The sequence below is a fragment of the Homo sapiens genome, chromosome X (genome assembly GCF_000001405.40).
Source record: "Homo sapiens chromosome X, GRCh38.p14 Primary Assembly".
In the NCBI taxonomy this organism is placed as follows: Eukaryota; Metazoa; Chordata; class Mammalia; order Primates; family Hominidae; genus Homo; species Homo sapiens.
This window is the reverse complement of record NC_000023.11, coordinates 143,601,341-143,673,429: the sequence shown is the minus strand read 5'-3', so window position 1 is coordinate 143,673,429 and position 72,089 is coordinate 143,601,341. Positions and strand designations below refer to the sequence as shown.

The following is a 72,089-nucleotide window of genomic DNA, read 5'->3' as shown; positions in this document are numbered from 1 at the left end:
AATAATATAGAATATTATATAAAAGAACCCCTAACTCTTGCTTATTTTATAAAACAAACTGAAATCAGTTACAAAATTCATAAATACTAACATTGTTTGAAACGTTGATCCTATTTAACCACAGTTGCCAGAATAGCCTAGAAAAGTCTGTTCATGAAATATTTATAGAAAACAGCTAAGTTTTCAACTATACCTAGGTGACTCTAAGACCACTTATAAAAACAGCATGCTTTGAAATTGTCCAAAGAAATCTTCATTTTAACTAAGCTTCAAATAGGTAATTTCATATTTGAATACTTATGGGAACTGAATCTGAATATTCAACTCTAAAGTAACCCATCAAACTTGCCATAATTTTCTTATATTTTCTTGAATCACAGACTACGGATTACTCTTCATCAGTTATTAGCTTCTTTAATGATAGCATTTTTTGGTTTATATACTGTTTGTCCTCAACCTTCTACATACTTTTCCATTTCAGAGACAAACTAATGTGTAAAATAGCCAGTGGACAAGAGTTATTCATTAAAACTGTGTCTATGAATGCAAAATATGATATGTAATTCTGGTAACTGCCTAGATGAGAATCACATGAATGAAGAAATGTAAGTAATAACACCAACTTCCCAGGCAATAAATTAGCAATTGACTTGAAGTGTCAGTTCTCACAAGAAATACAAATAGTAAATATACATAACAAATAAGTTCAACTTGGTTAAGGGGTTAAAGAAATGCAATATTTAACAAACATGAGATGCAAATTTTTGTACAGAAGAGAAGAAAAAAATAAATGAAAAATAAGTCCCAATCCTGGAAAGACTGAAAAGAAATATGCTTATTTATGACTAGCATAATCCTTTCAATGAATAATTTGGTGATGTATATCAGGGTAGATAAAATAATTATACCCTCTGGCCCAACAATTCCCCACATGGAAATTTACCCTAAGTGACTAATCAAAGCAGCGAAGCTATGTAAGATTGCTTTATTAACATGTCCATGGTGGATGGCAGAGCAAGATGGCTGACATCAATGCAGCTCTCTTCCACAGAATGGAACCAAAATAGCATGTAGATTGACACTTAAAATAGATTGTGAAAGAGAGAACACTGGAATGCAACAGAGCAGTGGTGGGAAAGCACTGAAAGCAAAGAAGAAAAAAGAAGCAAGGCAGCCTGCTTGGCAGAGATGCGCTGGGAGCTGGGACAAGGTCCTGTTTGGGGAAATGGTAAGTGAGAGCCCACCAAGGCTGCACATTTCGACCATGGCGTCTTGCAATCCTAGCTATGGGGAGAGCCCTTCCACTGTCATGGGCGTGGAGATGAAAACACAAGAAGTTGTCTAGAGATTGTGCAGGCATTGTTCCAGAGAGTGTACTCATGCTGAGCCCCACAGGCTTCTGAGCCCTGAGCAGCTACAGCACGGTATCATTGGAAGATCTTGGTCTCCAAAGGACGGTGTCCTATTCTGGGGCCCACATTGCTCCTGCCACTGCTGAGTTAAACAAACAAACAAAAAAAAAGGCAGAAGGAGACCAGGCACATTCACATATCCCGAGAACAAATTCCACCACCACCACTGTAGCTTGCTGTGGGTCTCAGACACAAGTAAACTGTGCCCCCCACAGCACTGCACCCACTGAGAGTGACCCCACCCTCTTCCTCAGTAGCAGACCCAAAGTGGGCACCAGTCTCAGAGCCAAACCCCCGAAGAACTGCATCCTGCCCTGGGGCTGATGCTGTGGCTGCCACCACCAGGCCAAGGATGGTGGAGAGAGGAGGGTGGGCATTTTCATGCACCCTTACCTCTTCTGGAAAGAGGCTGCTGTGGGACTGATGCTGGAGAAGATATGGAGAAAAGGGACCACTTATATACTGCTGGTGGGAATGTAATTGAGTAAAATCACTATGGAAAACAGTATGGAGATTTCTTAAAGAACTAAAAATAGAACTACCATTCTATCCAGCAATCCCACTAAATCAGTATATCAAAAGGATACTTGCACTCTCATGTTTGTGGCAGCAGTATTCCCATAGATTTGGAAGCAACGTAAGTGTCCATCAACAGAAATATTGATGATGAAAATGTGGTCTACATACACACTGGAATACTATTCAGCCATAAAAAAGAATGAAGCCTAGCAATTTGCTGCAACATGGATGAGCCTGTAGGACATTATGCTAAGTGAAATAAGCCAGGCACAGAAAAATACCACACGTTCTCACTCATATGTGGGAGCTAAAAAAGAGTTAATCTCATAGGCATAGAGAATAGAATGATAGACACTAGAAAGTGGGAAGGGTGGGAGGGTGAGAGTAGAGGATGAAGAGATCCTGGCTAGTGGGTAAAAACACACAGTTAGATAGAAGAAATAAACTCCAATATTCTATAACAAAACAGGACCACTATAGTTAGCAACGATGTATTATATATTTCTGGCAACCATCATTCTACTCTCTAACTCTATGAGTTCAATTGTCTTCATTTCCAGCTCCCATAGTTCAAAGTAGATAAAAGAGAGGTCATGAAATGTTACAAACACACGGCCAGGTGTGGTGGCTCACGCCTGTAATCCCAGCACTTTGGGAGGCCAAGGCAGGCAGATCACGAGGTCAGGAGATCGACACCATCCTGGCTAATGCAGTGAAACCCCATCTCTACTAAAAAATACAAAAAATTAGGTTGGCATGGTGGCATGCACCTGTAGTCCCAGCTACTTGGGAGGCTGAGGCAGGAGAATCGCATGAACCCAGGAGACGGAGGTTGCAGTGAGCTGAGATTGCGCCACTGCGTTCCAGCCTGGGCAACAGAGCGAGACTCCGTCTCAAAAAAAAAAAAAAAAAAAAAGAGAAAGAAATGTTACAAACACATAGAATTTACAAAAACTCAAGGTGAAGGATACTGTGAATACCCCGACTTGATCATTTCAGATTCTATTCATAAAACAAATGCCCACATATACCCCGTAAATACACAAAATATTTTGCATTAATAAAAAAGTCATCCATGGTCATGTTATTTATTGTGGCCAAAAAACTGTAAAAATTTAAATTCTTAGCCAAAGACTTGTTCAGTAAATTGCAAGAATTAAATTGCTACAACATAATATTAAGCATTTATCATAAATAATACATCTTGGGATCCTGTAAAAGCTTGGAAAACAGTTTGGAGTTAATATTTTGTGAGACATAAAATTGGATTAAAGTAGATACTATACATTTTTGAGGAATCGAGTCTAAGACTAAAAATATTTACCTTGCAAGCCACTAAAGCAAATAATTTCCCTTTTAAAATGCAATAAAAATAACTAAAACATCTAACCCAAAATTAAATACCATTTTTTCCAATTTCTCCGAATTGTTACTGGGGTGCATGATGAATAGCTTTATGAATTACTTTTTCTTGTTTCCATACTAAGCATTTAGTAGACTTGTTCATGCCAGAAGTTCAAATTGCCACTGAATTCACACAATCATTTATTTTGCTCAAAATTTCGATTTTAGAACTAAAGAACATGACTTTATTAAACTCCTCATTTCCATCACCAGCTCTAGAATTTGGCTTTATTTTAGAGCCTTTTTTTTTTTCACAGAGAAACTTCATTTTCGTAACTCTTTGATAGCTACTGTGTGAGTAAGAGTGAATAGAGAAGCACATGATTGGGCAGCAACCTAGGCTCACTCACTGGTAAGTGGCTTGCTTTGATTAATCAGCCTCAGAGTGTGCATGCTTCAAACGCATGCATCTCCAACAAAACCTTCTTTGCTGCATGCGATGGAACAAACGTTTGCCATTCTTAAAACGTGCCAACCATTCATGATCTGGGAACTTTTTTTTATACATACTGCTCCCTCTACTGGGCTGTTCTTATCCTCACCTTCATATCAAATTGCTAGTCACCACTGAAGTCAAAGTTGAAGCATGACTTTCTTTATGAAACATACTCTGACACCTCCAGGGATGGCTATTCCTGGTATCTTCTGCATAATATTGCACGTGAAGTGAGTACACTCAAGTCCTGAACTATGCTTGCTTATGGGAGTGTTTAATGATATTAACTATGAAACGTCATGACAGCAAAACCAGGGATCTATTTTCAGTTTCAATTGAAGTTAAAGGGAATTTCTCACATAAGAGAACCACACATAGTGTGTGATGAATAGTAAAAGAATTAATGTATCTGTATGCGTAGAAGAGATTCTCACACATAGTATGTGCTCAACAAATGTTAGACAACGCTTTCTACTATTGCAAATTTCAGAGAAAATGGACATCAACCTTGTAGCATTCAGGTTAAGTATGGGGAGAGTCATGGTATCATGTAGTCATCACCAGGGCTGGTCAGCAAGGGTTAAGAACTCTCCAAGATTAGTAATTAATGAAGACAAAGAAGATGTAAATATTCCCATGCAAACAAAACCTCATGGAACAGGCGAATTGATTCAGAAAAGATGGGAAATATTCCTCTCACCATGCTGTAGACTGAAATCAGGGCCCTCTGCAGCCCCGACAGAGGTGATTATAGATAATTATATAGACTAAGGTACTGAGATCATCAGTCCAGAGTGGGGGAACAGTTATTCTCAACAGACCTTCTTGTCATTATCATAAAGCTTCACATTAAGAAACCCTCAAATTATTATTATAGATATTCGGGTTGAGGAGATCTTACTGGTTACATCCAAGATCTGTAGCAAAAATATGTAAGAAAGCAAAAAACATGTAAAATACCCCAGTTACACATGGATATATACATATACATTGACAACAAGAGAAAATAAAAGCCTATCTAGACGAGGCTTCTTTATGACTGGGTGTGTTGCATAGCTTTTATTGTTCCTTCACATACTTCAGTAACATCTTGTGCTATATCTATCGAGGCACTTCTCAGACTCCATTGTAATAAGTTCTGTACATGTTAATTGACATCTTTGCATCCTCTTTAAGAATGTGGGTATTTTACATAAGGGTAAAGTATTGTTTGTCTTGTATAACTCTATCAAATATAGCCTTGTCTATTACTATAGCCATTCACACAATGAGGGTGAAATGGAAGACAGAGAATCAGTTGGTTGGAAGACATTTATCCTGAGATTCATCTTCCCTGAGAGTTCTCTTAAGAAACTGATCAATTACAAGGTTGACACCTTAAGTACCTTGTTCTATCCTTCAGCCCCACTGAAGGGTTGACAAAGGCCAATATTCCAAAAAGAAATTTACCAAATACCAGAGAAGAAGAAAAGGAAAATAAGCTCAATAAGCTCAGAAAATGCTAACAGCAACAGATTTCTGAAGCTAGTATAATCTCATTCCACATGTTCAGTTGTGCATATGTGTGTGTATATATATATACACATATATATATACATATATATGTGTATATATATATGTATATTCAACCTTACTTGTTTTTTCTATGATTGAACACAGTTTCAATTTTCAGCTGTCAGTCCCTTTGCCTTAAATAAACCATCTTGAAAATGTCGGGGTTCCCTTTGCCATTGAGTGACAACTAAGTTTTAGAATGCTAAAATCTACTCAAGACATTGCAGGGTAGAGGGCACATATTAACCTTGATGGCATTTGTCCTTGCAGACGCTCCTTTGTCCATGAAGACACTCCTTGAGACAATTGTGGCCTCATCAGTACAGATAAGGTGCTTATGAGATGACCTTTGCTCCACCCATAAAACCCCTTTAGGTCTAGTGTTGGCACACAGGACTCTTTCTGATGCCTTTCTACTACTTTGAGTTGGATAAGTCCCTATGAGGCTCTCTCTAAGGCCCCACGTGTCTAGACTGACTACACAGCCACTTATTCTCTTGGGTTTTGTGCCTCCCCACAGCTTCACCTGGGAAGTAGAGTATTGAAACTCTGGCTCTGGAATACGACAATGCCTCCTTCCTCCCCACACAGGGATATCTAATCTAGCCTCTAGGAGAAACCTGTTTCCTCAAATCCTCAGCTCATATTGTTCTGTTTTCCCCTTGTATTTTTTTTTTTTTTTTTTACTATGTCAACAGTCATATTCAACAAAGCCAAACAAAGACGTTACAAGAAAAGAACATTACAGGCCATATCCCTAATGAAAATATATGCAAAAATCCCCAACACAATACTAGCAAACCACGTTCAACAGCACATTAAAAGAATCATTCACTATGATCAAGTGGGATTTACCTCTGGGATGCAAGGAAGGTTCAATATATACAAATTAAAAAATTGTGATATACCACATTAACAGAATGGAGGACAAAATCTATATGATCATCTCAATAGATGCAGAAAAAATCATTTGACAAAATTCTACATGCTTTCATTTTAAAAACTCTCAACAAATTATGTATAGAAGGAATGTACCTCAATACAATAAAGGCTATATAACAAAAACCCACAGCTGACATCATATTCAATGGGGGAAAGTTGAAAGCATTTCCTCTAATATCAGGAACAAGGCAAGGATGCTCACTCTCGCTATAGTTGCCAACATAACATGGTACTGGCATAAAGACAGACACATAGACCAATGGAACGCAATAGAGAGCTGCAAAATCAATATGAGCATTTACAGTCAATTGGTTTTTCACAAAGATGCCAAGAACACACAGTGGGGGAAGGACACTCTCTTTATTAAGTAATGTTAACAACAACTGGATATCCACATGCAGAAGAAGGGAATTAGACTGCATGTTACATCACATACAAAAAGCAAGTCAAAATAAAGTTTTAAATATAAGAAATATAAGACTTTACACTGTGACACTACTATAGGAAGCATTGTGGAAAGACTCCATGACATTGGCCTTGGCAATGATGTTTTGTATATAAACCCAAAAACATGGGAAACAAAAGCAAAAATAGAAAAATGTGATTGTATCCAACTAAAAAGCTCCTGCACAGTAAAAGAAACGAATGACAGTGTGAAGAGACAACCTACAGAATGAGAGAAAATATTTGCAAACTGCACATTTAATCAAGGGTTAATACCCAAAATATATAAGGAATCCAAGCAACTCAATAGTAAGAAAACAAATAATCTGATTTATAAAATGAGGAAAGGATCTGAATAGACATTTCTAAAAAGAGGAAATACAGGTGGCCAATAGGTATATGAAAATATTCTCAACATCACTAATTATCAGGGAAATGAAAATTAATACCACAATGAGATATCATCTCCCATCCGTTAGAACGGTTATTATCAAAAAGACAAAATATAACAAGCTTTGGCAAGGATATGGAGAAAAGGGAATCTTTACACACCGTTGGTAGGAAAGTAATTTAGTACAGCCATTGTGGAAAACAGTATGGAACTTCCTCAGATTAAAAACTAAACTAATATATGATCCAGCAATTCTACTACTGTGTGCATATCCAATGAAAATAAAATTATTATGTGGAAGAGATATCTGCAGTGCAATGTTCACGGCAGATTATTCACAATAGCCAAGATATTGAGTCAACCTAAGTGTCTATCAAGGGGTGAATAGACAAATAAAATGGAGTGTATATATACACAATGGAATACTATTCAGCCTTTTGGAACATGGAAATTCTGTCAATCGTGATAACAAGGATGAACCTGGAGAACATCATGTTAAGTAAAATAAGCCTGGCACAGAAAGACAAATACCACATGATCTTACTTATACGTGGAATCTTAAAACATCAAACTCATAGAAGCATAAAGCAGAATGGTGGTTATCAGGGGCTGGGGTGGAGGCAGTGACTGGGGACATGCTAGTCAAAGGATACAAAATTGCGATTAGCTAGATGGAATAATTTCAAAGGGCCTGTTGTACAACATGGTGACTATAGTTAATAACAACTTATTGTGTATCCCCAAATTGCTAAGAAAATAGACTTTATGTGTTATCACAACAAAGAATAATAAGTGTATGAGGTAGTGCATATGTTAATTAGCATGATTCAGCCATTCTGCAGTGTATAATTTCAAAACATCATGTTGTACACCATAAATATATACAATTTTTTTGTCAATTAAAAATAAGTTTAGAAATAGGGCATATCATTTAGGGTTTGATTAACAGAATAAATATTTTTAAAATAGGCATGTCAATTTCCTAAAAGCTTAATTTTTTTTGAAAACCCTAGCTAAGAACATTTCATATTCTCTGCTTTCTGCTTTATTATTCTTCTGAATAGTGAGCATAAAAATGGTTATCTACTTGGATTTGGGGTTAGAGATAGAAAGAAAAGTAAATTATTGAGAAAGAAGAAAATAGTAAATACTATCTTGTCACTTTTTCAAAGACTTCTTCACCCCCACAAGGTTGGCACAACTTTATAAGCATCTGGTTGCCCTTTCTTCCCGTTTTTGTGATAAGTCAGATGAAAAGTTAAATGGTCTAACAAAATTCACTCTTTTAAGCAATACGGCAGAGAATACTTTTGTAGAATAATTTTTGGTAAAATAAATAATTATCCTCTAATTGTTCTTAATATCTGGAAGTTTTCTAAACTACAGCCTATTTTTACCTTTATTTGGTCTGATACTTAGGTAATCGTGTGTGGATTTATCACTGACAACCTGGGTTATAAATTATAATAAAATTGCGTATGTGGGTTTTTTACCTTCATTTTAAAAGACCAGCTCATTAAAAAAATAATAATGCTTTAAGTTAAGAAAATATACATTAATGAAACTATGCTCAACTACTTTAAATCAATTATAAATTTTATTTATGAGTTCTTTGCTAGGATCACTGTCTACCCTGCAGCTCCCGACTTTAAATGACATATTCATAACTATGAAATCTATTACAATATAGCTTTTCACTGATTGAATTCATGATAAAAACATTATTATTTTTTGTTAGATATGTAAAATTAGATAGAATTCATCTCACTAGAATACATCTTTAGTTACAGTTTCATTGTATATTTTCTCAGCAAAGCACATGCCACCTGGTGGCTGAAAGAAGTATGTAACATAATAGGTTTCCAAAATACTGTGGAAAACCAAAGGTTCCACAATATCATTTTGAATCCGTTTCTAAACCAGTAGCAAACGTGTATTTTGGGGCAAGACGCACCACAGTGGCAAATCTTACACCTTCAAAAGTTAACACCCAGTGGAGTCTGTGTCAAATGGAGACACGAAACAGCAATACTCCATTTTAAGTATTTTTTAAAATCTTTCCAGAATTGTTTTGCATTTTGAAATATGTTTGCTTCTTTATGTCATGTCCATTTTACTAACAGAAGTAAAATTGTTTACATGCAGAATTGCTTGTCCTGGTACACACCTAGAAAACGGAGGTAAATATCTATTTTTTCCTTCAACTAACTAAGAAGGGAGGTGATTAGCCAATGTGGGAGGCATTTTTTTCTTCCAAAATTTTTACTGGAGTAGGCCCTATGTGTTAGATTCCATGCTAACAGAGGGTAAGGTGATAGAGAGGAATCTCTGGAGGAACTCTCATTGTATTGAAATTCAGAAAATCTGGCTTCCGGCTCACAGCCAGCTGGTTGTGTAAGCTCTGGCAAGCCTTAAGCCACCTGATGCACAGATAAGTTACATATGCAAGTCCTACGTTTTAAGGCTTTAAGTGGATTGATTTTGTGTGTGTGTGTGTGTGTGTGTATGTGGCTACAGTGGAAGTTTCTTTTATTTTTCGTTTTTAATTATAGTAAAAACACGTAATATAAAACATATCCTCTTAGCCATTTTAAGCATATATTCAGTAGTGTTAACTATATTCATATTATTGTATAACAGATCTCTAGAATTTCTCACTTGCAAAACTGAAGCTATACCTACTGAATTGAACAACTTTTCATTTCCCCCTACCGCAGCCCCTCATAATCATCATTCTACTTTCTTTTTCTATGCTTTTGACTACTCCAGATATCTAACTTAAATGGAATCATATAATATTTATCTGTCAGTGAATGGTTTATTTCACTTAGCATAAAGTCCTCTAGGCTCATCCATGTTTTAGCATGTGACAGAATTTTCTTTTTAAAAATGAAATAATACGATATGCCATTGTACATACCACATTTTATTCATCCATTTATCTGTCAATGGACATTTCGATTGCTTCTACCTCTTGGCTATTGGGAATAATGCTGCAATGAACATAGATGTACATATATCTCTTCAAGATCCTTTTTTCAATTATTTTGGAAATATATCCAGAAGTGGGATTGCTGGGTCATACGGTAATGGTGTGTTTAGGTGTTTTTGAGGGATCTTCACTTTGTCTTCCATAATGGCTGCATCATTTTACATTCCCACCAGCAAGGCACAAGGGTTCCAATTTCTCCCCGTTCTTGCCAACGCTCATTAATTTTTGTTTTTGTTTGTTTTACTAACGGGTGTCAGGTGATATCTCATTGTCATTTTGATTTGCATTTCTGTAATGATTAGTGATGTAGGGTCTCCTGTAATACACCTGATAGCCTTTTTTTTTTTTTTTTTTTTTTGAGACCTAGTTTTGCACTTGTTGCCCATGCTGGAGTGCAATGGCGCAATCTTGGCTCACTCCAACCTCCGCCTCCTGGGTTCAAGTGATTCTCCTGCCTCAGCCTCCTGAGTAGCTGGGATTACAGGTATGTGCCACCATGCCTGGCTAATTTTGTATTTTTAGTAGAGACGGGGTTTCTCCATGTTGGTCAGGCTGGTCTTGAATTCCCGACCTCAGGTAATCTGCCCGCCTTTGCCTCCCAAAGTGCTGGGATTACAGGCATGAGCCACTGTACCCGGCCTAACTTGATAGCCATTTCTATATCGCTTTTGGAGAAATGTCTATTCAAATTCTTTGCCTATTTTGTAATCAGGTTAACACCTTTGTTGTTTATTTGTAGGAGTTACTTATATAGTTTGCATATTAACCCCTTGTCAGATGTGTAATTTACAATTATTTTTCTTATTCTGTACATGGATTCTGTTTTTTATTCTGTTGATTCTTTTCTTTAATGTGTAGCAGTTTTTAAGTTTGATGTTTGTTTCATTAGTGTATTTTTGCTTTTGTTGCATGTGATTTTGGTGTCATATCTAATAGATTACTGCAAAATCTAATGTCATGAAGCTTTTCTCGTATGTTTCCCTCTAGGAGTGTTTTAGTTTAGGGCTTATATTTATATCTTTAATCTATTTTGAGTTAATTTTTATAAAGTATAAAGTGAGAGTCTAACTTCATTTTTTGCATGTGCCTATCCCAGCACCATGTTTTGAAATGACTATCCTTTCCCCATTGTGGGATCTTCGCATCTTGTTATATTATTTGACCATATACATGAGAATTTATTTTGGGGCTCTCTATTCTGTTCTATTGGTCTATATGCCTGTCTTTATGCCAGCACCATACTGTTTTGATTACTATAGTGTTGTAATATGTATAGAAATCAGCAAGAATGAGGTCTCCAATTCATTCTTGTTTATCAAGATTGTTTTGGTAATTCAGGGACCCTTGAGATTCTATACAAATTTTAGAATTTTTTTCCTGTTTCTGAAAAGGGCTTAGAATAATTTAACTAAATATTTAGGTTGTAAAGTGTAGCAGTCAGTGTTTTCTTAACCTCTTGGTTCACTCTAGCACGAAAAGCTGGCCACTGTATCTAATGATTCAACTTCCCTTCACTCCTATAAGAACATTTATTCTTCACCTACTCTTCCATGATGATCAGAGCAGATTCACCTCTCATTTTCAAAATATCTCCACCATTCATTATTCATACCATCCTGAGCCTATTATAGGAACTTACCAAATCATCCATTTTTAGCCATTGAATCTCCCTGCTGTGAATTACACCCTACAATCCTTGTCCCACTTTATTTTGTTTGTGACTTTTATTCTGTTTAGCCAGCTGTCTCTTCCTCCTTGGGCTTGCCTTGTGCATTATCTTCTAGGCCCTTAGCCAAGCACTAATCTTTCACTAATTAGGTAACCAACCACTAACCTGCTGCAGCTTCCTGCATGGGTCTTAAGCTCATCATCTTATCCCCAGCCCCAGGACACCAGATACTTTCCTTCCCTGAGACTGTCACAAAGTATGCCCCACCAAATATAGTGACTGAGAGAGTCACTGAGCTGCACAGTGCAATCTTTACATTTATAGTCAGCTGAACTTAAGAAACTTTGGACCTTTCCTCAGGACTCAGTGAAGTCTGTGCTACATCTGCCGGCAGCAAGATGCAAAGGCTGACTAAGCCTTATTATTCTGTTATCTTCAATAGTAAATGACTTGAGGTTACCTAAGAGGATGCATTCACTAAAAGTGGTAATGAAATGACTTACAAATGCGATCAAGAGGTTTAGAAAGTTCAATTTTTTGTGGCTTATGCAACCAACCCACGAGCAGTGGAAATAGCATCTTAGTCCATATTATCTAAAAATTTACCTTAGTTAACTATTCATTGATTGTTCTGTTATATTCAAGTAGTTTCATAAAATAGATCCACGATTTGAATGTGAAAATGTGCTTAAAAGTGTAAATGAATTGTGATGATAGCTACTGTTTGGTGATAAGATCACTAACTGACAAATAGTGTGCTAATAAACAATGAAGAGATTTTAAGCAGCAGAACTGCATCAGTGTTTAAGGATGTACACAGATTTTAAATGATTTTTAAAGACACACAAAAATACTACTAAGAGAAATATTCATGGACTTGACTATGAAATCAATCACATATATAGATGTATTGTAGTAAGCAGATCCAAGGAAACTAGCATGCATTGAAACATTATAATGTGGTAGGTGTTTGTACATGTGAGTTTACTTAATTATCACAATAAGCCTGTGGTGTAGATGGCATTATTGTCCCATTTCATATGTGAAGCTTTTAAACCTTAAAGAGGTTAAGTGTCTAAGGTCGCAGAGCTAATAGAAGGGCCAACACTAACACCCGGGTCTGTATGACAGCAAAATTAATTCGTTTTCTACTATACCGAGGGTTACGTGACAGCTTTGAAGGAAGAAGGATACCTCTGTAGCTCAAAGATGACTGAGGAATTCAGTATGTGAGGGTTGAAAATAAAGCTGATATTGAACATTTTGAATATTTGTTTCTCGAAGCTTATATGCTAAAGATTTCTAACATTAATATTTTCAGTATAAATACATATATACGTTATATATCTTACAGCAGCATGAATACGCATGTATGGGTCTTTTACATAAGTGACTGTACATTTTTTAAACATTCTATATATTTTGTCACTCTAGCTTAATATAACTTCTTAAAGATAAGGTCCATCCTTGATACACAATTGACTTGGCTTCTGGCTTGTGTAGAAATGTGTGCAAGTCCCTCAAATGCTCATGTTTCCCGAGGGGATAGAGAAAAAGGTAAGCACTTACCGTCTATGTACCCCACCCCAGCTCTGGACAGATCTTGGACTCTACAACCCCATTCACTCATTCAGCCAATGTTGTTTGACTACCTGTTACATGCAATGAACTGTGCTAGGCACAATGGGAGGCATGCAAAGATGAAAAATAAGACAAAAAATGGCCTCTTGAATTTATATTATCAGATCCACCAATCTGCCTGAAAATGTCCCAGCTGTCTTTGGTTTATCAAATGTATCACAAGTACCTTGTCAGAGTGGTTAAGTATTATATTCATTCATTCTCATAAAGCTTGTGGGCTCCAAACTTCAACCATGCTGTAAGAGCATGGGACTCTAACTTCAACCCATTTAAATTATTATTGCTGTGACAAGAACATTTTAAAATCTCTCAGTGAATCACCAGTGGTAGCAGCTTTACTTTTTAACACTAAGCAGCAGTTAGAAAATCATATCAAATATTCTGGCAATCTGTTTTAAAACTAATTCGATAATAATGTAATTAGCAAAGTAAGGAATATATTACTATTATGCTGTATTATGACTTAGCTGAAATTGCACATGCAGATGTATAATGTGGAATTTCTAAAAATTCCATTTAGAAAATTTAGCAGTGTATTTAAATATTTCTTATTCACAGGCACCCAGCTGTGATGGAGGAAGCTGTATTTAAATAGTCAAAATTGAAGGTGCCAGCAGATTTCAAACAGAACACGTGAAAGGGAACTTTTTATAAACTTTGTTTTCCTTCTTGGCACGGATTATTACAACACACTGAAATTGAGGTGTGAGGTTTATTTTAACCATCTAAGTACATTTAAACATTACATGATGTACTACTTTCTAAATGCATAACTGTCTGATAATATTCACTGAAAGTACTTGTCAACCTGTTCACCTGTGCCAGATACTATTAGCATAAGTGGTCACTAAATTAGTGTACATATTAGAGTACACCGTGAACAAGGTTTTACCTAAGGTGTGGCCATAGTTATTCAAAGCTAACATGCTTTATGCACTATTACATATACATATATATTACATATTATATATATTATATATAAATAAGATATATATGTACACACATATTTGTGTGTATATAATACATATACATATATTATATGCATACGCATATTATATAAACATTATATATTATATATACATATATTATATATAATATACATATATACTATATAATATATTATATATTATATGTATACATAGATACATATGTATACATGTATACATTATATATACTATATATTATATGTATACATATATTATATATATTATATATTTATATATACATGTATATATACATGCATATATGTATACAATTATATAATATATAATTGTACACATATTATATAATATATACTGTATATATATTATATATAATATATACTGTATATATATTATATATAACATATACTGTGTATATATTATATATAACACATAATGTGTATATATTATATATAACTATACAATTATATAATATATAATTGTACACATATTATATAATATATCCTGTAAAAATATTATATAAAATATATACAGTATATATAATATAATATATACATAATGTGTTATGTAAAATATACTGCATAAATATTTTTAAATAATTACTGAATCTAAATGAGAAATTATAAATACTGTATATATATGAGATATAACATATAATGTGTCTTTATGTAAAATTATACATTATGTGTATATATGATAATAAACACATTATGTGTATATATGATTTATTATACATAATGCGTATATATGATTTATTATAATTAATGAAACTATATGATTTCTAATACAAAATGTATATATGTAATTTTATATACTTATTGAATATGTATTATTTATAATACTTATTGAATATGTATTATTTACAAAACATAAAGAAGACGTATTTTATACTAAATAAAGAATACATGTTTAAAAATCCTAAATGAACACTTATCATACATTATAATAAATAATAACCTATGTTACACCACATATTATGTGTACATATGAAAGGTAATATATATGTATGCGTATCCTTCTTTATATCTTTTGTATACATGCCGTATATCACATACCATGTATACATATCCTATATCATCTACAATGTATCGATATTATAAGTATATGAGTGTGTATATAGATATCCTTGCCCCCATAATCGCGCGCTTCCCTACATGACCCGATACTCCCGCTTTATTCCTCCTCTATCCTCATTCTAAGATATCAATACCGAGACAAACCTGCGCATCTTCCATCCTCCTGCAGCTACGCCTATAGTATTACAATGGCCTTACAACTATATATTACTACATATTATAACGTATACATATATTATATATTTTTATATATTTATATATACACGTATATATACATGCATCTATGTATACAATTATATAATATATAATTGTACACATATTATATAATATATACTGTATATATATTATATAATATATATACAGTATATATTATATAATATATACTGTATATATTATGTAATATATACTGTATATATATTATATAATATATACTGTATATATATTATATATAATATATACTGTATATATATTATATATAACATATACTGTGTATATATTATATATAACACATAATGTGTATATATTATATATAACACATAATGTGTATATATTATTTATAATACATAATGTGTATATATTATTTATAATACATAATGTATATATATTATTTATAATACATAATGTATATATATTATTTATAATACATAATGTATATTTATTATTTATAATACATAATGTATATTTATTATTTATAATACATAATGTATACATATTTTATAATACATAATGTATACATATTTTATAATACATAATGTATACATATCATATATAATATATAATGTATACATATCATATATAATATATAATGTATACATATCATATATAATATATAATGTATACATATCATATATAATATATAATGTATACATATCATATATAATATATAATGTATACATATCATATATAATATATAATGTATGTATATTATATGTATATGTGTGTGTATATATATAGGTAGGTCAGAATCTGTGTTTCACTACAGGAAACTGTAAGGCCGTTTTTAAGTACCTTATAGCTTACTAAGAAAACGAATTATATATTATATAATATATATACAGTATATATTATAATATAATATATACAGTATATATATTATATAATATATATACTGTATATATATTATATAATATATACTGTATATATATTATATATAATATATACTGTATATATATTATATATAACATATACTGTGTATATATTATATATAACACATAATGTGTATATATTATATATAACACATAATGTGTATATATTATTTATAATACATAATGTGTATATATTATTTATAATACATAATGTATATATATTATTTATAATACATAATGTATATATATTATTTATAATACATAATGTATATTTATTATTTATAATACATAATGTATATTTATTATTTATAATACATAATGTATACATATTTTATAATACATAATGTATACATATTTTATAATACATAATGTATACATATCATATATAATATATAATGTATACATATCATATATAATATATAATGTATACATATCATATATAATATATAATGTATACATATCATATATAATATATAATGTATACATATCATATATAATATATAATGTATACATATCATATATAATATATAATGTATGTATATTATATGTATATGTGTGTGTATATATATATCTTTGGGCCAGAATCTGTGTTTCACTACAGGAAACTGTAAGGCCGTTTTTAAGTACATTATAGCATTACTAAGAAATCTATACAAGTAAGAGTGCAAGCTTCCTCATATTAAGGCAGGCATAGAATAAAAATGCAAGAATCATATGAATTTTTTTTCTTTTTCTTTTGGAAACGCAGAGTGGCAGAGAACAGGGGATTTTTAAAAATAGTATCTAATATTTTATTGAGGGCCGTGTGCAGCAGATATTAGTGCTTTACAATAGTATCTCTTAAGTCCTCAAAATAATACTATAAAGTATCCCTTTACCCACTGGGCCAGATACTATTAGCATAAGGGTCATAAATTAGTGTACATATTAGAGTACACGTGAACAAGGTTTTACTAAAGGTGTGCCATAGTTATTCAAAGCTAACATGCTTTATGCACTAATTACATTATACATATATATTACATATTATATATATATATATAAATAAGATATATATGTACACACATATTTGTGTGTATATAATACATATACATATATTATATGCATACGCATATTATATAAAACATTATATATTATATATACATATATTATATATAATATACATATATACTATATAATATATTATATATTATATGTATACATAGATACATATGTATACATGTATACATTATATATACTATATATTATATGTATACATATATTATATATATTATATATTTATATATACATGTATATATACATGCATATATGTATACAATTATATAATATATAATTGTACACATATTATATAATATATACTGTATATATATTATATATAACATATACTGTGTATATATTATATATAACACATAATGTGTATATATTATATATAACACATAATGTGTATATATTATTTATAATACATAATGTGTATATATTATTTATAATACATAATGTATATATATTATTTATAATACATAATGTATATATATTATTTATAATACATAATGTATATTTATTATTTATAATACATAATGTATATTTATTATTTATAATACATAATGTATACATATTTTATAATACATAATGTATACATATTTTATAATACATAATGTATACATATCATATATAATATATAATGTATACATATCATATATAATATATAATGTATACATATCATATATAATATATAATGTATACATATCATATATAATATATAATGTATACATATCATATATAATATATTGCTGTATACATATCATATATAATATATAATGTATGTATATTATATGTATATATTACATATTTATATTATATTAATATATAAATAAGAATATATATGGTACACACATATTTCGTGTGTATATAATACATATACATATATTATATCGCATACGCATATTATATAAACATTATATATTATATATACATATATTATATATAATATACATATATACTATATAATATATTATATATATATGTATACATAGATACATATGTATACATCGTATACATTATATATACTATATATTATATCGTATACATATATTATATATATTATATATTTATATATACATGGTATATATACATCGCATATATGTATACAATTATATAATATATAATTGGTACACATATTATATAATATATACTGGTATATATATTATATATAACATAATAACTAGGGTATATATTAATATATAACACATAATGGTGTATATATTAATAATAATAACACATAAATAGTGTATATATTAATTTTAATAATAACATTAATGGTGGTATATATTAATTTTAATAAATAACATAAATGGTATATTATTATTTAATTTTAATAATAACATTAATGGTATATAATATTTAATTTTAATAATAACATAATGGTAATATTTTAATTTAATTTTATAATAACATAATGGTAATATTTTTATTTAATTTTATAAATAACATAAATGGTAATAACATAATTTTTTATAAATAACATAAATGGTAATAACATAATTTTTTATAAATAACATAAATAGGTATAACATATCATATATAATAATAATAAATGGTAATAACATAATCATATATAAATTATTAATAATGGTATAACATAATCATATATAATTAATTATAAATGAAGAACATAGAGATTCATCGCATATTATATAAACATTATATATTATATATACATATATTATATATAATATACATAAAAACAATATAATATATTATATATTATATGTATACATAGATACATACGTATACATGTATACATTATATATACTATATATTATATGTATACATATATTATATATATTATATATTTATATATACATGTATATATACATGCATATATGTATACAATTATATAATATATAATTGTACACATATTATATAATATATACTGTATATATATTATATAATATATATACTGTATATATTATATATAATATACAGTGTGTATATATTATATATAACACACACTATGTGTATATATTATATAACACACAATATGTGTATATATTATTTATGACACAATATGTATATATATTATTTATGACACAATATGTATATATATTATTTATAACACAATATGTATATATATTATTTATAACACAATATGTATATTTATTATTTATAATACATAATGTATACATATTTTATAATACATAATGTATACATATTTTAAAAGACATAATGTATACATATTTTATAATACATAATGTATACATATCATATATAATATATAATGTATACATATCATATATAATATATAATGTATACATATCATATATAATATATAATGTATACATATCATATATAATATATAATGTATACATATCATATATAATATATAATGTATACATATCATATATAATATATAATGTATGTATATTATATGTATATGTGTGTGTATATATATATCTTTGGGCCAGAATCTGTGTTTCACTACAGGAAACTGTAAGGCCGTTTTTAAGTACATTATAGCATTACTAAGAAATCTATACAAGTAAGAGTGCAAGCTTCCTCATATTAAGGCAGGCATAGAATAAAAATGCAAGAATCATATGAATTTTTTTTCTTTTTCTTTTGGAAACGCAGAGTGGCAGAGAACAGGGGATTTTTAAAAATAGTATCTAATATTTATTGAGGGCCGTGTGCCAAGCAAGATATTAGGTGCTTTAACAAATAGTATCTCCTTAAGTCCTCAAAATAATACTATAAAGTATCTTACCATGCCCATTTTATAGAGTAATGAGGCAGGGAGGATGTGTGACTTATCAAATATCACATAGCTAGTAAGTAGTGGAGACCAGATTTGAATCCAATCGATTTGGCTCTCACATCTTCACTCTTTATTTTATTTTATTTTACTTTAAGTTCTGGGGTACATATGCAGGCTTGTCACATAGGTACACATGTGCCATGGTGGTTTGCTGCACCTATCAACCTGTCATCTAGGTTTTAAGCCCCACATGCATTAGGTATTTGTCCTAATGCTCTCCCTCCCCTTGCCCGCCACCCCCTGACAGGCCCTGGCGTATGATGTTTCCCTCCTTGTATCCATGTGAGAACGGAGGATGTTTTGGGTAGTGAAACTACTCTACATGATACTATAACAGTGGACACCATTATAGTGTCATATACAAAACCCACAGAATGTACAACACCAAGAGTGAACCCTTTTGTAAACTATGGACTGGGCTCCATAATGGTGTGTGAATCAGTTGTAATAAATGTACAGCTCTGGTGGAGGATGTTGATAAAGGGGAAGGTATGCATGTTTAGGGGTAGAGGGATATGGAAAATCTCTGTACCTTCTACTAAACTTTCCTGTGAATTGAAAACTGTTCTAAAAAATAGTCCATTAAGAAAAAAACACACAACAACAAGTTGTAACACTAGGACAAATAATAATTCAGTCAAATCATCATTAAAGCATGACGAAGCAGACCTCTTCTATTCACCAACAGATATTAAATTGACAGAAGCATAGATACTGTTTTCTTTTTAAAAAGGCATATTTGCCATTTAAAATAATTGGAAGTCTAATTTTGTATGGTCTTGTACCAAATGAATAACATAAATTGCTTCTTGGAACCTAGCAACCTATATCAGACAGTTTAAAAAAAGAACTAAAAACACACAAAAAATGGGAACCAAACATAAAACCAAGACATGTACAGAGTAAAGTAACATGAAACACCATTTAACAGCCTTTTAGCAAAGTGCTCTACATGATTAGCTAGATTGCAAAATGTGTAGAAGTTTAATCTCTTTTCTACAGGATAGTCTTCTAAATGACTGAGGACAGTTAAACTTCTACTTTTGCATCATTCCCTTCAGTGGTTTGTCATCTGACATGGTTTTCAGAAACTCAAAGTTTCCTCCTGGGTACTTTCTAGTTTAATATCTCTCTTGAAATATGGTAGCTGGAACTGAATACACAACTCCAGATATGCTATGTCCAACACAAAACAGAAGAAAATTATTAACACTTATTCATTATTATAAAGCCATTTGTATGAATAAAGCCTGTTTTCATTTGTGGCAATGACACCCACCACTGAGTCACATTGCGCTTGTACTCAGTTAATTCTGAACATGAATCTATATATTACAGACATAAGTTATCTTACAAGGTGTTAGGTAAAAGACCAGCCACTAGGATCACACAGCCTCCATGTGACCTTGAGCAAATCACCTCACCCTCTTTGGACCTCAATGTCCTCGTCTATAAAATGGAGATAATAAAATTGCTTTTTCATAGGGTTGCTGTGAGGAGTAGGTAGAATTATACATGGAAATCTCCTCAAACAAGGTCTGGCAGAAGGCAAATTCAAGAGTTATAAAGAACCAGGGACAGAGAGAGATCACGTCCATAGATGAAGGTTCATTAACCTAGAACAATAGGTAAAAGAATCACAATTTACTTGAATACGGAATCAGTATTTAAATACGTCTAGTAATGTTTTGAGAAAAAACATTCAGTGCAGAGGCCAGAAACAGAGAAGAAAGTAAGCCTTCTTGGATCTGGAGATTTCCCAGGAGAGACGAGAGAAATGAAGGCACGCAGGAAGCCACTTGCTTTAAGCAAGGAGATCATAAAAGTAAAGTTTAGGTGGGAGAGAGGGACATACAGAGATTATGAAAGTGACCCTGAAAGAGATTGAAATTTCCACAATTCCAAAATTACAACTGAACTTCCCAAATATTAATATAATGATGGTGCGAGCCTGAATCTACTTTGCACCAGAGTCTAAGCAGGTAAACTTAACATTGAATATTATATGACTATAAGTTGCAGTTTTTCTGAAACTATTTATTTATTTATTTATTTTGAGATGAAGTCTTGCTCTGTGGCCCAGGCTGGAGTGCAGTGGTGCGATGTTGGCTCACTGAAACCTCTGCCTCCTGGGTTCAAGTGATTCTCTTGCCTCAGCCTCCTGAGTAGCTGGGATTACAGGCATGTGCCACCACGGCTGGCTAATTTTTATATTTTTAGTAGAGATGGGGTTTCGCCATGTTGGCCAGGCTGGTCTTGACTGCCTTACCTCAGGTGATCTTCCCGCCTCGGCCTCCCAAAGTGCTAGGATTACAGGCGTGAGCCACCATGCCCGGCCCTCTGAAATATTTCTGATATCAAATTGTCTCTCTTAATATCAGACTGGGGGCAATTTTTGTTTCGAAAACAGAGACACTATCTTATTCTAGCAAGCATAAGAAATTATAGAGAAAGACAATGAGTGTAATAACTTTGAAAGATGGTTGAGCTCTATATAACCAATATCATGTGATTTCCTAGAACTAGAATCTCCATAAGAGCAAGTACTGTTTGGTTCAACTACCGAAACCATAGGGGTTAGCACAATTCCTGGTATGAAGTAAGTGTTCAGTGATGACCTGTTGAGTGAATGAAGCAAAGACATTTGTATTAACCTATTAACCTCAATATTTTCTCCATAGTGATTATGAGAAAAACACTTTAATCAAGAAGGGTATTTGGGAGGACAACAAAAAGAGCAACTGCTAAGTCCTATTTTATAACCAGTCTTACAGTGAAAAGGACCCTCAAGGGCTACAAAGTATTGCAGAAATGATAAAGATGAGAGAAACACAGGGTAATATATGGAAGCCTGTATAGAGGAAAAAAGATGAAGGTCCAAAGATCTTGTCTGGACCAAAGGCATTTAACTTGTGGAAGGGCAGTGTAGCTCCCCTAGATTTAACCATTATTAAAATTTTCATATTTACCTGTTATACTGTAATCAACTAGACATAGCCTTAGTTTCTTACTACTGCAAATAAAAGGTGAATGTAATCTTGGAAATTATTATAACCACTTTAAAATTAAATTTAAATATCTAAGCAAAATCAACCTGCTGAGTTCTCCAGATTTTCCACCAGGCACACAGACGTGTGCCACTACCTATGGTCCTTGCCAGTGTGACCACGTCACATCCTATGTAAGAACAGGCCAAGAGATTCGGAAGGTTGGCATCAATAAATGTCGTAATTTAATAAACTATATTATGGAACAATATGCCTATGAAAGTCACCTGCCATTGACAGTTTTGTCATCTCAGAAGATGAATCCTGATTACCAAGAAGAATTTTTGTTGCTGCTACACAATGTAAATAAAATCGAATATGTTCGGAACTGCCTTCTTAGTACTTCCACGCTGCCTCTTAATCTTTTCATCATCAAGAGAAAAGAGTAACGGAAAACTAACTCAAAAAGGAGGAAGGCAGGACTAAGGATTCAGACCCTTTGAGAATGTCACTGTATAGGAAAGAATACCTACTAACTGAGTCCTGGTTACAGCAAAGAAACATGGAAGGAGTATTGGAAGAAGGTATTCATAAGAATTATTTGTAACCTCATGAAAGAAAAAGGGCTGTATCAGCTATGCCTATTTCTTCCCTTGATTTTTGTGTGTGTACACACACACACAAACACACAAACATATATAATAATTCATACATATGTATATATACACGGTGTGTGGGTGTGTGCAAGTGCACACAATTTCTTTTTTCCTCTCTGCAATTTTCCCCCTTGTTATTTTATATGAACATTTTTGCTAGCAGTTAAGTTTACAATGTAAGCTTTAGATTATAAAATGTTCAGGCGGAATTTAAGGCTATTTAATATCAGCTAGAGATGGACATCATAAATGTTGGAACTTTGTGTTAGGAGAAAGGGGAAAACATCTTTATTTGGAGGAAGGATAGAAAGCATAGAGTTTTGTTTTATAGAAGTTAAATATTTGTAGGAAGGCTACAGATCGTAAGTAATCAGAGTAAGCTGTGGTGATTGTTATTAAGCTGTTGTCTCTCAGCTACAAATAAACAATTCTATACATTGTTTTGTGGTGCTGGCACCAGGATGGGACTCTGCATAACACATGTCTCCTTTGCTACCTGGTTTTGCCAATAGGGGCACTAGAGGGAGGCTACAAAATTGAAAGAGAAAGAAGACATCTGATCCTTCCTGATTACTTGCTAATCCTGTCAGCCTTGCCCAACCACTGCCCTTTACCCTGCCAGTAGCAGTTAGTTCCAGTCTCAATTTTCCTTCCCAAAAGCGTTTTTTTGTTCATCCATGATGACTATACTAGTTACCTGCCTTATAGAGTCATCAAGGAAAAATTTTGTGCATCATACTGAGAACCAGGAGACACGGGTTTTTTTAATTGTTGTTTATTTTTGTCTTTTTCTTGTTCCTAACTTACAAGCTAATGTAACCTTAATCAAGTTAGCTTTGTGCATTTCTTATTTTATAAATAGTGATGTGTTTTTTATAATCTACAAGAGTGTTGTAAGCATAAATAAGAAAATACCTGTGAAAAGCCTTAGATTCAGAAAAGAATAAAATTTTGTGCTAAGATTCAATATGGCCAAAGAAATAATTGTTAATATTAAGCCTTTTGGAAAATATACAGGCACCAATCCAGATGAATGACTAATAAACAGAAAATCAGTCAAATAAAAGTACAGCAGTAGTAGCAGGGAAAATATGTTTTTTTTTCTTCCCAAATAATTTATTTAAAGAAAAATTAAACTTCAAGTAGATTGAATAGCAAAAGGGAATTTCAGTATAAGATGCTAAACACCAAATATTTTGGAATGGCTATTTTTTTGGCTTTCATCTATCTTTCTTTGTTTATGGAAGAGAGTACAAGAGGAGGTGGGAGGAGTTTGTTTATATAGTAAAGCTATGAAACTGAGAAGAGTAATGACAAATCTTGACTACTAAATTTCTAATGTAATCTTTGCTCAAACTCCAGTGCAACAATCCCATAAGAACTGTTTATCGGTGCTGGGATGAGGAAAATCACGAGTTAAGTACTATGTTAGAAAAAAAAAAACAGAAAATTTTTTAAAAAGGGTAAAATCTCTTGACATCCATAAATAACAATTAGTAGACATCACTGTCAGGCTCAGGTAGAAGTCCCAAGGCTAAATGGCTATAAGAAGTATATTTAAAGTCTGTTTTGACCTATTAAAACAATCAAAATATAAAGAAATCCACATTTTAGCCTTGTTAAAATAATTTTAGTAGGATTTCTCTCTTTCTTGAAGTATTTATCAATTGGCCCATTTAAATATTGAGGCACATCTGTGTATACTGGTTAAAAATAAAAAGTAATAATGTAAAACTAGACCTGCTTATATTTAAGATACTATTGCCAGCTGCTCTTGTTTCCTGAGAACCAGTTGCAGTTTCCTGCTTGTTATTTCTCAATCACTAGATACATACATACATATATGTATGTATAAAGTAGAGAAGACAGTTTTTATTGTATTTGGCTCTCAGTTCCACTCGGGAAGCCAAGTCCCTAACACTATATACACTGTATACAGCTGGCGCTCAGTATCAGTGCATTCAACCAACTGTGGACACAATGAGATTGCATCTCACGCCAGTCAGAATGGCAATTATTAAAAAGTCAATAAACAACAGATGCTGGCAAGGTTGTGGAGAAATAGGAACACTTTTACCCTGTTGGTGGGAATGTAAATTAGTTCAAGCATTGTGGAAGACAGTGTGGAGATTCCTCAAAGACCTAGAACCAGAAATATCATTCGATCCAGTAATCCCATTACTGGGTATATACCCAAAGGAATATAAATCATTCTATTATAAAGATATATGCACGCATATGTTCACTGAAGCACTATTCACAACAGCAAAATCATGGAACCAACCCAAATACCCACCAGTGATAGACTGGATGAAGAAAATGTGGTCCATATACACCATGGAATACTATGCAGCCATAAAAACAAACGAGATCATGTCTTTTGCAGGGACATGGATGGAGCTGGAAGCTATTATCCTCAGAAAACTAATGCAGGAACAGAAAACCAAACACCACGTGTTCTTACTTGTAAGTGGGAGCTGAACAATGAGAACACATGGACACAGGGAGGGGAACAACACACATTGGAGCATGTTGGGGGGTGGGGTATGGAACGCATCAGGAAAAATAGCTAATGCATGCTGGGCTTAACACTTAGGTGATGGGTTGATACGTGCAGCAAACCACCATGGCACACGTATACCTATGTAACAAACCTGCACATGTACCCCAGAGCTTAAAATATGAATTTCAAAAGATCTTCATAAAAATAACAATAGAACAATAAAAATAATACAGTATAACAACTATTTACATAGCATTTACATTGTATTAGATATTACAAGTAATCTAGAGATAATTTAAAATATACAGGAGAATGGGCATAGGTTATATACAAGTACTATGCCATTTTATGTAAGGGAATTGAGCATCTTCGAATTTTGGTATCCTGGGGGTTCTGAAACCAACTCCCCACAGATACCAAGAGAGGACTGTAATGTTCACACCCCTGAAAACAACATGAGGATCTCTTCCTTTTTCATGATTTGCAAATCAAATTTGAGAAGACCCTTATTGTTTTGGTATCTTCTTCCATTTTATTTCTTTTGCATATGTGAACTACTTCAATTTCTGGCCCTTCCAAATGATTCCATTTCTTATTTTATAGAACATTTCCTGTTAATGTACTTTCCAAATATGCCTGGCACATGGTAAATTTTGACTCTATATTCTGGAGGAATATCAAAAATTTGGACTGTGTCATCTCCAGAAGGACATACAAGTTGTTGACCTTGCCATGTGATGGAAGGCAGTGTTCTGATTTTCTTAATTTCCTTGAATATGTGCCATGGAAGCTTACCATTATTGCCTTTAACTATAGTATTTCACAACATTTTATAAAACCGAGAAATTTAGTAAAGTTTGAGAATGAGCGGTCAGTAGTTAAAGGACATGTTCAATCAATACATTATATAGTATTGTTTATTATAACACAATACATGATATAGTATTGTTTAGTATAACATAGTCTCATCTGCTTTATCACTAAACTAAGTGATCTTGGAGGACAGAGGCAGTTTCCTTCACCTTGGCACCCAAAGTCTGATGAATTATAGGCATTCAATAAAGATTTAATAAACTGTACTTTATGGTTGAGCAGATTATTTGTAGTCAGTCACCTCTACTAAAACTCCATATGTTCTTGAAATTCTTGGAGTTCTTGGAGAACAAAAGGAAAGATAATTTTCTATTACTAGGACAGAATAAAACATGCTCATTTGTTTTAGGTGTACATTTTGATTCTTCCAATGTGCAGCTATCAAATCAACCATTAGGATGGGGATGGCAAGGGCGAGTGGTACTGGTTTGTTTCAATTCTGGAGAGCTTATGTCTATGTGGTTCACAATGTGATATGGCTCACTAGGAAGACTAGGAAGTCTCAGGATTAAATTTGCCCTTTCCCAGAAAAGCTCTGAGTACAAATGTGTTTAATTCAGAATTTTCAATCAGTGATAAAGAGGACAATATGCTTCGTTTTTTAAAAAAAGGTAATTACTTGAAGTGGTTAATGAGTTGACTAAGAACAAAAACCTGCTTGAGAGTTATGTGTAATTTAGATATTGTGTGCACGAGTATGCTGAAATGCCATTTGTTTCTCCTTTATCCATTTTCCCCTGTAGGCTGGTCTGTTCTTGCCACTAGTCTTAATAAATGATAAAATCAGAATCTCAAATGAATTGGAGATACCTTATATAATATTTAATAATGAGCTGAAAAAGAGACCCAAACACATTCACTATTCACTTTTTGAGCCACAATCCAGTTAACCATCAGTCCTTGACCGTCCTTTGTTACTACAAAAATACTGTATGAAACTATCTCCTTACAGAGTTTCCACTGCTTACCAAACTCAACTTGTTTTACAGTAAGACACCCTTACCTCGGAAATTTCTCTTTTACAAAATCTGACAACTTTTTACAAATGCTTTTAAACCAAAGAGAATTTGTCAATATATTTAATTTCGTGTTTAAATTTTGGTAGTAACTTTGAGACCGTCAAACTATCATGTAAATCTTTCTGTTCGCAAGACATAATTGGAGAAAAGATCAGCACAACTCTGGCCACTCACTAAATTTTATATTGGAAAATGGCGTTTCTTTGACCTTTGTCCAGATATCCTCTTAAAGTATACAAGGAGGGGTAGGAATGGAAGATAAGAGTCCCAGAACCATGGTCCCCTCACAGGGATAGCCTGCCATATGTCACAGAGGACAGATTCTCAAGGAGAAAATCTGGATGACTGTCAACAAAATTCCTCTCCTTTCAAGGCTCAGGAAACTCACATCTCAAAACACAGGCAAAGAAATGAAAGGAATAATCATTATATGGTCCATTTGTGATTTTTTTTCATTGCCCTGAGTGGCTGAATCCTGTAGTTTGGCTTTCTGGATATTTCTTCATCCATAAAGATAATAAAAATGAAATTTCATAGAATAGCTTCAGCTATAAATGGAAGTAAAATGCCCAAAAACTTGAACTATATGGGGAAAAAAAAAAGTTGTCTAGAGGCCATCCTTAGAATATTTTTTTTTAACCTTAGAATTGTTTTACTAGAGAAGGTATAAATAGAATCGAGATGATGTAAGTTAGATGTCAACATTTCCAACAATGAATATTGTAAGAAAAGTCAATTAACAATGGATACAATAGGCACTATATCTGTCTGAATAGTTATTAGATGATTGAGATTGAATTAATTTACACATAATTTATCACACGAATGTGATCTTAGGTATAATTGCATCACACCTTGTCAGATCTGACTTGCTTTTCTCTAAAAACAGCATATGCTACTCTTATGACAAAATAATCTTAGATAGAACAATACTAGTTCTTCAATGAGAACACATGGACACGGGAAGAGGAACATCACACTCTGGGGACTGTTGTGGGGTGGGGGGAGTGGGGAGGGATAGCATTAAGAGATATACCTAATGCTAAATGACGAGTTAATGGGTGCAGCACACCAACATGGCACATGGATACATATGTAACAAACCTGCACGTTGTGCACATGTACCCTAGAACTTAAAGTATAATAATAATAAAATAAATAAATAGAAAAAAAGAATACTAGTTCTTTAAGTCATTAAGTTTCTAAAAATATACATTTCCACTGGCAAAATGATAAAATTAGTGCCCCCAACTCACTTGAACTTTTTTTGCACATATATTACAAACAATAAAGCTATATACACGTTGGTTCATTTTTTTCCTTTCCTTTCTCTTTTCCTGTTTGCTTCCCTAAAAAAAAACCAGTGATAAGATTCAGAAAAATATATTTTTAACATTCTTTCCAGGGCCATTATGAGGAACTTTGTTGCAATAATGATAATACCCACTTTTCGTGGGTCTGACATGTAGAGGATGAGATTCTAGGTTAGTCTGGCAAGCAAGGCACGTACGATTATTTTAAAAAATAGTAATGGAGTCTGCAATCCTCAATTCTACAGAGATTGTTGTTAAAATTAACTTTTAAAAAAACTAATAATATGTGAAATGAGAATAGAAAAGTAAGTAAAGGATACCAGGTGGGGTAAGAACAGGTGGATTTATTTTTAAATAATAGTTCTAGCTTTTGAAATAAACAAAAGATACACTGAATTAATCCAACCACTCTCTTCTACTCGCCATCCTTAGACTCGAGAAGGGAAATAATACATGGTCTGAATTATTTGTTTTTTTGTATATGTGGAAGTCTTTTCTGTTTATAAACAGAAGGAAATAAAAATATTCTGCCAGAAAGACACAGTGCTAGGTGTTTGTCAAACATTATACTTGTTAATCCTCATAAACTCAGGACTATTGAGTTTGTCCTGCCCACTTTACAGAAAAGGCAATGAAAGCGCAGAGAAGTTAACTGCCCTAACTCACAGAACTATTAAATAGTGAAGCAAGAAATTAACACCAAGTTCATCTGGTTCCAAATTTCACACTCCTGAAACCCTGATAGATCTAATTTTATGTTTCCTGAATATTTACAAAACAGCAACAATTTCAAAAATTCTGTAATTAATTTTCTGAATAATTCACTGGAGAGCTTACCCTCAGTGAGCTCCCCATGACTGGGTGTATTCAAGCACTGAGTGTTCATTTGATAAGATATCAGTTTTGTGAGTGCTTAAACTAGAAGAACTTTGAGGTTCCTTCAAACCCTGTTTCTAATTGATAACCAAACTGTGCACCTGAAAGAGAAGAAATTCTCTGTGATGACAATTTTTCCTATACCCTGATCCCTTTACATGGGACCTGAGGACTGTTTACTCACGGCAACCTTACGTGGGTAGACATTACTCAATTTGAGTCAGAGTTGGGAATTAGCAGCTCCAAATTCAAACTGAAAAAGAAGGTAGTCAATCACAGATGCATGACACTAGCTTACACAGATGTTCTGCTTTCCTCTGACTCACTCTTTGAGGCTTGGAAAGGGATAAACTTTATTTTAATATAGCAATTGCAATACAGTCATACCATAACTCATATTTTTATATTATGCCTTTTCTGCCTTGTTTTATGCCTCCGGTTTTGACCCAACTTTTGAATTGTTCAAGAGCCTCTAAAACAAAGGAGGAGGAGCTGAGAACAAGATCAACTTTTTATTTTTTTTATTTTTAATTTTTGTGGGTACATAGTAGGTATATATATTTATGGGGTACATGAGATGTTTTGATACAGGCATGCAATGTGAAATAAGCGCATCATGGAGAATGGGATATGTATCCCCTCAAGCATTTGTCCTTTGAGTTACAAACAATCCAATTACTCTTTAAATTATTTAAATGTACAATTAAGTTATTATTGACTATAGCCACCCTGTTGTGCTATCAAGTAGTGAGTCTCATCCATTCTTTCAAGTTATTTTTCGATATTATCTCACTCCAGTTAAGATCACTTTTGAAAGAAAGATTTAAGTTTATATTTCTAAGGAAAAGTAATATTGTTATAAAAGCATTGAAAAAAAGACCCTCAATGCTTTTGCAAAACAATAATGTTTTGCTAGCTAGGGACAACACTGTGGTTCCCGAGATAGAGTGGAACACGATAAAAACAGAAAGATTTTTATCAACTTACTATCTCTCTGATAAAGCTTCAGTTGGTGTTATGGAACTTTTACAGCCCATAAGAGTAATTCTCACACTAGACTGTTTAGCTATTAACTTCCTATTTTTTATTTTATGATCTTTATTATCTTTGAGTTGTCTGAGGGCTGTTGAGCTTGTGGCTGGGCCCTAATCTTTGACAGTGAGATTTCTCCAAGTTAGAGAATATATAGAAAAGAGACACTATTTTGTCAGCATCCCTGGCTTAGCAATATTCTAAACCACATAGGTAGTTCTAGTTAGCCATAGGGACAAGTACCCATTAGGGGCCAAAGTTACAAAGACCCTGCAAAACAACATACCCCTCTTTATTATTATTCTAGAAATAATAATTTCTGAGTGAAGTGTTATTTGAAAAATTAGCCAATGCCTTGCTACACAGACTGTAATACATTCACACCTGATGCCTGAGTTTCTGAAAAGGACACCAGGTTACCAGCTGTACTATAAAGAAGTCTGAGCAAAATGGAAGGTCAGGTTAATTGATATAACCTAATCAAATAATCAACTAGTCTCACATTTTCCAATTCATTTGGTATCCTATTTTATAACAATCCTTTTGTCTTAACTGGAATAAGTCTAGGGATGAACACTACTGCTTTGCTTGGTGTGGTGGTTAATAATGAGCGTCAACTTGATTGGATTAAAGGATGCAAAGTATCGATCCTGGATGTGTCTGTGAGGGTGTTGCCAAAGGAGATTAACATTTGAGTCAGGGGGCTGGGAAAGGCAGACCCACCCTTAATGTGGGTGGGCACCATCTAATCAGCTGCCAGGGAATGTAAAGTAGGCAGGAAAATGTAAAAAGGTGAGACTGGCTTAGCCTCCCAGCCTACATCTTCCTCCCATGCTGGATGCTTCCTGCCCTTGAACATCAGACTCCAAGTTCTTTAGCCTTGCGACTCAGACTGGATTCCTTGCTCCTCAGCTTGCAGACAGCCTAATGGGGGACCTTGCGATCATGTGAGTTAATACTACTTAATAAACTCCCATATATATATATATATATATATATATATATATATATATATATATGTATATATAAAATATATAAGTGTGTGTATATATATATGTGTGTGTGTGTGTGTGTGTGTGTGTGTGTGTATATATATTAGTTCTGTCCCTCTAGAGAACACTGACTAATACACATGGCTTCATTTGGTGATAGTGAAAGTGATTATCCCTAATAAGGAACATTTGAGACATCATCACAGATTCAGAATCAACTCAGGTATGAGAGTTGAAAGAGCAGAATGGATAGAACAAGGCTACTACTGGCAAAAGGTAAAATCAGTTGATTCAAGAGACCTTGTCATGCATAATTGATGTGAACTGTTTTTAATGTCATTTATTTGTTTATTCCTGTGCTGAGTATTCATACTTTAATACTTGAAAACATTTATGTCTCAAGTATTCATCTTTGGAAAATTTATTCTGCTTTCAAATCTATCCCTTTCTCTTTTTTTGAGACAGGGTCACTCTGTCGCTCAGGCTAGAGTGCAGTGGCTTGATGATGGCTCACTGCAGCCTTGACCTCCTAAGCTTGAGCGATCCTCCCACCTCAGCCTCCCTAGTACCTGGGACTACAGGTGCACCCCACGATGCCTGGCTATTTTTTTAAATTTATTTTTTAAAGAGATGGCTTTTCACCTTGCTGCCCAGACTGTTTGTCTTGGCATCCCAATGTGCTGAGAATACAGGCGTTAAGTCACCCTGCCCAGCTTTCAAGTCTATTCTGCTTTCAAAGTTAAAAATTCCCTAATCCCCCTGTGAAAACGAAAATGTGGTGTACTGGAAAAACCTCAAAGATCTGGGGTCAAATCTTGACCATCACTTACTCACCATGTGACCTCGGGCAAACTGTTTACCTTCCCTGAATTTTATTTTATTTTATTTTATTTTATTTTATTTTATTTTATTTTGAGAGAGTCTCAGTCTGTTGGCTGGGCTGCAGCGCAGTGGCATGGCCACAGCTGATGGCAGCCTTGACCTCCTGGGCTCAAGTGATCCTCCCGCCTCAGCCTTCCAAGCAGCTGGGGCTACAAGCATGTGCCACCATGCACCACTGATTTTTGTATTTGTTGTAGAGACGATTTTTCCCATGTTGCCCAGGCTGGTTTTGAAATCCTGGGCTCAAGTGATCTCCCCACCTCAGCCTCCCAAAGTGCTGGGATTACAGGAATGGGCCACCATGCCTGGTCACTTAACCTCATTTTTAAAATAAGTATGATAATCCCTTCCTTGTTCATAGAACTAAATGAAATAATATTTGTAGGCAGCACAGCAAAGAAGAGGCACTCAACAGACAGTAGCTACTATTGAATGGGTTAATTATGATCTGAAAACTTCCTTTCATGTTCTAAATTCCAGAAAATTTGTAAAAATGGGCTATTAGTATGTTTTTCAAATTATATAGATAGAAAAAAGGGTTCCATTGTTAAGTAAGTCTGTGAAATGCCACATGCCATATCCCTTTTCCCTTGGTAAATAAAAGCTCATTTAAACATAATTAATTGTGTTGAAAAATCCCAAAGTAAAAATAAAATGTTTAGCTTTACGGAACCAAGGGTCTTTTAAACTTATTTGATCATGGAAACATTTCTTCCCAGAAGATATATTAACATCCTAAGAACTTTCTTGTATTCCACTTAGAGAAATAGCAAGTGTGTGACCGGACACGGTGGCACACGCCTGTAATCCCAGAACTTTAGGAGGCCGAGATGGGCGGATCACCTGAGGTCAGAAGATTGAGAACAGCCTGGACAACATGGTGAAACTCCATCTCTACTAAAAATACAAAAATTAACCGGGCATGGTGGCACATGCCTGTAATCCCAGCCACTCAGGTGGCTGAGGGAGGAGAATTGCTTGAACCCAGGAGGCAGAGGTTGCAGTGAGCCGAGATCACACTAACGCACTCCAGCCTGGGTGACAGAGTGAGACTCTGTCTCAAAAATAAATAAATAAAAATGAAAGAGAAATAGCAAGTTTGTAACTGTTAAAATGCCAGAATATAAATAAATCTTCAATATTAAAATACACTGAATCATCTGTGATACCTGGATACGAAAATTAAGGCTGATTTGATTTTGAGCAGCAGCCTAAGACAAGGCAAGATAAATGAGGAATACAGTGAAAGTGAAAGACCGCTGACTAGGGCCAAGACTTGGCATTATAATCACTTTCGGTTGGTAGTGTTTTAATGACTTAATTCCAAACTGCCTTCGGAACGGAGGGTATACAGGATCTTGTTGAAATTCTTAGTGCAGTTGTTTTTTTCCCTGATGGAGGGAGACACAGTATATCAGTGTAGACCTACGATTCTGGTTGTACTCCTAAAAAGTCAAGATGAAATAAGGTAAAACATTTGGAGGAAGACCGTGAGAGTATTGCAAAACTCACAATATTTGCATGCTTACATTTTAGGAAGAACATCAATTTTGTTTTTCTTTCAATGGCCATAAATAGTGCTGGAGTTTTCTTAACACTTTTATTTATGTATATATTCACTTCCTTTGTTAAGCTAGCAATTCTGTGTCATTTCCTACTGTTCTATTGGGATGTCACCTGTAGTTCTAGGGGACGGAAAAGGGACTGTGGGACTAAAGGATTGGGTTAATTACTTTGAAAGCAAAATAAGCATAAAACATGGAAGTTGTTACTTCTGTTTTATTTTATGAGTGTCCACTTTATCTTTTTAAGTAGCAAAACATTTTATTTTAAAGCATTCATTTAAAAAAGTTGAATATTAATCACAGATAAGTTCTTAGGAATATTATGAATTGTAATTTATCGATGATCTAGCTACAGTGGCTTTCAGATTTGTCTCCATATCCATATGAAAAATAACATTTCACAGTTATTGCAGTTAAATATAGCCAAGTCTCAGAACAGTTTCTAAAGTTGAATAAAGATAGGCATTTAAATCATCTGATATTTACTGTCCAAATCTGGCCTTTTCAGTTATCACATTACTTAGAATTTTCAGGTAAACTTTTTTTGCTCATTCTATTGACTCTTGTTAACATTTGTAGTAAAAGACAAACATTTCACCTATCTGGATAAAATATATTCAGCTTCCTGAATTGTTAGCATTTAGAATAAATGCCAACTTGTTTTGATACCCATTACTACTTTCAAACTGCATTACACAATAAAATGCAAATGTGAGTTATTAATTAGCAGGATCTGTTTTGTCCAAGTGTGCAAGAGTAGAGGGATTTTTCAACATTCTGCAGCTGTTACCTATGAAGGAAACATCATTCACTTTGCTAAAAGGAGCTGCACAATTACATACGCTGTTATAGACAAATATTTTAGTGTTTCCTTAATGCTATTTCATAATGGATTTCACATTGAATAAGATAAATTTTACCAATGCTGCCCAATTTCTGTCTCTAGGTTGTTTGTAAAAGAGAGGATGATTACAGTTTTCAAGGCAATGTGGAGTGAAGGTAGAGAAAGAGTTCTTCATGAACGACACAATATTTAGCAAGGTCATAAAGAAATATGCCCATACACGCATATCTATTTAAGTATTCATTTACATATTGTACGTGCATCTCTGTATACATGTTGTGCCCGGTGAACATTTGTGTGAATATAACCTGACGGAAGTCCCATAAAATGACAAAAAATGAAAAACAATGAAACATGTATATGAATGACTACTATAGATGATACAGAAGGTAGACCATTATTCACAAATAATGTAATAAATCCTTTGCCCATCAGATGTTTCTACCTAGATTTGGGGCCTTTAAACATCAACCAATTATGGTAAATGTTTAACTGTAGGAGTTCAGGCAGACAGCCAAATTCTGGTTTCAAAGCTGTTGCTAGTTTTAGCTTAAAGATTTTTTTTTTCATTTTTAAGCAAGAACATTTCTGGATACCGGTTGTGCTCTATTGTGGCTAGAGCCGCTGGGATTTGAATAAGTAAATTGGGCAACACACTGGTCCTGAAGAAATGGGCCTGGCAGTATTACCTGAATGTGGCAAATAATAGGCTACCAAGAGTCCTAGGGAAATACTTCCCATTTATAACTTAGCTCTACTTACCTAAAGCTAGTTTATTCCCACAGACACGAAGAGAGAGAGAGTTGTTTTTCTTAGCCAAGCTCCTACAAAAAACAGCAAGGTTGGGGGATGGGAGCACATCCAATGTTTATGCCTTTTGTTTAGGAAAGCCAGGTATCTGAAATACATACATGATAGCCAACTCCTCTCTGCTCCCCTCCCCCAGGTTTATTTATTTTCTTAACAAGCTTATTAACGAAATTATCAATTTGCATGAAACTGGTTTGAACATTGGCCCTTCCTCAGAATATTTCTTATCTCTTGTGGAAGCACTAACAAAAAGGGTAGAAGAAGGGGCCTAGACAATCCACACGTTGGATTTGCAGCCACTGGATATTTCAGATTCAGCTGCTAAAGCCTCTTTGGTATACACAATGAGGGGCGACTGAAGTGACTTTTCTTAGTCCATTTCCTCTCCTTCTCCCCGTCTCCCGAAGGTACTCCGTGGGTCCCTTCCCTTTCTCTCTTCACAGTCCCTCCTGAGCAGTCCCAAAGCTTCAAACCTTGTTCTCCAACCCCCTTTCCCTAATGTCTCCCAACTACCACCCCCTTCCCCAGTCAAACTCCCCTCCCGGTCACCACCAAAGCCCGGAGAAGTGGAATGCACACAATGCCTCCCTTATAGGGCTTGAGCTGGGAACTGGGCATGCTCAGTAGCCAAAGTAGTTTTTTTTTTTTTTTTTCTTTTGGTCGCAAGTGCGGCATCTCTCCCAGTCCCACGCCTCTCTTTCCTCAACCCCTATCCCCTATCCCCTATCCCCACCCCCAGCTCCAAGATCATCCGGCTTAACCCATTCTGCACCAAAGGCCCACGGAGTTCTAAGGTGCGGATAATTAACCCGTCTCCTTCTAACCCGGCTAAATAGTCTCACTTTAGGCTAAAGCCTCACACTTTCGCCTTAAAGCCCCTGGCCCCTTACGCGCAGACAGGTAGGGGGAGTGCGAATACTACTGGATCCTAGGAAATTGGTTCCCAAGAAGGCTCCTTCCAGGATCGACCGCCACGGAGAAGTATTCCAGGAGCCCTCCGTTCTGCGGGGTGACAATTAGCCAAAGGTACCGTACCCGTGATACAAAATCCAAGTATGATTGTTGCATTTGAATGTCATTGTTGTTGACTCATTCCCCTCCATCCTGTAATTATTCAATTCCGCGTAGACTCGACGACCCTATCGATCTCCCTCGGCCCCCCTCCCCCAGGCTCTCCAGTGTTTCTTTGGCTTTTCCTGGCTTCTTGGTTGCTCTCTCAAAGGAATGCCCCGTGTGTGTGTGTGTGTGTGTGTGTGTGTGTGTGTGTGTGTGTGTGTGTTCCTTCGTTATTAGGGGACTGGAAGAGAAGAAAAGGGCTCGAGTGTGTGTGTATGTGGTGGGGGGGATGGAGGCGAGTGCGCCCTTGTTAGAGGACTGGGGTCTCCACGCCTGAGGAAAGGGGTCGCTCCTCCCTAGGGAATGTTTTAGGCAAAAAGAGGGGGCGGATGCCGGGAGGAAAGCGCGCTGTCTTTCTGGGTGTGTGGGTAGAAGAGGAATCAAATGGGCATGTCTGGATGGGGGACGGGGGTAGGAGCTCAGGAATGTGAGGGGGTCAAAGTGGTCGAGTGTCGGGAGGAAGGACTGCTTGTGTGCGGGGTGGGGGGGGGTGGTGGAGAGCGGGGGCGGGGATTCAGCGCGTGTATGTAAAGGTGCAGCCCGTGTGCTAGGCGCTGGGTGCGCGCGCGGTGTCTGCTCGGGTGCGCGCGCGCGCCGCTGCCCGCCTGCCCGCCGGCCCGCCTGCTCGCCTGCTGGGGCTGCTCCGTGGGTTTGACGGGCGAGCGGGCGCGGAGGAGCTCTGTCCGGAATCACATAGATACCATCGTGGAAACAGCAGCGCAGGTCACGGCGCCGCGGGCCCTGCACCAGACGCTGGGCTCTAGAGGTGGGTGAATTTTCAGCGGGGGCTGCACAAGCTGCACCGACACGCGTGCTGCCTCTTCCCCGCTCAGCTCAGTAGCGCGTGTGCGTGCGTGTGTGTGTGTGAGAGAGAGACAGAGAGAGAGAGAGAGATCTCGCGCGCGCGCACGCGAGCCGAGGGGGCAGGTAGCTTATTATTTTTAGTTTGGGTCCTGTTGGTTTGGGGCCGGTTGAGTGGCCAAAGTGGCCGAGGTGGCTAATCCTGCCCTCCACCTCCCACTTGCCTGCCTACGACGCGGTCTCATGCCGCTGAGGACCGGAAAGGATCCGGGTGTCCTTGGCATCGCTGCCCGCCCCCCCCCCCACCATACCCCAAGCGGCCAGGGCGGCGGGGCAAGTTGTACAGGTCTCGGGTGGCTCCGGCTGTCGGGCCGCTGGGCTGGGTTGGGCTTTATTTTTGCACCCCACTCGCAGCCACTTTCCGCAGACGTGGATCTGAGGCTCGGGGCAGTGGCCCGCGGGTTGGTCGGAGATTGCTAGCGCTCGGCAAGACTAGGAATACCAGAGGAAGAGCCGGTGGGTAACTCTAAAAGCTCTGCAAAGCCAGGCGAGCGCTGCCAGCGCGACTTTGCAAGGGGCCTAAATGTTGAGCTGATTTCTGGCATGGTGAGAGCAGGATTTTTGTAGCTGGCCAGGGAGGGAGAACAGGCAAGGGGGAGCCTGGGCCGCCGCTCGCAGCCACAAAACCACAGGGTCACTCTGCCCGTGGCAAGCAGGTCAGTGACTCCCTAGTGCCAACGTCTTCGAGGCGGCCTGATCTGGCCTCTCTTCCTCCTCACCCACCGCACGCCTGGGTCTAGAGAGGTCCACTGAAACTCCGGCAGCTGCCCCTTGTGGGACGGGAGCGCGCGGAGAAATGTGTGAGCGGCGGGACTGAAGGCCCCCGCGACATCCCGCGCGGTACCCCGCCTCCGCTACACGGACCGCCAGGCTGCTGCTTGGGCCCCTGACGCGGAGGGGGCTGAGCGGCCGGCTCCGGGAACAGGGATGCGGCAAAACATTGCGGTACGCGCTAGCAGCCCCTCCAGCCTCCTCGCCGCCCGCCCGAGGTAGCGCACCCGGGCGGCAATGGCCGGGTCTCTCCGCGAACCTCTTCCACCTCCATCCGAGCCTTAGGCGGGCCAGCGGGGTTTCCCGAGGGAGCTCTCGGGGAGCCACCTCGGCCCACCGCCCTGAAGCCCATCAGTGTTCTGCCCCCCTCAGGCCGCTTCTCTCCTCCCAGTCGCGGAGTGCCAGGCGCTGCACTCCGGTGGATGCAGGATTTGTTTTTGGTCGGGCTAGGTTTGTTCAGTCCTGGCTGGTCGTGAGAGCCAAGGGTCTTTCAGGGCACCGAGAGGAAGACGGACAGCTCCCAGCAGCCACAGAGAAGGCTCTTGGTACCCAGCTGGTACTTTGTGGGCTTTTTCTTTTCTTTTTTGCGTTTTTCCCTTGATGTTTAAATGTGCATGTTTCAGTGGTACCACCGGAGTGTGAGGCTTTATTCGCATACATTCAGTGCTCCCTTTACCCTCTTTGTAGCTCCCTTCTCCGAGTTCTTTTTCTTCCTTTCTCCACATTTCCATGGTCTCTTGCCCTTTCAGTACCTCTTTTCCTCTCTCCTTGGTGGACCAACTGGACTCTTTCTCTCTCTTGCCTGCCCCTCCAGCTGCTTGTGGCTTCCTCTGTTTCACAAGAGCTGCATTTGGGAACTTCCTGGCTCTTACTAGTGCCTTTTCCCCCCCTTGCTACTTAAAGTAGCAATCACCAGGAGGAGGGCAGCTCCTTATGCATTTTCAGATGTGTTGAGATTCCTGGTTCTTGTTTTTGTACTGAATTCGGATTATAAGGATTTTTTTTTTTCTGCGTTTGGTTTTTAGTTTGGTTGCTTTTGGGTTTCTTTGTTTTGAGGTGGGTGGGGTGGTGGTTTAGTAACAAGAAATGACTCAACTGAACCAAAATAGCTGTTGAAAACCACATTCATAACAAGGCAAAAAATATCAAGTGAAATTTTGATTTTACAATGAAAGTTGCTTTAGGTGATGTCATAGTTAAGAATTATGACTTCTTTTTGCAATGCCAATCATGCTCTCATGGTGAATAGGGGAAATGCACGTCTATATGGCAGCCAAATAGCATCTCAGCAGTGCTGGCTGTATTCTGAACCAAACTACTTAAAATGCAAATCCTCCTGGGTCATGGCTAATGGGTTGTCTACCTTGAGACATGTTCGGTTTTACCACTAGCTGATTCCTCGTGGGTAAAATAAACAAAGGAGTTTCTGTGCGACACTTCTTTCTTTGCATCATTTCCTTGTTGTGTGTTCCTGGGTATTTTATGTATTTAATTAATATTTGGAGATAACGATATTGAAATTGCACCCAGCTTCCCATTCACAATGGAAAAGACTAATATTGCTAAAATAGTATCAATAAAATGCACTCTGCTTGTGTTGTTTAATCTTTTCCAGGAAGCATCGTGTATGTTTGTGTATATATGCAGTATTTAAGGACCTGAAAACGATGAGTTATTTTGCTAAGCATTAAACTCTACCAACAAGTGATTCTTTATGCGTTTACAGTCAGGGACATGGGGTGGTAATATTAGGAAGGGCGGGTGGGTGTTTGGAACTGATGATTTTAGGACGAAAAATGTGCTGTACTGAACATATTTGGTGCTGTAGCAAAAGCTACTCAAAGATTGTGTTGTGTGAACTCCCCTTCCTCAGCAGTTGCAGTCTGTGGTCAAAGTGAAAGAGATAAAGCAGTTAAGCCGAGGATCAGTCGGACCTGGGTTCAAAATGGTAAATAAAGATGTGGGAGAGGGCCAGGGAGGCAAGAGAGCCAGTTCTCAAAGTGGAAAGACTGCCTGGAGATTAGCTAAGCAATGCAGGAGTAAGCAGGTTACTCTGCTGCTTTCAGAGGCTCCAAGACAAAAGGCTTTTTGCTCCCTCTTTGGGAGATGACTGACAGGAAATTAGAGACTGTTTATTTACCAGAAAATAAAATTTGGCCATCCCTTACTCAGTTGTTTTTCTAGAACCGCACAGCGTCGTCTGTGTCTTTGAAGGCAGCAGTGTACAGGAGTAAACCGATTGACAGCAATGAACTTACCTATGGGGCTACAGCACAAGCAAATCTCTTCCCAGGTCACTGTTCCTTAGTCTTTTAACAGTCCCTGCTACAGCAGCCCAATCCTCCCATTTCCATCCTCCAGTGAACTCTGGGCTCTAATGTTTTTGTTTTTGTTTTTTTAATTCAGCCTCTCTATCTAGCTGAAGCTTAGAGAATAGATATCCACTAATCAAAATGGCTTTGTGGTACAAACTCGATGGCATACTTGATGGTCTCGGTCATTTGAAGTGCAAGTAGGAAGCTTAAGGCCTGTGTTCAAGGGCAGAGTTTGACGGTCCACGTGGAAAAAATATTTTCAGATTGCAAGATTTAAGCATGATTGATAATATATTTTCCTACTGTTAGTTGTGTGTTCTGCACATGTGAATTTGGTATAAACCACAGGTATGGAAAATAAAATGTATGGCAGTTTTAGTGGTTATTATTGTTCGACTGAGTGAGACTATTTGGAGGTTTGATTGCCTTACAAATACAACTCTGGTAATTATAGCCATGTGTTCACTATGGTATGATTTACATACAAGTAATTTTTCAAGTAATGACCATTGAAAAAATGTTTTCTTTTTATTTTTTAGATTATTTCTCTTTATTCAGAAGCATACAGTTGTTTGCTGATTGCAAGAAGATGTTTCTGTGGCTGTTTCTGATTTTGTCAGCCCTGATTTCTTCGACAAATGCAGATTCTGACATATCGGTGGAAATTTGCAATGTGTGTTCCTGCGTGTCAGTTGAGAATGTGCTCTATGTCAACTGTGAGAAGGTTTCAGTCTACAGACCAAATCAGCTGAAACCACCTTGGTCTAATTTTTATCACCTCAATTTCCAAAATAATTTTTTAAATATTCTGTATCCAAATACATTCTTGAATTTTTCACATGCAGTCTCCCTGCATCTGGGGAATAATAAACTGCAGAACATTGAGGGAGGAGCCTTTCTTGGGCTCAGTGCATTAAAGCAGTTGCACTTGAACAACAATGAATTAAAGATTCTCCGAGCTGACACTTTCCTTGGCATAGAGAACTTGGAGTATCTCCAGGCTGACTACAATTTAATCAAGTATATTGAACGAGGAGCCTTCAATAAGCTCCACAAACTGAAAGTTCTCATTCTTAATGACAATCTGATTTCATTCCTTCCTGATAATATTTTCCGATTCGCATCTTTGACCCATCTGGATATACGAGGGAACAGAATCCAGAAGCTCCCTTATATCGGGGTTCTGGAACACATTGGCCGTGTCGTTGAATTGCAACTGGAAGATAACCCTTGGAACTGTAGCTGTGATTTATTGCCCTTAAAAGCTTGGCTGGAGAACATGCCATATAACATTTACATAGGAGAAGCTATCTGTGAAACTCCCAGTGACTTATATGGAAGGCTTTTAAAAGAAACCAACAAACAAGAGCTATGTCCCATGGGCACCGGCAGTGATTTTGACGTGCGCATCCTGCCTCCATCTCAGCTGGAAAATGGCTACACCACTCCCAATGGTCACACTACCCAAACATCTTTACACAGATTAGTAACTAAACCACCAAAAACAACAAATCCTTCCAAGATCTCTGGAATCGTTGCAGGCAAAGCCCTCTCCAACCGCAATCTCAGTCAGATTGTGTCTTACCAAACAAGGGTGCCTCCTCTAACACCTTGCCCGGCACCTTGCTTCTGCAAAACACACCCTTCAGATTTGGGACTAAGTGTGAACTGCCAAGAGAAAAATATACAGTCTATGTCTGAACTGATACCGAAACCTTTAAATGCGAAGAAGCTGCACGTCAATGGCAATAGCATCAAGGATGTGGACGTATCAGACTTCACTGACTTTGAAGGACTGGATTTGCTTCATTTAGGCAGCAATCAAATTACAGTGATTAAGGGAGACGTATTTCACAATCTCACTAATTTACGCAGGCTATATCTCAATGGCAATCAAATTGAGAGACTCTATCCTGAAATATTTTCAGGTCTTCATAACCTGCAGTATCTGTATTTGGAATACAATTTGATTAAGGAAATCTCAGCAGGCACCTTTGACTCCATGCCAAATTTGCAGTTACTGTACTTAAACAATAATCTCCTAAAGAGCCTGCCTGTTTACATCTTTTCCGGAGCACCCTTAGCTAGACTGAACCTGAGGAACAACAAATTCATGTACCTGCCTGTCAGCGGGGTCCTTGATCAGTTGCAATCTCTTACACAGATTGACTTGGAGGGCAACCCATGGGACTGTACTTGTGACTTGGTGGCATTAAAGCTGTGGGTGGAGAAGTTGAGCGACGGGATTGTTGTGAAAGAACTGAAATGTGAGACGCCTGTTCAGTTTGCCAACATTGAACTGAAGTCCCTCAAAAATGAAATCTTATGTCCCAAACTTTTAAATAAGCCGTCTGCACCATTCACAAGCCCTGCACCTGCCATTACATTCACCACTCCTTTGGGTCCCATTCGAAGTCCTCCTGGTGGGCCAGTGCCTCTGTCTATTTTAATCTTAAGTATCTTAGTGGTCCTCATTTTAACGGTGTTTGTTGCTTTTTGCCTTCTTGTTTTTGTCCTGCGACGCAACAAGAAACCCACAGTGAAGCACGAAGGCCTGGGGAATCCTGACTGTGGCTCCATGCAGCTGCAGCTAAGGAAGCATGACCACAAAACCAATAAAAAAGATGGACTGAGCACAGAAGCTTTCATTCCACAAACTATAGAACAGATGAGCAAGAGCCACACTTGTGGCTTGAAAGAGTCAGAAACTGGGTTCATGTTTTCAGATCCTCCAGGACAGAAAGTTGTTATGAGAAATGTGGCCGACAAGGAGAAAGATTTATTACATGTAGATACCAGGAAGAGACTGAGCACAATTGATGAGCTGGATGAATTATTCCCTAGCAGGGATTCCAATGTGTTTATTCAGAATTTTCTTGAAAGCAAAAAGGAGTATAATAGCATAGGTGTCAGTGGCTTTGAGATCCGCTATCCAGAAAAACAACCAGACAAAAAAAGTAAGAAGTCACTGATAGGTGGCAACCACAGTAAAATTGTTGTGGAACAAAGGAAGAGTGAGTATTTTGAACTGAAGGCGAAACTGCAGAGTTCCCCTGACTACCTACAGGTCCTTGAGGAGCAAACAGCTTTGAACAAGATCTAGGTCATGTAATCTTACTTCATACAGAGGACATTTATTTAATGATGAAAGTGCCTTTTGTTGACTTCTAACTTCCAAATACTATATTATCAATAGGCATGGAGGCAGGTGTTTCCAAGGGTGTCTCATTAACTGTAGCTGCAAAGATGTGTCAAGTAGAAGAGAATTTGTTTAATAGATTTTACTACATAAAACCTATACTGTGGAGTCCTGTGGGGATACTGCAAACTCTATTGCCAAAGGGATGCTTTATACACATAATACTGAATTTAACCTCAAGAGGCAAATCTGTTTTGTACCCCAATGCAAAACCTTCGTCTCTTTGTGCTTTGTAAAGCAAACTCAAGAAAACTGGTACACCTGTACCAGCTGGGTCCTTTATCTTGCACGTAGATTAAGTTGGTGGAACTGGAATAATCCTTTTGATTTGTGGCATTGTAACAACTCCGTGTAAAGATTATCTGAAAAGTAAAAAAAAAAAAAAAAAAAAAAAAAAAAAAAAAAAAGCATGCAAAGAGAGAACACTCGATAGTATTTGTAAATTGGTAACCTTTATGGCCTGCATCTTGAAACCGCTGGATTTATAATGTTAATTTGTGCAAATACTTGTTTAAAATATAACATACATTACATAACTATAAAATAAATTTGAACACTTTAAGCATTACCTGTCTATACATAAAAATCTAAAAGAAAAAATCAACGTGAGTTAGATAGCATTTGTGATGATCTGAAGAAATATGTGACGTTTATCAGAATTAAACATGGCTCAAATTAAACTAACACTAGAGTTTGTTCTCAGTTACGTGAAACACCCACAATCCTTCAAGGTTGTCCAAAATAAGCAGAGTGCTTACTGTGTGAGCGCACCCAAAGCTATTTTTGTAACATAATTCATATTTATGAAGTACTTTGTATACTAAATAGGAAAATATGTACTCCTTAATATGTATTTAATATGCCTGACTTGTTTTCCTGATCACAGTGAATTTATCAGTAAGTATAAATGTAGACAGAAAGAAATATACTAAACTGAAACAAGCTGGTGTGAACAGAAATATTCTGGACTTTGTGATCAGGTGTAACTTAAAAACAAAAAAAATTTAAAACAAACAGAAAAGAAAAAAATACAAAAGAACAGTCAATTCTGTGCTATTCTTGTGAATTTAGCGTATTATCTTCAGATTTGTTACCAATTGTGCATTCAAAAATAAGTTCCTTAGTTTTCTAGTATTGTGTCTGGGGCAGTTGTTATTTGCCATCGGTTGTCTTGCTTTTCAGGATTCTATGAGCTTAATTCAAATAGTTTTCGCTACAAGTATTTAAAAAATAATGAATAAGGTTAATAGTTATATCTTGTATGCATCAGTATCCTGTTCTTTCATCATTCAGACTACTATCAGATAATCTAGTAGAACTGTAAACATCATGGTAATCTTGGCTATGAAAGCCACACTGTAAAAATGCTTGCATTGGTTTCAGATGAGTTCACAGTCTGCAACTACAAATGATATGCCCCTGTGTTTGCTTTTGCTAAGATCTAAGTCAAAATTTGTTAAAGGAATAAAGTAACTGATAATGGGTGATGTCGGAACTTTTGTAGGAGCTCCCGATTAACAAAGTGATATTCAGAAACACATTGTCTTCTTGGCCTGCCTGCATATATATATATAGATATATAGATATATATAGATATACATATATATATATGTGTGTGTGTATATATATATGCGTGTGTATATATATGTGTGTGTATATATATACATATATGTATGTGTGTGTGTATACATATATATATAGTGTGTGTGTGTGCATGTGTGAGAGTGTGTGTCCTATCTCTTATAATTACCTTATGAATCAGTAAGATAACCAAGAAGGTAAACATAGCCATTCCTCATGATTGCAAGTGGCATATTTTTTCTGTTGCAGCTTCCAAAATGATACTATGTTTATAGTTGCAGTAGCTGTTCCTTTATTAATCACTAATTTCAGGGCTTTATGTGTTTGTTGCAAGACAAAAAAAAGAAGCTTGGCTTTCTTGGGTGTGTGTGTATGTGTGTGTGTGTCTGAGTGTGTGTATATATATATATGTGGGTATATATTCATACATATAGATAATTTGGAAATCTTTTTTAAATAGCAAAAACCGTCTCCATGTGTATGTGCTGGTGCTCTTAAAACTTTAGTGTGTAATTTTAATTTTTATGACATCTGTGAAAACTTTATATGAATATAAAATAATTCAAACAAATAATTGCTTTCTGATCTTGAAAGAAAAGACAAGATGTGTGCCCAACAGCTTTTTTCATCTACAATTTCATAAGGACTTTTGATATGCCATTACCATGCATGCACACATCCATGGATTAAAGGGCTCCTAATGTATACTGACAGGATAAAGATGCAAAGGCTTCAAAGAAAGTGTTTTAGTTTAGTCTGTCAATAAAGTATGGCTTGAAGGATCTTAAATAGACACTTATAGGAGGAATCAGAAAGTTCCATTCATGGTCTGGGGATAATAGGTCATTTGAATGATACTTTTATTCAGTGTGGTGATGTTCTGAAGATGTTTCAAGGTTTCTGCAGAATTCTCAATGGCAAGAGTACCTGCCACCATCTCAAAAGCTTGCTGTAGCATATTGGCTATCTCATACTCTTCTGCTAAAAGGTATAAATGTTCAACTTTTTTTAAAAAGTAATTTAACATATGTGGTTATTTGGAGGTTCAAATTGTAAATGAAAGTAACAAATTCTTGGTTAAGGCTAATATATTTTCCTTAACTAAAGTCATTGTGCCTACATTATATAGTGTATACAATTTTGCACCTGTCTCTCATTAGTTCTAGTTGTACATTTTATGATAATGTAGTTAGGTATAAGTTTTGAGTTGAGTACAAGAACAGTTAAAATACTGTATCTACATTTTGTTGGCTTCAACTATAACCTTGATGTTAGTTTAACCCCTGGAGGTATGATATGTACATCAGTACAGCATTTTTAGTGGAACTTGGATGCAAACCTATAAAATCCAAGAAGTGCTCATTTCTAATGTGGGCTGACACATCATGGGCTTCTTGGCACTATAGTCATGGGTATGGACTACGTTAGAATGATTGCAAACAAATTTAGATCTTATGAAATCAGTGAAGGGGTTGAGATAATATATTGTGTCCATGTAATATAAATCAAGTTTTAAATTATTTTTTTATGAAATCAATAAAGATGATTCAATTCTTTAAAAGTAAGACTTTGTGTAATTTTATGAGAAAGCAGCTATTAAAGTAGAGTGATTCAAGTCTATAAGGCAATTTATATTCTATATTTAGTTTTTCATTCTGAATAGACTGAAAAAATATATGAATTAGAAATTTATTTAAGACCATCTTTCTTTTGTTGCTTTTTTTAAACATTTACTTTTCTTTAAGCCATAAGGATGCATAAATTATACAGGGCATGACCTTATGAGTAACATCAACAGGTATTTCAGAAATAACAGAACACGTCTAGAAATGTATGGTGGTAATATTAATCTATAACATTTTTTGCATGATTTGTACATTGACATTGTATGAAATGAGCACACTGAGGTTTTTTTGTTGTTACTGTCGCATCCAAAGAGTTGGGGAGAAACTATATTAAGAATGTATTTATAATCACTATTTTAAAATAAAGTAAAAAAAATATTGTATTGTTTTTACCCTGATTTGATTATCAGTATTTTAGGTTAATTTGTAAGAGAAAAATCAAGTAATGCTGTAAAAGCTCATGTAAATCACAGAAAAGAACTGTTTTAATGACTTTTGTTTGCTTTTAATAACATCAAGGTATTAGAATTTATTAATTGCCATTTTTATGAAAGTATTAATAAAATTGTTTGCTACAATGATATTTCTGAAGCCACAGTTTGTTAAATATATTTGTCTTTCCATTATTTTTCAGAAAAATATAAAGCAGTAACCAAACTGATCATTTCACCCAGATTTGAGGGTAAGATATAGCTTTAGCCTACTGTTTATATTCAACTTAACTGCTAAATCTCTGTTAAAAAAAACGCTTTCTTTAGAAACATATTTTCAATCTGTGTTCCTTCCCACTGGCAGCCCCTTTGGAGAAGAGTCTGACAGTGCCAAGATCAACATGCTTTGATTCTTGCCCATTCTTTTGAATCAGTTGGATTCTGACATAACTTCAGATAAGCAAATACTAATATTCAGTCTTAACTATCTGCTCAAATACTTTTAGAAACCCTTCAGTACCTCTGTATTCCATTGCCAGTTTGCCTGGTTACAGGTTAGTTACCCACTTATGGAGTGAATTGTGATTTGTATTTGGTTCTTTTAAAGATGACCAAAATTATCAATCCATGACTTTACCCAAATTATTACTGTTGTGGAAAATGAACTAATTGCATTACGGTTAACTTGAGGGCAGAAATGAATGTAACTGACTATATTGACCAATACAGTGGGTTTAAGGTTCATATATTTATGGTAAGAAAAGTAAACACAGAAACAGAGAGAGAGAGAGAATATAAATTAAGATTGTTGTTGCTTTACACGTATACATAGGTATGCTGAAGGTGTGAACAGTATAGATAGCATATGCAAGTACTTTTAGACTAAATGCCTTATGCATCTGAGGAGATACACCGTAGGATTGTGTTATTTTATTTATTTATGAGTACTGAGCACAGAGCTTTGGGTTCCAGCCACTTCTGTTATGTAGACAAGTGGCATCAAATCAAGGTTTGGCATCATTTCTAGTGCTCATCCCATTAGTCACTGTGGTCAGATGGGCTGAACTAAAATAAAATATCCTGTTTGTGGCTTCACTTACCTAGAATAACTGGTGACATATATCAAGTTCACCTGATAATTGTTAACTCTCAATTTCAGATTTCCTAAGGATCTATTCTTTGTTAATTTAAAAGCTAATGGGAACTCAAATGAATTTTAATAACTTACTTTGTACAAAACTGCCCTTAATCTAATTTGGAATTTTATTTTGTTTTATTTATTTATTTATTTATTTATTTAATGTCTTTTTAGTTTCTACTGGTTGATAGGATTGTGTTTTAAAAGGGAAAATCGAGGAAGGGAAATTGTGTTGTTTATCTTATAGGAAATGATGGTTTTTTTTAATTTTTAAAAATTATTTTAACCTGTTGTTCTTATGTCTACAAGGGGAAAATAAAGTAGGGCTCTGAGGCATTTGAATATTTTAGACCAAATAATTGCTATTGAGAATAAAGATTCAAGCTTCTCATTAATCCATAATTGACATTTCCACTGACTGTAGGACCCAGAACCAGGAGAGAATTACTCAACCCTCCACTTCAGTTTACTTTTGTAGACACTGCCTAAATAGAAATAGAAATTCTGGTGATTTCAATAACATCAAAAATGACAAATTACCTGTTTAACTTAAAAAGGTCATGAATGAGGCCTTCAGAGAAATAATATTAATAATATAATGAATAACCATAGAGCAGTGCCTTTAAATTAGCTATAGGAAGGAAATAGTCTTTTCAAGTTTCTGAACAATATATTTCTCTTAGTTGGCACCTCACAAATACTAGATCATGTCAGACGCTGCTGGTTAATAGCTGCAGGAAGGCATGTTGTGCAGTGGATATTGCTCATGGAAGTGTGTGAAAATCATAGTAAGCTTTGTTCTCCCTGCTAAGACTTGCTATGTATATTTCCATCATTGTTTCATGTAAACTGAACCATTGTGGTAAACTTTTGGAGTTGATATGGAATCACTTTAATGCTGTTTTCACAAATAAAAGTTTTTTCTTATAGGTCACATTTGTAGCCATTCAGTGTGTTTATTAGTGTGGAATTAGTAAAGCTCAAGCTCAAAAAGAAATGCAAATAGTCTGGTTTTTAGCTGATGCAATCAATATATTAGTTTACATGGCTAGGCCAGGTCTACCTACACACATACACATGCATACACATAAGAAAGATAGAGAGTAATGTGTGCAAATAGTGAATTATACACAAAGGGAATTATCTAGTTAATGTAAACAAAATATTTCTATCTTGACTACCTACTTGACCACCTAGATGTTTCAAATCCAAGTAGATTGGGACCTAAATATTAATTGTCCTTTTTTTTTTTTTCGCCTACACTTGAAATTAAAACCTGACCACTTTGTCATATATAGTAGAAATTATGCCCAGCTTATCTCCCAAGACTTCTCTGGGTTTCAGTTATTTGTTGTCTTGAGATTTTATTTTGATTTTCTTTGTTAACATTTTTCATCACTATCATCTCCAAATTATATGCTTAATAAATGTATAGTGCTGTGTACAATTTTCAGGCAACCAGCCCAGGTGCAAATCAGTGCTGCTACTACCTTTCACAAACGTTATTCAGAGAACTGTGCAGGAGCATTTAAATCCAAAATAATCCCAGGATGAGGATTTAATTAGAAATTATTGGAACAGGTATGTTTTTTTCCCCTTAAAGAAGGAAAAGTTGGTTGAAAATTATGACTAAAGAGCAGCAGGAGAACAAAGGAGTATTAAGAGAAAAAATATTTACTTATCAGATGGAATTCAGAACTTAAATACTGAACAAATGTATCATAAAATAAGTCAAATTATAGATTTCTTTCTCCTTATTATTTACCTCGGCTTTATTTCTTTTAAACAGATATGAAATCTAGGCTTTGTCAACACAATAGTAATTTATAGCTTTTATAGAATCCACTGGTCAATTAAAACATTTAATTACCTTTGCAACCCCTATGGATTTTTTTCTTAGTTGACTAACATCAAGGACTGACTGATTCTCAAAGCCTCCCAATACAGTTTTAGCTGTCAAAAAATGATAAGTAGCATTTGTGTTTAATGAGAATAAGAGGTGAAAAATGCATATCACAGAAAACCATCATGATAGGGAGCAAAATAAATTAGTACAAACATTTGGGTTCCCAGATACAAACACTTGTGGTCAAAAAGCTGCCAGACCTTTTGGGCTGTTTTCAGAAATCTTATTTTTAAAAAAAATATATCAAGTGCCTATTTCAGAAGCTATTTCCTGTACGAATCCCCAGGAAGCCATGTATCTGCCATGGATCCCCTTGCTCCATAGCAAGATGTGTCACATTTGCCAAGTCCTCCCTGCTGGAAATTTTTCTCTTCTGCTGTTACAAGCAACCAACACTGTCTATGGCATTGGCTAGCTTAGGGAGAATTTTTTCACTGTTTTTTGGTAGTTGGTGGTAATATGGACAAAAAATCTAGGAGTCTCAATACCGGCATATATTTACCTTTGTAATATTACCATACTGGAGAGCATTTGGGCCTGTATATTTTACACATTGCATCTTTGTTTTTATTCATCAGTTGTCCTCCATCCCACAGAAGCTACTAGTTATTTTATTCATCCCTCTCTTTCAAAGTAGAAGCTGATCACCATCCTGAAATCTCAGTTATTTATAGAAATAATCATCACACTTCTATGTGTCCATTTCCTTCTATAACTTCTAGAAATATAGAAAATTTAGTACAGTAAGTGATGGATTTAAAAGGAAGTCCTACTGACACACAAAAAAATCATGATATGAAGACAGAGTGACTTACCAGAAAAAAACAACTTTAGGAAGTCATTTCTTAAGTTTTAGGTTTCCTTGCTTTGCAATTAGACTTCAGTGCCTTCGCTTGTGAGCTGGACCCAATGAAATCAGTTTTCACTCTGGGGCCGCGCAATAACTAGAAATGATATTATTGCTGACATGTGGGCAGCTTTGCCATGTGTTGCCATAAACATGGCTGCTATTTTCTCCTTGCACTTTCTACTTCAGAAAATATTCATTCTCTCAGATTTGGCACAGCTGCTGAAATGCTGCTGTATCAATTCTCACCATGAAAATTCAAAAAGAATTTTTTTTCTATATGTAACTGAGCAGTTACACAAAAATGTGTATTGGAAACTGGATAAAAACATCAGGATAAAGAAGATAACTAGTGTGTTCATAAGAAAAGAGGGTTTTAAGGAAGTGAAATGCAGGCATTTTATTAAAAATTACATCTACCACCTCCCTTTGAACTTGTCGACTTTTTGAAGACTCCAGTGTATGCATTATAAGGGGAATAGGACTCTGTTTATACGCAGCATTTTCACTCTCTGCTCATTCTTCTTGGTTGCCTAGGCTGGGCTGCAGTGGAGAATGTGTGAACAGTAACTTTGTTTTTAAATCCCAAATGCATATATGATTTCAGTTGCTCATTTGAATATTAACACATTGGACATGGCCAGTTTCTAACATAATATTTTTACTACAGCCAATTGAGACTTCACTGAATGACCTTTATTTCATCTTAAAGGTTATCAGAGCAGGGGTAAACTAAGAGGCTGTTGGTCAGTTTCAATGTTTAAAGACCATCACAGGAAGATTGAGTATATGTACTCCGAATTTCCAAGTCAGATTATTTGGTCCCAATTTCTTCTCTTTTGAAAGAGTAACTAGGGCTAGAGAGGGCAAGTGACTTGCCCAAGGTCAAAAAATTATTACAGCTAGTCTGGTCTAGGACCTGATTCTCCTCACTCGCAGGATCAAGTTATTTTCATTACACTGCTTTGTTTGCAAGTTCCAGGGAGGAAAATGAGCATCTGTGGGTGAAGCTTCAGGCAGACATTCCAATGCAGCATAAGGACATTTTCTGTAAGGTTTTAGAATGCTCTATAACTGGAATGAACTAGATACAAAATGCAGAGCTCTTAGTCCTTAGAAGTGTTCAAGCTGAGGATGGTTCTAACAAGGAGGATGGATGTCATTCAAGAAAATTTATTTGAATGCGAGCTTGGACTAGGTGATCTTGGAGGACACTTGAAACTCTTAAGACACCAAGGATTCTGTAGTGTATACACTATAATCATTTACCAAGCAAGTCAAAACTATCAAATATTTTTCATCTGGAATATTTAATTAATTGATCTTTGTAGTTTAATGACTAGCAGATGATCTCTACTAGTAGAATAACATATTAATAACTCCAAAAATACCAGTTAGGTATTAGGCATCATGATAAAAGGGACATAGAGTGAAATCTCCCCCACTATATAATGTTTGTGTTTTTAAGTGTCAGCATTTCAAAAAGAATAGTCTCTGATGTTTAATCTTTTTACAAAGGAAAAACAAATTCTTTTGTACATTACACTGAAGATGGCACTGTAGTGACAACCCCACACTAGAAATGCTGAGACATGCCGGTATATGTTATTTCAATCCTCAATTTCAATTTTGAGAATATTTCTTGAGCTTGGAAAACGGAACACAAAGGTTAATATCTTGTAACATCATCTTTGCTAATTGGAGTTGGGTGCATTTTTTTTATAATTTACTCTCAATAAGATAGAACTGAACTTTATTCCAAAGAATTGCAGTTCAGGTTGCAGCTCAACAGACTATATTCAGAATAGAAACTGCAAATTATCTGACCTGTAAAAATTATTAGAAATATTTATTTGAATTTTATTCCATAAAGATAGTTTTCTTTTAAAAAAAAAAAAAAAAGTAAAGGGAAAATAAAACCATTCCGACCTCAAGGACTGTTTGTTCTATTTATTTGGGATGCTATTAATTTTTAAAGATTCTGGGTACACCCAGGATGACTCTGAAATGCAATTTCTAGGTTTTCTTTATTCCATCCATATCATTAACTAGAGCTCCAGCGAATGTGGCTACCATGCAATTCCTGGTCCCTTTAATCACAAAGAGTATTCCCTCAGGTACCAGCAACTCATTCAAAATTAGCAGTTTTATACTTTGGAGTCGTACTTCACTTTTAAATAGTCACAGTGTTAAACATATACATAACCTCTGCCCAAGTGATTTTATGTTTTAGTAGAGAAGAATAGAAGGGAATAAAAATATTTACTTTGACTTAACACTGATGTCCAAGGCCTGTTGACCCTCCGGCCTTCCCTCTCTCTTCATCTCACATGCCTATGGATGATACCACTTTATCTGTCTGCTCCCTGTGCAGTCTCATAGCTCCTCATTCAAACATTACCTCTTGTGACAGTGGCCATATGCCCCCACCCTCACTAAAACTGTTTCTGTTTAACAATGTTTTTTTTTTCTGATAATTCAAATTCAGATACCAGATTCACATGCTGCTAATTCACAAGCCCGTCAAATATGTCAGTACTCTGAGACATTTTCAAGAGAGGACATCGGCCGGGTGCGGTGGCTCACGCCTGTAATCCCAGCACTTTGGGAGGCCGAGGCGGGCGGATCACGAGGTCAGGAGATCGGGACCATCCTGGCTAACGCGGTGAAACCCCGTCTCTACTAAAAATACAAAAAATTAGCCGGGCGCGGTGGCGGGCACCTGTAGTCACAGCTACTCGGGAGGCTGAGGTGGGAGAATGGTGTGAACCCAGGAGGCGGAGCTTGCAGTGAGCCGAGATGGGGCCACTGCACTCCAGCCTGGGCGACAGTGCGAACTCTGTCTCAAAAAAAAAAAAAAAAAAAAAAAAGAGAGGACATCGAGGAGTGGAAGAGGAGACCACGTTAGTCAAATAATGGTGTTTCAGGCCTGGGACAAGCAGTGGACTAGGGGACCTCCTTGGTATCCTTCAGTCTTAACCATGGGTAAATCTGGTACAGTTCAGACCAATAAGGAGAGAGGCTGACTTTAACCTTCTCTCAGGAAGTCCCGTCTGGTGTCTCCTTAGTGGCTTTCATTCATTCCATATTATTCATATTAGAGTGGAAGGAGTGGGAGCCAGTTAGGTAAGGCTCTCTTGTGGAAATCACATTTAAATGAAAGTCTTGAGGGGTGAAGTTCATGAGCGGCTGAGCAGTAGGGTTGAGGAGGGCCTGTGAGGTTGAGAGAACAACATGGGCTTTGACTGCAGTGTGGGAATTAACTCACTATGTGGTACTGGTCAGGTAGGCAGTGCCTAGATCAAGGGTTGGCAAACTTTTTCAGAAATAATTTTCTGAAATAGCAAATATTTGAGGTTTTACAGACCACATTGTCCGTGCTTCGACTAGTTAACTGCTGTTGTAGCACAGAAGCAAACACAGACGACAGGTACACAAATGGATGTGACTGTGTGCCAATAAAATTTTGTTGTCCAAAATAAACTAGGGGATGGATTTGACCTACAGGCCAGAGGTGTCAACCCCTTGGCTAGATTCTGAAGGGTCTTGAAGGAGTTTTACTTTCAGGTGCTTTGGGAAGTCAATGAAGATTTTTTAAAAGCAGTGCAGTGGCATGATTAGGTTTGTTTCCAACAGACTTCCTTCTGCTTCTGGAGGCTGGACTAGAGGTGGTGAGGAGCAGAGTATAAGTGGGGAAAGAAGTCAGGAAGCTCTTGCAATAGTGCCGACCAATTATAAACCTAATCCCAGCTAAGATGAAGGAAGAATAGGGTTGTGAGCTATATTTTGAATGTCGACTCCATAGCACTTGCCAATATACTGGATATGAAGGTCGAGGGTGACAGTGGAATCAAGGAAAACCCTGAGTTCTGTGCCATGAGCACCTGCGCTGATAAAGATGCCATTCTCTGAGATGAGGACCTCTAGGTTAGCAGTGGCTGTGGAGGGTAGACATTACGAGACAAAGAGTTTCATTTTGGTGGCCGGGCATGGTGGCTCACGCCTGTAATCCTAACACTTTAGGAAGCTGAGGTGGGCGGATTGCCTGAGCTCAGGAGTTCAAAACCACCCTGGGCAACATGGTGAAACACCATCTCTTCTAAAATAAAAAATTAGCCGGGTGTGGTGGCATGCGCCTGTAATCCTAGCTACTCAGGAGGCTGAGGCGGGAGAATCGCTCGAGCTCGGGGGACAGAGATTGCAGTGAGCCAAGATTGTGCCACTGCACTCCAGCTTGGGAGACAAGAGTGAGACTCTGTCTCAAAAAGTAAATAAATAAATAAATAAATAAATACATAAATAAATAAAATAAAGTTCCATTTTGGACGTGTTAAATTTGAAATGGCTGAGAATCTTCAAATTGTCAGATTGTTGACTTTGTTCAACAGGATCTCTGAGGAGAAGCTTAGGCCACAGACAGGATTGAGAATTACTATCGTTTTGAAACTGAAGGTCATGGAGGAAGGTCACAGAATGAAAAAAAAACAAGACCCTGCAATGACTGCAGGTGCTTCAGAGCTTTCCTTTTCAGTGTCATCTGTACTGTGCGCATTCTGCATCAGAATCTCCTGAGGTGCTTGTTAACATTCAGACTCTTAGGCCCCATCCCAGACCTTCTGAGTCAAAATTTTTGTGGTCAGGACTCAAGGAATATCCATTTTGAAGTTCTTAGGTTATTCTTATTTACATTAAACTGTGAGAGTGTCTACTGTTTAGGTAACTTAGAAGATAAAATACCTGCAAAAAAGGGAAATGGTGAGCAGACAGCATGACAGAAAACTAGGAAGCTGTGGGGTCCTGGGAGCAAAGAAAAAAAGAGCATTCCGCAAAGGACGCCGTGACTGACTATGTCCAGTGTTGCTGAGCGACAGCAGTGCTATTTAAGCATGCTTTTCTGGTATTGGCCTCACTGAGATTGCATGAAAGACTGATGTCAGAACAGCTGTGGGATTCCATTCCCTAACAAGAGACAGACTCTTGGAAAGAAACTCCACAGAGAGAAGGGATGGTGGATGAGAAATGGGAGAGAATAATCAGGACCACAGTAGTGGGCAAAGTGAAAGCAAAAGATCAGTGCAAGAAAGACTTTAGGATTCCAGTGGTGAGACATGGAAACAGCAAAGCCAGCAGCAGGATTATACCCAGAGTAGGAGGTCAAAGTGAGCACCTAGAGTCAGCACCAGAGGGCAACAGGGGTGGGCTGTGGTGGAAGCTCACCAAACTCTAGCACTTTATAAATGACTTTATGTCCCACAGTCCTGCCCCAACAGAGATGAGGAACACAGAGAGGAATCTTGGAGCTTTAGCTGTTTTCTGTGGTCTTTGGACGGAAACAAATTCGGCCAGGAAAACCCGACTACCACCCCTACTCTGTCATGGAAATTTTTCCTTAATAGAGAATGCTTTTTAAATTCAAGTTAATGCATATGCACTGAATGCCTACTACGTGTTTTCTCTGGGCTGGATGATGGAAGAGACAGGAGAGTTATACCAAGTCCCACCCAGTTCCCACGGAGCTTACAATCTAGTGGAGGAGGCAGGTATGAAAGTGACTAACTAGAATATCACATCCTTAATGCTGTAACATAAAGGGAATGTGCTGCTTGAGCAGGCGCTGAGCTATAGGGCACAAGGAAGGCTTCATGGTAGAGGTACATTATGACCTAACCTTTGAAGGATGGATTGGATTTTGATAGAAGAGGGATGTTCCAGCTGAGAGAATAGTGTGTGTAAAAGCAGAGAGGGGTGGGGAAGTTTGGTGTTCTCGGGATATTAGGTGGTTCAGTGTGGCTGGAGCATGTACCTCCTGAGGGCTGTCTCCACTGCTTACCTGCCATGTCCCTCTGACTCAAAGGGACCCCAAGCTCAAAATATGACATACTGAATTCATCATTCTCTCTGCACAGAATATTCTTCTAGTCTTTGCTATCCTAGTGGCCAGCCCCTCAGCTACCTGGATACTCCAGCTAGAATCCTGGGCATCATCCTGAGCCCCTCTATATCCTTCACCCCACAGAAGCAAGACCTGGGGTTTCTGAGTGCTTCTTACCTACCAGTCATTGTTCTAAGCACTTAGCAGGTGCCATTTAAATTAACTCTTTTTTTGCCATTTATACTATTTATTGAACCCCAGATTAATGTTTTGTAGTATATATTTGTAAGATGTACGACATGATGTTTTGATATACATATACATAGTGAAATTATTACTGTAGTCAAGCAAATTCACCTATCCATCACCTACTATAGTTACCGTTTGTGCGTGTGTGTTAAGAGTACCTAAAGTCTACTCTCTTAGCAAATACTCAGTATATAATACAATATCATTAACTATAGTTGTCATGCTGTACATTAGATCTTCAGAATTATTCCTTCTAATAAACGCAAGTTTCTATCTAACCATTTACCTACTTATTCCTAGTTCCTCCCTCTTCCTGCTCCTGGTAACCAGGATTCTATCTGTTTCTATGCATTAGCTTTTTTTTTTTTTTTTTTAGATTCTCCATATAAGTGAGATAATTTAGTATTTCTTTCTATGCTTGACTTATTTCATTTAGCATAATGTCCCCTGGGCTCATTGGCAGTATTTCCATTTTAAAGGCTGAGCAATATTCCATTGTATGTATATACCACATTTCCTTTATCTATTTATATATACACAAGCATTTATATTATTTCCATGTCTTGGACATTGTAAGTAATGCAGCAGTGAACACAGGACTGCAGATATGTCTATAGGTGCTGATTGTTTCCTTTGAGTATACACCCAGCACAGGAATTGCTAGATCATATGGCAGTTCTAGTTTCAATTTTTTTAGGAAGCTCCATTATGTTTTTTATAACGGCTGTACCAATTTACATTGCCACCAATAGTGTATAAGAATTCCCTTTTCTCTATATCCTTACCAACACTTATCTCTTGTCTTTTTGATAATAACAATCCTAGCAGGTGTGAGGTGATAGGTTGTTGTTTCTATTTGTATTTTCCTGATGCTTAGTGATGTTGAGCACCTTTCCATACATCTGTTGGCCATTTTTATGTCTTCTTTGAAAAAATGTCTATTCAGGTCCTATGTCCATTTTTAATCAGGTTTTCTTTTTGTTCTGCTATTGAGCTATGTGAGTTTTAAAAATTACATTCTAGATATTTACCATTTATCTGATATATGGTGTGCAAACATTTTCTCCCAGTTTGTAGGCTACCTTTTTCACTTTGTTGGTTGTTTCCTTTGATGTGCAGAAGCTTTTTTGGTTTGATATAGTCCTACTTGTTTATTTTTGCTTTGGTTGCCTGAGATTTTGGCATGATATCAAACAAATGTTGGCAAGATCAGTATCATAAAACTTTTCCCCAATCTTTTCTTCTGGCAACTTTATGTTGTAGGCACTACAATTGTCCCTAATTTACAGACTAAAAATGGAAGCAAAAGGAGATTTTTAAAATTTGCCCAAACTTGTACACTGGTACACTTGTACACTGGTTCCAGTGACAAAGCTGGAAAACACACCCAGGCATTTTGACTATATATCCCACACTTTCCTGTATCATGGTGTATGGCTCCTACAAAATGTAAACTCTTTACCATGGTCTGCATAACCAGTATGGCTGGGCCTTTGCCAGACTCTCTAGCCTTAACTCACACCATAGACTCCCTTTCTTTCTTAATATTTTATGTGACATGGTGAACTAAATGGACAAGGCAGTTTGCATTCCTCTGTCTAAAACACTCTTTATTCCTCTCTTTGTCATGTTGACTTCTGTTCTTATCTTAGATATCAGCTTATTCACCACCTCCCCTAAGAAGCCCCACCTATATATCCCCATAGTACACTGTGCTAATGCATTTCAGCCCTTGGCACCTTGAATCAAAAAGGCATGTTTTCTTATCTGTAACCTACAACTAAAATAAGAGCTTCTGGAGCACAGGATCTATATTCTGTTTATCTTTTATCACCAATGCGTAGCATAGTACCTAGAAGGTAGTATGTGGTAAACAGATATTTGTTGAATCAATAAATATATTAATGGTTATGACAGCAAATGAAATGTGAGAGGGTTAGTTTAGAGTCAAATTATTGAAAACTTTGGAGGACATGTTAAGATGTTTGACTTTTTTTTTCTGCAGGCAATGGGGAGCCATTGAAGATTTTTGAGAAAGGAGAGACATTATCTGACATTTTTATTTTGGGAAGATGAGTCTGCTAATTTGTGGAGATTGGAGAGAGAATTATGAAGGCAAGAAGATAATTAGGATATTATAAAGATAATTAGAAAATTAAAATATCAGTCAACTTTTGCTGCCTAAAATACTGCCTTCAAACTCAGCTGCATACACTGCAGGTTGGCTACTTCAGCCGATGGGTCTGTAGGTCAATTGCATAGGCTCTGCTTTAGACTGCAGGTGCGTGGGTTGGCTGATCTAGACTGATCTGGGCGGTTTTATTATCGAATTGAAGGTTCAGTTCTATCTTTTTGATTTGTCCCTTATTCTTCTGGGATATTTAGGGGAAACTGGACATTCAGGGGAAGCTCTTCACCTAGCATTGTCACCAGTACAAGAGGACAAGCCCAACTACACAAGTATATATCAAGCCCCTGCTTGTGTCTTATCATTGACCAAAGCAGGTACAAAAGGAAGCCCAACATCAACGAGGCAGGAAAAAAAAGACTCTTCCCATGGAAGTTAAAGGGAAAGGAGTGACTGTTTGATGAACAATAATCACCACAGATGCTATTGATATAGTACAGATCAGTAGTTGTCAACTGGGGAGTACAAAGGCATGCTCCACCTTGAAAGGTGAAACAAAATTTTAGGGAAGGGGTAACCACGTATGTGTCTTTTAAATCGTACCTTCACCCCTGCCTTTCAGAATCGTTTCTAGTATGATTTTTACTAATTAGAGTATCAAATCCATGAAATCTGGTGGGATGGAATAAAAGTTTGGAAAATATTACTGCAGAGGATAACTGAAACAGGCCTAGAAGATGAGAGGAGAAACACATAAAAAGGCAAATAATTGGATTCAGCGGATAGGGAACAAGAAAAGTCAGTGACGACCTGAAGTGTTAGAGACCAAGTGATCAGTAACATAGAGATGGTTTGAATGAAGATAGTGAGGGAGAAAGGCGTTTATTAATTGAAGAATCAGGATGCATTGATTATGTACAAGCCCCTTATTCACAGACGTGGATAAGATGTGGTACCTGTCCACACGTCTTACAGTCCAGTGAACACAAGACTTGTGCAAGTAAGACATATACACAGGTAAATATTAGATGTTCTTGAAAGAGGTGAATGCCATAGGGAGAAGAAGAAATTGCGAGAGCTTAATTCCACCTGTAGAAATCAGTAGTGGGGAAGATGACAATAAATCTTAGTGCTAATGTATAGGTGAATTTGGAAAAGTAGCAGAGAAGGTCAGGGAGATAGCCTAAGCAAAGGTACAGAGAAACAAGTGTCTGGGATGCATGCAAGGCAGTATATATGAAGGGATGGTGAGAAATGGTGCTAGGCATGTTGGCATTCTTCAGGCCTCTTGTGATGGCAAGAGAAAAAAAGTCCAAACTGGATTAGGTTAGACAAAAAGGGAATTTTCTAGGAAGTGCTAAAGAATCTCAGGAACCCATGTGAAGGACAGTGTATTAGTCAGAGTTCAGTAGAGGAACAGAACATATACATATATATTCATTAAGTATTAGCTCACACGATCACAAGATCCCACAATAGGCCGTCCGCTAGCTGAGGAGCAAGGAGAGTCAGACCGAGTCCCTAAACTGAAGAACTTGGAGTCTGATGTTTGAGGGCAGGAAGCATCCAGCACAGGAGCAAGATGTAGGCTGGGAAGCTAGGCCAGTGTAGTCTTTTCATGTTTTTCTGCCTGCTTTATATTCTAGCCACACTGGCAGCTGATTAGATGGTGCCCACCCAGATAAATGGTGGGTCTGCCTTTCCCAGCCCACTGACTCAAATGTTAATCTCCTTTGGCAACAACCTCACAGACACACATAGGATCAACACTTTGCATCCTTCAATCCAATCAAGTTGACACTCACTCAGCATTAAACACCACAGACAGGGAAAGTGTAAAGTTGGCTATGATGTAATGACAGGAAGCTACTGAGTATTTCTCTTCAGCTGACATCTCTACTTGTCTCTATTTTTTTCCTTTTCTGCCACTCTTTTGTGCCAAACCAACTGTCTTAGTTCATTTTTTGCAGCTATAACAGAATACCACAAACTGGGTAATTTATAAACCATATAAATATATTTGGTTCATCATTCTGGAGGCTGAGAAGTCCAAGCGCATGGTGCCCACATCGGGTGAGGGTCATGCCATGATGGAAGACATCGCATGATGAAATCTGTGTGCAAGACAGAGAGAGGAATTGGGCTGATCACATCCTCATTATGAGGAACCCATTCCTTTGATAAACTAACCAATTCCCAAGATAAAGACATTAGTCCTTTCATGAGGGTGAAGCTCTTATAACCTAATCACCTCTTAAAGATCTTACTCCTTAACACCACTATAATAGCAATTAAATTTCAGCATTTGTTCCAGAGGGGATATTCAAACTATAGCACCAATCCATCCACAAATTCTGTTAATTATAACTTGAACATGTATCCAGAAACTTCCCACTTCCCACTATTCCACAGCTAGCACCTAGGTCAAAAGCTTCATTTTCTGTTTCCTGTATAATGCACTGGCCTTCACACTGGTCTCCCTGCCTCTACCCTTGTATTTCTTCAGTCTGTTCTTAACATGGTAGGCAAAGGGATATTTTAAAATGATGTAAAATGATATTTTAAAATGAGGTCATGTCACCTCTCTCTTCTAAACCCCATTTCTCTCAAAATTAAAAGCTAAAGTTTTTATAATGGGCTATAAGTTCCTATGTAACCTAACCTCCACTACTGTTCTGACCTTACCACCTCTTACTTTTTCCTCATTCACTTTGTTCTAGCCATGCTGTTCTTTGAAAATGCCATACAGATTTTCATTTTCTGATCTTTATAAGTTTCCTCTTCATGGAACACTCTTCCTCCAGGAAGCCTAATAATTCACTCCTTCATTTCCTTCATTGAGTCTTTGTTCAAAGGTTACCTTCTCAACAGAACCTACCATGACTGCTTAATTTAAAACTGGGCCAGGTGCAGTGGCTGACATCTGTAATCCCAGCACTTTGGAAGGCCGAGGTGGGCGGATCACGAGGTCAGAAGATTGAGACCATCCTGGCCAACATGGTGAAACCCCATCTCTACTAAAAATACAAAAATTAGCTGGGAGTGGTGGTGGGCACCTGTAGTCCCAGCTACTCGGGAGGCTGACGCAGGAGAATCGCTCGAACCTGGGAGGTGGAGGTTGCACTGAGCCGAGGTCGCACCACTGCACTCCAGCCTGGGCAACAGAGCAAGACTCCGTCTAAAAAATAATAATAATAAAATAAAGTAAAATTACAACCCGACCCCCACACTCCAAATCCTATCTTTACCCTTCTCTATAGTGTTATATGATTAACTTACTATGCTTTTTATTCTCCATCTCTTTTTCTCTAAAATATAAAGTCCACAAGAGCTGGAATGTTCACATGTTTTCTGTACTTTATATTCCTAGTACCTAGACTGATGTCTGGCCAGAAGTAGGGGCTTAATAATTTTGTTGAATGAGTTAATGAAATTGCAAAGTGATAGTTCTAACTTTTACATCATAGTTAGAGGATACATTGGTGAAGGCCATAGGGTAGGGGATAGACAAACAGCTAGAAGAAAGGTGGTGTGGTCCTGGCAGAGAAAACGATTATTCCACTAGGCCCAGCTACAATGTGAATTTCCTGTGACACCTACCTGACCCTCAGTTAGGGGTGCTCCCCTGTTTACTCTCAAAGGTCTTTGAACAATCCTGCACAAGAGCACGGATTTGCATGCTTGCTTAATTGGTGATTTACAAGTCTTTTCCCTTAACAGTGCTGAACTTTACCTGAGCCCTGTGCTCTTGGAAACGAATGACAGTTAAGAAATACTTCTCCTACCCTTTTGTATTCCCTAAAATGTTTTACTGTCATAAACCACTCTCCCCATATGACTAAGACTCTGGTGAATGTACCCCTGAATACCTATGACAAGGCCAGATAAAGACCCTCCACAGTTCCACCTTTTGTCCCATAAGTGATTAGCTGAAATGTTTGTCTCCACTGACAAATCAAAACAAAATGCCCACTAACTTGACCAAATGTTGTCAGGCTTTTGTTTTTTCCATGGGCTGCTGATCTTTCACCCTCAGCCTGAGCCAGCCGTCCTTAAAGGCTTCCATTGAGAATAGGCTGGATTCAGAGCAAAACCTTACATCCAGTCATGTCACCCTGACTCACTGATTCATCCCACTTTTTTTTTTTTTTTTTTTTTTTTTGAGACGCGGTCTTGCTCTGCCACCCAGGCTGGAGTGCGGTGGCGTGATCTCAGCTCACTGCAACCTCCACCTCCTGAGTTCAAGCTATTCTTCTGCCTCAGCCTCCCGAGTAGCTGGGACTACAGGCGTGCACCCCCATGCCCAGCTAATTTTTGTATTTTTAGTAGAGATGGGGTTTCACCATACTGGCCAGGGTGGTCTTGAACTCCTGACCTTGTGATCTGCCTGCCTCAGCCTCCCAAAGTGCTGGGATTACGGGCGTGAGCCACTGTGACTGGCCCTCATCCCACTTCTCTACAACCAGACCTTTCTAGGTGTGTTTATTTCTCCATGTAAAAGAAAAATCTTTCGGCCAGGCAGGGTGGCTCACGCCTGTAATCCCAGCACTTTGGGAGGCTAAGGCGGGTGGATCACCTATGGTCAAGAGTTTGAGAGCAGCCTGGCCCACATGGCGAAATCTCGTCTCTACTAAAAATACAAAAAAAAAAAAAAAATAGCTGGATGTGGTGGCACGCGCCTGTAGTCCCAGCTACCCAGGAGGCTGAGACAGGAGAATCGCTTGAACCCAGGAGGCGAAGGTTGCAGTGAGCTGAGGTCACGCCACTGCACTCCAGCCTGGGTGATAGAGCAAGACTCCATCTAAAAAAAAGAAAAAAGAAAGAAAGAAAAAAAAGAAAAGAAAAGTCTTTCCAGGCCTGACCATTGAGACACTAGCAGATGTCATGCTTGGAGCCTTCTCCCTATTACAACAGGCCTCCCTCTCCACTGCAGTTTTCTCTTTTCCCTCTCTTCCGGCAGTTCTTTCAAGTAAATTATCTCCTTACCTAAGCTCAGATTTTTGTTTTTATTGGACATGCTTGGCTTGATTATTTTGTTTTTCTTAAGGACAGTTGCCATGTAGGATTCAGCACAGGATCTCAGAACTTCGCACCAGGCCTGCCAGTATAGTACTTGTTATATATTAGCTGAATGAACTCACCCACACACATATATGAATGAATAAATACTGTGTCAGTAGCTTGGAAAGACAAAAGAAAAAACTGGGCCTCTTCCCCTCCTTCAAAGATTCTGTACCTCAGTTCATTTCAGTAGCTTTTCTCTTAACACAGATATTTAGCATTGTTTAGACAAAAATCTCACTATGCAGCTATGCTACAGAATTAGCCTAAATCATGCATCTGCCTGTATTTTTGGCAATTAATTCCCAATCTTAATTAGGAATAAAGTTAAAGTGTTTTCTCAATCTAGTGCAAAAGCTTGTATTTCCTTCTACTTCAGCAAGACCCTGGAGTGAGTTTGAGGTTACTGTTTTTAAAACTTTGAAAGCTGGGATGGTGGTGCATTACTCCTACTTCTATTGGTGGGTGTACTTCACTAAGCTCAAGTTAAGCATTTGTTGCAGGTATTTGTGTTGTTCTAATTCTTTGCAGGCATCTCTGTGATGAAAAACCTGAGCATTGCAGACTTTTTTAACAGCTCTGAACAATTCCATTCAAGGCAAAGTCCCTGCACCTTCCTCTGTGAATTCTATATATTGTCTGTATGTGTATTAGTCCATTTTCACACTACTATAAAGAACTTCCTTGAGACTGGGTAATCTATAAAGGAAAAAGGTTTAATTGACTAACAGTTCTGCGTGGCTGGGGAGGCCTCAGGAAACTTAGAATAATGGTGGAAGGGAAAGCAGCTACATCTTACATGGCAGCAGGTAAGAGAGAGCGTGTTGGAGGAACTGTCAAACACTTATAAAACAATCAGATCTTGTGAAAACTCACTACCATGAGAACAACGTGGGGAAATCTGCCCCCATGATCCAATCACCTCCCACTAGATCCGTCTCCTGACATGTGGGGATTATGGAGATTACAATTCAAGATAAGATTTGGGTGCAGGCAAAGAGCCAAACCGTATCATTCCACCCCGGCCCCTCCCAAATTTCACATCCTTTTTACATTTCAAAACTAGTCGTGCCTTCCCAACAGTCCCCCAAAGTCTTAACTCGTTTCAGCATTAACTCAAAAGTCCATGGTCCAAATCTCATCTGAGACAAGGCAAGACCCTTCCACTTATGAACCTGTAAAATCAAAAATAAGTTCGCTTCTTCCAAGATACAATGGGGGTACGGTAAATACATCCATTTCAAATGGGAGAGATTGGCCAAAACACAGGGGCTACAGGCCCCATGCAAGTCCAAAACCCAGTGGGACAGTCATTAAATCTTAAAAGTCCAAAATGATCTCCTTTGACTCCACATCTCACATCCAGGGCACGCTGATGCAAGGGGTTGGCTCCCACAGCTTTTGGCAGTTCCTCCATTGGCTGACGTTTAGTGCCTGTTGCTCTTCAAAGTGCACAATGCAAGCTGTCAATGGATCTACCAATCTAGGGTGTGATGATGGTTTCCCTCTTCTCACAGCTCCACTAACCAGTGCCCCAGTGGGGACTCTGTGTGGGGGCTCCAACCCCACATTTTTCTTCCGCACTGCCCTAGCAGAGGTTCTGCATGAAGTTTCCACTTCTGCAGCAAGCTTCTTCCTGGACATCCAGACATTTCCACATATCCTCTGAAATCTAGGTGGAGGTTCCCAAACTTCAATTTTTTACTTCTGTGCACCCTCAAACCCAGCACTACATGGAACCCGCCTGGGCTTGGGGCTTGCACCCTCTGAAGCAACAGCCCAAGCTGCAACTTGGGCCCTTGTAGCACTAATGGAGCTGGAGAAGCTGGGACACATGGCACCATGTCCCAAGGCTGCACAGAGCAGGGGGACCCTTGGCCCAGCCCAGGAAACCATTTTTCCCTCCTAGGCCTCTGGGCTTATAATGGCAGGGGCTGCCATGAAGATCTCTGACATGGTGCTGAGACGTTTTCCCCATTGTCTTGGCTATTACCATGTGCTCCTCATTACTTATGCAGATTTCTTCAGCTGGCTTGAATTTCTCCCCAGAAAATGGGTTTTTCTTTTCAACTACATAGTAAGGCTGCCAATTTTCCAAACTTTTATGCTGTTCTTCTCTTTTAATTGTAAGTTCCAATTTCAAATATTCTCTTTGTGAATGCATATAACTGAACACTTTCAGAATAATCCAGGTCATGTCTTGAATACATCGCTTTTTAGAAATTTCTTCCACCAGAAACCCATAATCATCTCTCTCAAGTTTAAAGTTCCACAGATCTCTAGGGCAAGGGCAAAATGCCTCCAATCTTTTTGCTAAACTGTAGCGAGAGTGACCTTTGCTTCAGTTGCCAAGAAGTTCCTCATCTCCATCTGAGACCACCTCATCCTGGACTTCATTATCCGTATCACTCTCAGCATTTTGGTCAAAACCATTCGACAACTGTCTAGGAAGTTCCAAACTTTCCCACATCTTCCTGTCTTCCAAGCCTTCCAAAGTGTTCCAACTTCTGCCCATTACCCAGTTCCAAAGTACCTTCCACATTCTCAGGTATCTCATAGCAATGCCCCACTACCCTCAGTACCAGTTTTTTGAATTAGTCCGTTTTCACACTGCTATAAAGAACTTCCCTGAGACTGGGTAACTTATAAAGGAAAGAGGTTTAATTGACTTATAGTTCTGCATGGCTGGGGAAGCCTCAGGAATCTTACAGTCATGGTGTGAGCGGAAGCAGGAATGCCTTACATGGCAGCAGTCGAGAGAGAGTGTGTGAAGGAGGAACTGTCAAACACATAAACCCATCAGATCTCATGAGATCTCACTCACTATCATGAGAACAGCATGGGGGACACTGCCCCCATGATTCAATCAACTCCCACTAGGTCCCTCCCTCTACATGTGGGGATTATGGGGATTACAATTCCAGATGAGATTTTGGTGGGGACACAGAACCAAACCATATCAGTATGTTTACCAGTTTGCCCTAGCCTCTGGCTTCAGAAAATAGAAAGGGCATCTTTTCATGTGTTTTTTGCCTTCATTTTCTGTTTTTCCTCTTACTCTGTAAGAAAGAGTCTGTTTTTGTTTTCTTTTCTGTGCTATCTGCTCTACTGTTTGAGGAAGGAGGGTCTTGATGAGTTGTCACCTTTCTGTGAACAGAGCTTATATTTTGAGTGTGGCTTCACTTTTTATCTTAGAAATAAAGCAGCAAGCAGGGTGTTCTAATCAGTCGCACTTCGGTCTCAAATACTACGTCCATGTAAGTCAAATATTAATAGTGAAGAGAATGAGCCAACTTTCTAAATCGAGGCTGTATTTCCATCTCTATGGGGTCCAAAATAAAACTGGTTAAAAAAATGCCATCTTCACTATGAAAGACTCACTGTCTACACCATCCCTCTTCCCATGGAGTTTCTGTTGACAGAGATGGAGTCAGTCATGTCTCATGGGAAGCGGACTTGGGCAGAAGGTTCCCCTGCAAATGATGCTCGATCCCCACAAAGATGCAGCAGAGAAAGGCAGAAAACCCAGTCTTCAGTGCAAAATGGTGAGGAGGAGCCTGGCTTAGAATCTCAGCCTGAAATGACAAGTGAAAAAAAGTCTCTGAATACATTTGTTGAGGCTAGATGGTGTTACCCACCCTTGCTGTTTCACTCCTCTGAAGTGTTCTCTCTATATTTTGCTATTTTGCAAGGGAGGGGAAGAAATAATATGTATGCTTTTCTGTGTGGATTTTAAACAAGTTGCTGAATTATCAATAAAGTTTTAAAGTGCTCTATCATTTGTCATGTTATGATCAGCAATGGTTGTTCTTTTCTTCTTACTTCCTTGTGTATGTAGATTTACCTGTCACTACTGGCAGGACTGAAAATTGTTTTATAGTCATGGTCTTCTATGTGGCAGCCCAGGATAGGGGTAAACTTTTGGGGATAGAAAGAAAGAAAAATGATAATAGCATTTTTTGGCATTAAATATCATTACCCACTTTATACAGCAAAAAATGAGAAATTTCAAGGGGCAAAATTAATTTGGAAAGAAACTGACTATAAATGACTTGAATAAACAAATTCAAATGACTCATTATAATAGAATAATAGAATATTAGAAAAAAATTATCTTTTTATTAGAAGATGGAACTGGATTTCTTTTTCTCTTTTCACCTTCCTTACATCTACCCTCAACTTCTAGATAAATTCACAAATAAACACTTCAGACATTTTTCTGTGACTTAATGTGTTCAGACACTGTTGCTTGCTTGTTTGCATTTTCTTTCAGATTTTACTGTTGTACATGCTGCACGCAGTCTGGCTACATCTTGAGCTCTGTCATTTATCCAACAGAGACATCCCCTATATGGATCTAAAAGATATCATAACACTTGAAAGGTCATGTGTGGCTAATGCCTTTCTCCATCTGGTGATAGATCTTTTTCTTCCTTTTTGTTGTCTGTCCATAAGACTGCTGATAAAAAACCAAGAGTGATTAAATATACTAAATTGTCCAACTTAAGGAAATTCCAGCATATCAAAGAGCTAATAACTTCTTGGAAAATTTATATGCCTCAGCAAAATGCACAATTTTATCTGGTTTGAGAGTTTGAGCTGGAAAAAAATTTCAGCAACTTTAGAAAATCTAATCTACTGGAATACTTTACAAACGCTCTATAGCTCCGGCACCAAGGATTCTATATATGCAGTGGCACTAGTAGCCAAGTTGATTGGTTGGTTTTCTGCAGATTAAACAACTGATTGATTCAGGTAGTCCCCTTCTTGTCTACCACCTAACTCCTGTCTAATAATGATCCAAGTTTTGGCAGTTACTGAGTCCTACTATGGACTAGTTCCTGGACAAATAAGTTCATTAGCATGATCTCAATTAGACATTTTACCTAGAATTTTCGGAATGGCTTTTTCTAGAGTTTGTATCCTCATATGATGAGTATTATAATACCAAAATTTTACTTCACTTTTTATATAACTGAACAAGTAAATAAAGGACAAAGCACTATCATACCTCATGCATTACTATTAGACTGTAATGATTGTCATTGGGACTACTTGTTACAATACTCCCCATCAGGTCTCAATTGTACAGACTGGGCCTCCTGTGATATTTGTATCCTGGAAGATAACAACATCCCATTTGCTCCCAGAACAAATTATTTTTTCAATTATTATTATGAAAGTTTTGTTTTATTGTCTTAAGAACACTTAACATGAGATGTATCCCCTAAACAGATTTTTATAGCAATGGAATGAAATTTATTTTTCATTATAAACTCTATTGTACTGTTTGAATTTATTTTGCCATTTGCTTGCATTACCTGCTAGAGAGGCAGAGAGAAAGAGAAACAGAGAAAAACTATGAGTGAGTTTTCACCTAATTTTCCAACTTAACCTCCTACTGAATCTCATTTTACACATGACAACTCATTGCTTCTCAAAGACACTAAGTATATTCATATTGAGTGTGTGTTTGTGTGTGTGTGTCTAACATTCCATCATCCTTGACTCACATGTTTTCTGCCTGTAAAAATCCCATCCCTCAAAAGTTCTTCTAAAACAGATTTTTTGCATTTACATTTCACTATTCTTAAGTACAGAAACAATTCTGGACATCAGATCTCTAGAACTTATTCATGCGACAAAACTGAAACCACTTGAATAGAAACTCCCCATTTTCCTCTACCTTCAGCCCCTGACAGCTACCATTCTACTCTGCTTCTATAAATTTGACTATTTTAGATACTTCATATAAGTGGAATCATGCAGTATTAGTTTTTCTGTGACTGATTTATTTCACTTAGCATAATGTCCTCCAGGTTCATTCATGTTGTTGCATATGGCAAAATTTCCATATTTTTGAAACCAAATAATACTCCCTTGTATGTATATATTAAAATTTATTTATCCATTCATCTGTTGATAGACATTTAGGTTGTTTCTACATTTTGGCTACTGTGAATAAGGCTGCAGTGAACATGGAAGTGCAAATATCTCTTTGAAATCATGATTTTAATTCTTTTGTACAAATAAACAGAGGTGAGATTACAGGATCACATAGTGGTTCTATTTTTAATTTTTTAAAGGAATCTCCAAACTGTTTTTAATAGCAGCTGCACCATTGTGCATTACCACAACGGTGTACAAGGGTCCCAGTTCCTCACCATCCTTTCCAGCGCTTTTTGTCTTTTTCCTTTTTTCTTAATAATAGCCATCCTAACAGTTGCGAGGTGGTATCTCCTTCTGGTTTTGATTTGCATTGTTATGATTATTAGTGACATTGAGCATCTTTTAATGTACCTGTTGGTCATTTGTATGTC

General features: G+C 36.8%; 1 protein-coding gene across 6 annotated transcripts; it reads left to right on the top strand.

Moving 5' to 3' along the window:
• SLITRK4 (SLIT and NTRK like family member 4) lies at positions 37,329-50,640 on the top strand. Of its 6 annotated transcripts, none has more exons than NM_001184749.3 (2): positions 37,329-37,695; positions 42,272-50,640. In NM_001184749.3, the coding sequence occupies exon 2, from the start codon at positions 42,322-42,324 to the stop codon at positions 44,833-44,835; it is 2,514 nt and encodes an 837-aa protein (NP_001171678.1). In that variant the 5' UTR covers positions 37,329-37,695; positions 42,272-42,321; the 3' UTR covers positions 44,836-50,640. The 6 variants fall into 6 exon arrangements, 5 of the variants coding, with proteins under 5 accessions (NP_001171678.1, NP_775101.1, NP_001171679.1 ...); NM_173078.5 differs by lacking the exon at positions 37,329-37,695 and adding an exon at positions 38,339-38,551; NM_001184750.2 differs by lacking the exon at positions 37,329-37,695 and adding an exon at positions 38,927-39,102.

Coding starts and splice junctions, on each gene's coding strand:
- SLITRK4 (NM_001184749.3), top strand. CDS start 42,322: ATGTTTCTGTGGCTGTTTCTGATTTTGTCAGCCCTGATTTCTTCGACA.